Raw genomic sequence first — 60,948 nt, 5'->3', positions numbered from 1 at the left:
ATGTGGAGGTCCGCGGATAACTGGCAGGAGTCAGTTCTCTCCTCCCATGGATTTATCAGGATGTCAGGCTTGGTGGCAAGTGCCTTTACCTGCTGCCATGGCTCTTTGCTTACAGTCTCAGCCCCAGGCTGCTCGCCCCACCCCACCCCCTTACAATCGAATTAATTACCAAGGAGAGACTGTTTATGCATCTCTCTACTCAAAATCCCACAGTGGCTCCTCAGTTGCACAGCGATTCGAACTGCCTACTCTTTATTTTTAAAGATTTATTTGTGTGTGTGTGTGTGTGTGTGTGTGTGTGTGTGTAAGTGTGTGTGATGAGTGTTTTCTCTCCATGTTTGTCAGCATCACGTGTATACTGTGCCCACAGAGGCCAGAGGAGGGCGTCAGATCTCCCTGGAACTGGGATTACAGACAATTGTGAATGAGCGGAAACGAACCCAGATTCTCTGGCAGAGCAGCCGGCGCTCTTAACCTCCAAGCCTTCGTTCCAGCCTTCCCCACGCCTCTTCTCCACCTCCATCTCTCACCACCCCCATCTCACCCCGCCCCCTCCATCCCCATTTTGACAAGGAAGGGGAAAATTTTAGGGCTGGGCAAGATCCGGGAGGCGGGCCTAGAGTTGAGAAGGCGGAGCCCTACGTGGTCCCGTCGTCATGGGAACTCAGCCGCGCCGGAAAGGAGAACTACAATTCCCATCCATCCCTGCGCTCCCGGTCCTCAAGATGGTGGCCCGCAAGAAGAAACCTGGAGCGTGCGGCCACGAGGGCAGCACACCGAGCCCACCCGGTTATTCAGGTGGGCAGCTGAGGGCCGAGAACTGACCTCTTGGCAGGGAGATGGCCTGCGGGTGGCGGAGGCCGTGGCAGCTCGTCAGGTCTCGGGGCGCAGGAGCCCGCCGCGCCGGCTCTGGGCTGCTGACTTCCGCGGGCATTGCTCGGAGGGCCTTGGGAGCGCTTCCTCCAGGCCGCGCCGAGCGAGCAGCGTCAACCACTGGAGTTTGTCACCCCCTGGCCTGCTCTTGTCTGGTTCTCCAGCAAGCGCTTCCTGAGTATAGTGGCCGCAGCTGTATCCCCACCCCAAGGAAAAGCTTCCCTGGCTTTATGGAGATTCGCATCTCACCGGGTGTAGACTTCCTGGGAAGGTGGGGCTAGCTCGGCTAGAGGGGTCGGGACGCGACAGCCCCAACCTGCAGAATGGGTGGAGGGGAGAGGGCTGGTGTGTCAAGCAGGACAGCCAGTGCGATGGGGGCTGATGGTGCGAGGCAGCGAGGACCCCGAGAGCGCGGAACCGAGCCTCTGGCACCCGGTATCCCCATCGGCCCTGACTACCCGACTGCGTGCTCTTCTCTAGCTCTCCGTGGGCGGGTGGGTGGACGAACAGGCGGGCAGATGGAGCTGGAGAGGGACACAGAGAAAGGAACTTGGGTGACCTAGGCACTGGCCTCAACTCGGGGTACCCCGAACTCTGTCCTTCTCGTAGCCATCCCAGTGAAGTTCTCAGAAAAGCAGCGGGCTTCTCATTACCTCTACGTGAGACAGCACAGAGTTCGCCAAGACACCCAGTCCACGTGGCCTCCCAATAGGACCCTTTTTATCCTCAATGTGCCCCCGTACTGCACAGAGGTAAGCTGCTGGCCGATGATTAGGGGGTTCTGAAGGGGCGCGGGGGGCGGGGCTTGCCATGGACCCTGTAAAATTCTGGCGGTCAGGTGGAAATGCCAGTAAACCCACAGTGGAGGGTGTTGAAAAGACCGGAATAAGAATATGGGTCTCACTCTCCAGTAGGCGGTTCTGGAACTCACTAGATAGCCTGGGCTGGCCTCAGATTTGCTGTATTCCTGCACCACCCCACTTCCTCGACTCATTACAGTTAACGAGTGGTCCCACCAGGCTTCGAAATTATCCTTCCAACGACTTGTTTGTTTGTTTGTTTGTTTACTGGTTAGTTTTTTCTTTTTTGTTTTAAAGAAAGTCTAACAAAAATCAAATGCAGTTCTGTCTAGACATACGTACTGATTTTTCACAGACACTATTACATGTACTTACTTTTTATTATTTTGTTTTGTTTCAGATAGGGTTTCTTGTAGCCTAAGCTGGCCTCATACTTATTATGTAGGTGAGGCTAGCCTTGATTCTCCTCTGAAATTCTGGGTTTACAGGGATGTGCCACAACACTTAGTTTAAAAAGGAGGTTGAGGACTGGCAGGATGGTTCAGTGGGTAAAGGCACTTGCCACCATGTCCCATAGCCTGAGTTTGATCTCTGGGACCCACATGGTGGAAGGGAAAACTGATTCCTGCAAATTGTCCGCTGACCTCCACACATGGAATCCACATACACACATACACTTGTGCACAAATGCACAGACAATTGTAATTTAAAAAACTTTTCAATTGATCCACCTGCCCCCCCCCTCCCCCCAGTGCTGGATTTCCGGTGTGCGTCACCATGCCGGGTGGGAGGAATTACTTTTTTGAGAAATGCTAGAGGTAGGAATACAGCTCAGTGCTAGGGTGCTGGCCTGGAGTTCCTGAATCCCTGGGTTCGATCCCCAGCACCACGTAAGTCAGATTTGGAGGTTGGAGGATCAGAAGTTCAAGGCCAGTCCAGACAACAGGTTGGAGAGAAGGGCTGGGCTGGACAGCTGCTGCATGTCAGAAGCTGACCACACCTGTGTGTGATCAGTGCAGACCTAAGAAGTCCTCTCGTGCTCTTCCTGCCAAAGCTTACCTCCATCCTGAGCCCAACCCCGGAGCCGATTCTCTCAGACTTAGGTGGTGAAGCTTAATTATTTGTCATCCGAAGTCAGTGACTTTGAAAGTCCTTATTAACTTCCATCACAGCTGGACACATCTGCCTCAGCGTTGTCTTGGGAGCTAGTCAGGGTTGGGCACTTAGGCCCCCCCTGGGTTGTGTAGACCTGGGCTCGAGTCCTTCGGGGCTATTGTGGGTGTCTGGAGGCTCTGAGGAGCCTGTGGGTGTTCATGCAGCTTCCCTCTGACCGTGCCAGGGGTGCCTGTCCCGACTCCTCTCTTCCTGTGGCACCGTCAAGACAGTAGAGTTGCAGGAGAAGCCTGACCTCGCCGAGACCCCCAAGGAGCCAAAGTCAAAGTATTTTCACCAAAAGCCCGCTCAGGTAGGCTGCCCAGTACCGCCAGGCTCCACTGGGGGGGGGGGGTGCGGGGGGGCTGGGCAGTAGACTTTCAGACAGACTCCCTGTGTCTCTGCAATGTGTGACTTAGGAGATTGTTGGGGTGATGGCCTGAGTCTCTCGGGTGTGCCGCATTCTCTCTCTCCCTGCCTGCTTCCCTCTGTGCCCTGCAGTCTCCCAGAGCCCATTTCCTACTTGAGTAGCTCAGGACTGGTGCCCTGTAGGGCTCCAGGAGCCCTGCTCCTCTCCCCACGTCCCATGTGTATCCTTGCGGTACAAGGGAGTCTCACTTTATGCCTTGTCTGTTTATGAGTCACCCCAGCCTGGGTGAGCCTGCTTTTCACTGAGTCCACAGGGGTCCCAGCAGCAGTTGGCTAGCTAGGAGCGTGGCTGCCCCTCACCCAGACTGCAGGGTGATACGTGAAACAGCCAAGCACGGTCTCCCCTGGTCCGGGGCAGGTATGGGGACCTTAGGCCATAAGTGGGAAGGCTCACACAGACATTCTCCCCCCAGGGCTTTCAGGTGGCTTATGTGGTGTTCCAGAAGCCAAGTGGAGTGGCAGCTGCCTTGAAGCTGAAGGGCCCATTGATGCTTTCTACAGAGAGCCACCCTGTGAAGAGCGGAATTCACAGTCAGTACCACTGGCAGTATCCAGTTCTTCCTCCTCAGGCCTCGGGTTGGTGAGGGACACTTAACGGGGGCAGCATCTGTGAATGCCACAAGCTGTGTCCCCTCTTCCCAAGGGGCCTGGGCTGGCGGGGCTGTGTCTGAGACACATCAGGAAATAGCCTGAGCGTTTGGCACCGGGTAAGGAGGTAAGGGGGTAAGGGCCCAGCCTGTTGCCTCTAGAACCTTCCTATCACCTGAACCTGGATCCCAAGTCCCTGGACTGTGCTAGAGGATCCAGCAAAGAGCTGTAGTGATGGTTTGGAATGACCGTTTATTGAGTCTATGGCCGGCAAAGTAAAGAGCACAGACACCAGAGACAGCAAAAACATCGGAAGTCAGTGCTCACTGCACCCAGCAGCAGGGGCTGGAGGAGCCTGGCTGAGAGCAGGCCGAGGGAAAGGCATCAGATGGGGAGTGCCCCAGAGTGACTGGGGAGATTGGTAGCCTCCATCCCTGAGCTCCTGCCCTCCCTGTCCGGTGCAGGGCTTTCATGCCTTGGCATCAAAAATAGCGCCATCTGCTGGCAGTAGTTTGCCTGCTTGCTGGTTTTCCCTCTCTTGGCTACAGAGCCAGGGAGTCAGGCTGACCCAGGAGAGGTCTGGGAGGAGGCGAAGCAAGGCCTCCTAGAGTCTGCTCTCTTTGTAATTTTTAAAGATTTTGCTTTTGTGTGTTTGCACACTACACGTGTGTTTCGTATACAAGGAAGTCAGAAGAGGGTGCGTCTCTGGAACTGCACTTATGGGTGGTGGTGTAGCCACCACGTTGGAGCTTGGAACTGAACCTGGGTCCTCTGCAAGAGCGACAGTGCTCTTAACCACTGAGCCAGCTCTCTGGTCCCGAGTCTACTTTCCACGAGCGCAGGCAGTGCATGCTGCTTTCCCAGTGTGGCTTATGGTACACCCTGTTCCCTTCCCCCTCAGAGTGGATCAGTGATTATGAAGATTCAGTGCTCGACCCTGAGGCCCTGAGAATCGAAGTAGACACATTCATGGAGGCCTATGACAAGAAGATGGCTGAGGTAGGGCTCCGGTAGGGCCCCCGGCTATCACGTGTGTAGCTGTGGGAAGGTGGTACCACATGTAGTGAGTGGTGTGGTGTGGTGCCTGTGAGGGAATGGTACTGGCAGCCCTGTCCTTGATTACCATGGGGAGCGCAGGCTCGCATTTTTGCTTGTAGAAACCTAGGCCCCCTGGCTGGGTGACATGCACTCTCGGTGGTCTGAGGTGAAGGAAGTGTCATTGAGTCTGTTCAACACTTATTGTGGGGACCGTTCAGGCCCGCAGACACTGTGCGGGCCTCGAGCCAATCGGGGCTTCCTGCCGCTGCGGAGCCCTGCCCATCCACAGCCTCTGCCATGCAGGAGGAGACTAAAGCCAAGGAGGAGGAAGGAGTCCCGGACGAGGAGGGCTGGGTGAAGGTGACCCGCCGGGGCCGCAGGCCTGTGCTCCCTCGGACAGAAGCGGCCAGCCTGCGCGTCCTCGAGAAGGAGAAGAGGAAGCGTGCCCGCAAGGAGCTGCTCAATTTCTATGCCTGGCAGCACCGGGAGTCCAAGATGGAGCGTAAGGGACACCTGAGGGCGCCCCGCAGGCCGGGGCAGGGACCTGGCAGCCCCCAGCCAGAAGGCGTCCCACTGCAGAGTGCTGAGGGACATGGGGGCGGTCTTGCGTGTTCCATATGGGAGTGCATGCACTGGCTGCTGTCAGTAGGATCCCTCTCACAGGACACTTCTGTGGGACCGAGAAGGCCTGGTCCTCTCCTGAGCATGGGGTGGGCTCAGTAGCCTCCTTCAGACCCCGCCTTTGTTAGCACTGACCCCTGCCTCAGTCTCCCCCACACCACACAGCCTGTCAAACTCCCCCCCCCCCCCCCCCGCCTCCTTAGAGCTCCGGGTGCCACCTCTGACTGGGTCACTTGGTGACCATTTACCTGCTGAATTCTGGAGCCCTCTACTCCAAGGTCTCATCTAGGGAAAGGGGCCCCTGGGCCTGCTGCTTTCTCTGGGCCTCTCTTCTCCCTGCTCCATTTTCATCTCAAAACTTCCTACACCATCATCTCCCACCTCAGCCTAGCCCTCCAGAGTGGCTGTAGTTAGGGTCTGGTTCTGTTTTCTTGCAGGATCCTGACCATGACCCAGAGCACAGCAGGAATGGGGGTGGGGGGTACAGAGCTGCCCTGGGACATGAGGGTGAGGAGTCCCCTTTAGTGGGGTAGCTGCCCGTTCCTGTACAGGTACTCGGGGTGACCCGTCCTGTGTCCTTCACCCCCCAGACCTCGCACAACTGCGTAAGAAGTTCGAGGAGGACAAGCAGAGGATTGAACTGATGCGCGCCCAACGCAAGTTCCGGCCCTACTGAGCTGTTGTGGCCGCCGGAGAGCAGGCCTGCTCCCTCACGGACCTGTTGTGTCCCACAGCTCCATCTCTACACCCACACAGGCTGGATGTGCAGGGCGGCAGCAGCATTTGGCCTCCAGAGAGCTGCCCCTGCCTCCTCGTGCCAGTAAAGATATTCCTGGAAAACCTGACTGACCGTCTGCTCTGACTCTGTTGCCCTCCATGAAGCCCCTGCAGGCAACAGCCATTTGGAACGCAGTGAAGACAGATTTATTTCCACACAGGCTGGCAGCCAGGACAGGCTCCAGAGACCCAGCCCAGGCCCTGCACCAGCTCACTGCAGCTTCCCAAACACAAGCCCTGGGTTGCCGCCTGTCCCCTTCTCGAAGTCAGATGTTAAAGGCCAGAATCTTGTCTTCCCTTGCCCGCCACAGCTCTACCATAGGATTCTCCACCGCCTCCGAGCCCAGTGAGCCCCACCCCACCTATTTTGTGGGATGAGGGTGTTCGAAAGTGCAAACAGGCTCCCAGACCAGAGCTACAGCCGTGAGGAGGTCCCGGGTTGGCTCTGTAGGAAGGAGCTGATGGCCCCAGACACGGTGTGGGGCTTGTTCATGTGGACGTAGTGATTGCCCGGCACTTCCACAAACTGGAACCGCTGGGAAAAGGGGGCAGCCGGTGAGATGTTGCCCACTCAGGAGACATTCTCATAGCTGGCTGCTTCCAAGTGGGTGAGAGGCAACCTCTCCACACAGCAGCCTGGGGCCTTGGTAGCTGCCGCAGGGATGTAGACGTCTGAGCTGTGTGGCTACAGTGCTGAACTGGGGCAGTCACAGGGAGCGGGCTGAATAGCGGGCTGAATAGCGGGCTGAATAGCGGGCTGAATAGCGGGCAGCACTGGGCTGTGTGCACAGGTTCCAAGCCTAGGTGGGTCTAAGTGGAAGGGCCAGCACCTTCATAGGCCTCCCCCTGCCCTGGAGCCATCACACCTGCCCATGTGCTGGTTCCAGGAGCAGTGGAGGCATGCATGAGGCCGCTTTTAAGAGGTGTGCCCCACAAGTAAGCCTGGCCAGGGGTCAGGTGAGAACAATAAAACGGGAGATTCTGCCAAACAAAGCTGTCTCCTCTCTGAACTCTATGTGTCCTAGGTTTCTGGGAACTGGCCATGGAGGGGCGAGGTACTTTTGGAGGGGATCCAAAGCGATTGACTATGATGTGGGGTTCAGAGCAGAAGACATGCCCATCCTGTCAGCCTCCCGGGCCACACACATTACCTCTTTTAGGATGGTGCTTAGCGTGTCTGCCATGAAGAGCAGGGGCTCCTTCTTCTCATCATTGGCTCGTCTCACATCATAGTACCCCTCTGTTGCTCTGGGCAGCAAGAAGTTGGGGTCAGTCTTAAAAGAGCCCTCTGCCCTGTCTGGGTTTCAGGACCTGAAGAGCCCCAGCCTGGCTGACTCCCATTTTCCTTTTTCCTATGTCCCTTTGAGCCTCTGCTGATCCTGAGAGTCAGTCATTCAGTACCAGCTTTCTCTTAGAGCGGGTAGCAGGCGAGCAGAAGCTGAAGGCCTGCTCGGGAAAGTGGGGGGCCGCTGAAAGCTGGGCTGGGATCAGAACCGGCTCTCAAGGCCAGGTTCTTTATTTTCTTTCAAATAAAACCTACTGACGTCTAACATGCACATTGTGCAACCATCCCCCCCCCACACACACCCTTTGAAGCACACTGTAGTCCACCCAGGCTGGCCTCAGACTTGTCACAGCCCTGCAGAGTTCTCCCCAGTCCTGAATTGCAAGGTGTGAGCCACCATGCCCAGCCAGTCCCTTGTTTTTAAGTTCAGCTATGCCTTAATTTATAACGGTGTTAACATTCCCCCAACTTCATAATGAGTTGAAAATTTAACTCCCCCCCCCAAAAAAAAACGTTAATTAAGCCTCCAAACATCCTAGCAACAGCCCACGCCACAGCATCACACTTCCCTCTGACGTCCCTGCCGTTGCCATCACCAAGCATCAAGGAAAGGACCAGGCTAGACCAACTGCGGATGGCTAGCCCAGGAAAAGTCCCTAATTCAAAATTCCTGAATGTGAAGACAACCCTGTGATGTCTGTCACCCCATTGGTCATCAGGTTAGTTTGGCTGGTCTGACTAGGGGTATGCCCCTTGCGAATCACCCCAAGTGCATCCTCCCTGAAGCTGTGCACAATCTTTCCTAACAGTAGAACTTAACAAGCTCCCAAGATTGCCCGTGGCATTTCTCTGACGTGGAAGTGGACTCAAGTCCAGCCACATCAGGCTTCCCCCGAGACCTGCCAATCTGTGCTGCGGTCCTCATCCCCGCCCCCTGACCCCCAGCACCTGCTGACAAAAATGCTTCCTGAGAAAGGCTAAGGGGAGGTAGTGTGGTGTCACACTGGAGAACTGGACACCTCGTGCCAGGCTCCCCTAGAGGGTCCTGCTCCCCGGGTCTGTCAAGAGCACTCAGTCTAGACTCACTTGATCAGCAACACATTGGCCTGAAGGTTCCTGGTAAGGTGCACAAACATCTCCTTGCTCACGAAGTCAAAGCTATTCTCTGGCTGCAGAAACAAGACCAGGGTGAACCCTTGCCATGAAGTCCCATGCACACCTGCAGAGTCCTTATTTCAAGGCAGCTGGGTTCCAGCGAGGTCCAGCTGGGCCACCCACCCACCCCACGAGGCCAGTGTCCACCAAGTCACTTACTCATCAAGACTTCTTAGCTCCCGTCAACCAAAGTTGTGTCTCCCATCCGCCCCCCAGATCTATTCTCCCCTCTTGTGGGGATCATGGCTGCCCAGCCAGACTCCATTCACAGAACCCTTTACAGTTGGGTGTGGCTGTTGACTGGAGGTTACTTCTGGACCTGTTTAGGACCCAGGAGCCCCCTGCAGACCCTTCCCAGTGCACAGTCCAGCTGTGGGCTCTGGACTCTGCCAAGCAGAGCTCATTCCCTTCATGAGACTGCTTCTACTTGAAAGAAATATGTTGTGACCACAACACAGAGTCCCAGAGTCCACCATACCTGTGTCTCCACCTACCACTGCTCTGTCCTTGATGTTTAATGCGCCTATGCTGCAGGGCCCAAAATGGACCCTCCAGCCCTGTGCAGCTACTGATGGACACTGTAGGTCATGTGCACGGCAGGTGCATGCTAGGATCAGACTTCATGGGAGAAATGATAATAAGGTTAAATAAAAGACATCAGCACAACTGGGCTGAGGCTGTCGGTCAGTGGCAGAGAGTTTGCCTGTTATATACTGGGCCCTGGTGAGTATCTGATACCCAGTTGAAAAAAATTCAGTCCTGGCCTGGAGCCATGGCTCAGTCAGTAGAGTGCTTGTAACAAGACCTGAATCTGATCCTCAGACTCCACTTTTAAACAACAACTGGGCATGGTGTGATGTTCTTACAATCTCAGCCCTCAAGAGGCAGGGACAGGCAGATCCTCAGAGTGTGCCGGCCAGCCAGCTTAGCCTGCTTGAACAGTTGAGACCATCTCAAAAAATCAATAGATAATAAATACAGTGAGAATGTGGCTGGGGAACACCAAAGGTCCCCTGACCTCCACATGCACACGTCCGTCATACACATATTCTCACACAGACACAACGAAGTCGCTTCTTGTCCTCCTCAGACTGAAGCCACCAGGGATGATACATTCTCAAAGCAGAGATTCCCACATCGGCCGCTAGGCCCCACATCTGAGCAACTGCTGGAGAGCTGTGACAAGGCCCAGAGGGCAGGCTCCCCTGGCTTCACCTTCTCAAACAGGCCTGGGGGGCACAGGAGGAGGGGGGGGCGGGGAGGCCCCCTCTGAACACTGGCCACAGCCAACAGCTAACAGGAGGTGGCGCCAGACGCAGTCGGGTGGAGATTTGGGCCTTGGCCTCCAAACTCCCTCCTTTTCCTCACAAACTGGGGTTGGTCTGGTTCAAGGGTACAATCAGGCCTCAAACTTAATTTTAAGTTGGTCCCAAGGCAAGGATGAGGGGACATTACCCAACTCGTACCTGCAGAGGTGAAGCGCTTCTTGAGTTTCTATGGCGGCTTATTTCTCCTCTGTGGACTGACCACACTGGGGGCCACCGCCTGTCCCCTTTTTTCAGCTGGCTCTCGCCCTCAACGTCTCTTAACTCTTCCAATTTCATTTCCTGACAACCCCAACCTTTTTTTTTTTTAAAGTAATAAGGTTAAGCCAACAGCAAAGTCAAATGAACTGCCAGCTCTGAGGCATTTTGCATATAGGACACAGGGTGTGAGACCTGGATCCAGGTCAGTGTACCCAGCTATGCCCCAGACTCACCAGGGTCCTCCTCGAGAGGAGAACACCTCTGTTCTCTAGCCCCACAAATGTCTGTGAGAGACTTTTTTTTCCTTAAGATTTTATAGTGTCCTGCCTGAATGTACACCTGCAGGCCAGAAGAGGGCACCAGATCTCATTACAGATGGTTGTGAGCTACATGATTGTGGTTGCTGGAAATTGAACTCAGGGCCTTTGGAAGAACAGCCAGAGCTCTTAACCTCTGAGCCATCTCTCCAGCCCTGTGAGGGACTTCTTTAGCAAGGGAGTGTGGAAATAATGCAAAGTCCTGAGACAAGGGTCTGTGTCTGTGTACATGCACATGTATGAAAAGACACTTGGGGACACTTGGAGAGTCTGTCGATGTATGTACACATATATGAAAAGACAAATGGGAGAAAGGGATCTGGGGATGTAGCTCGGTGGTAGAACACTTGCCTAGCATGTACAAGGCCTTGGGTTCAATTCCCAGCACCCTTCCACCCGTATGTGAGACAGAGACAGAGACAAAGAGACAGAGACTGGGGATGAGATCAGAGCCCTTGTGTATCATTGGTGGGAACATAAATTAGGGCAGCCGCTGTGGATAGCAGTTTAGCAGTTTCTCAAAAGACCAGCCACAAGTTGCCGCAGGGTCCAGCAATTCTCTTCTGGCATATCCTCATGGTACAGCAGCATTGTTCTCAGCTGCCAAAATGTGAAACCCCAGTGTCTGTCAGCAGAGGACTGCACAGAACATGCCCTGTGGGGCCAGCAGGACGGCTCAGAGGATAAACACACTTGCCACTAAGCTGACCGACTTTGATCCATAACACTCACGGAGGAAGGGGAGACACCCACGAGTTGTCCTGACTTCCACACAAGCTCCCCCCTGCCCCCCCCTACACACTCAAATTTAAAAAACAGATGTAAAAAAGATGTTTAAAGAAAAAAAAATCTCACAGGTTGGCCTGCCTCTGCCTCCACATGCTGGGATTAAAGTCACCACGATGGAACAGTATTGAGTCTCACAAAGGTGTGAACTCGGATGTGTGTTTCATGTTTCACATGAAAGAATCTGGAAAGCATGATGCTGAGGAGAGGAAGCCAGGCACGGAAGGACAAACACTGATTCTACTTTTGTGAGGTACCTAACAAGCAACTTCACAGGGATAGAAAAGTCAATTAGAGGTTGCTGGAGAGACAGGTGAGGACTTGGGGTTTTAATCGGTTCAGTGTTTACTAAGTATGACAGAGTCTGGGCTGTAGGTGTTGGGGGCGGTTACATAAGACAGTTTGTTTAATACTACCCAGCAGTGTACTTACAGGCAGCTAAAATGGGTCTATGCTATGCATAGAATTTCAACACTACCTTCAAAAAGAGGTCACAGGCAATCTTTGATGAAGCTGGAAGACAGCAGTACTTACCAATGAGAGTCTCCGGTCCCTGTTCAGCACCAGCCCTGAAGAAAGCACAAAGCATGGTGTTTTTAGTGTCAGCTCTTACAGGAAGAGACTCACCTGGCTTCCTAGGGAAGTCTCTTCACACAGGGCTCATGCCTTCTATCTGGGCTGGTGAAAGCCAGCCCTGGACTTCCATCCTGGGCGGCTTCTGGAACAGAGCTTGGTCAAGGCTGTCTGACCAGAGCACATGGGCATCTCCTCAGACCCCAAGGGACAGCAAAGGATGATGATGGAAACAATAAGCTTCTCTCTCTCCTTCTCTTTCTTGTTTTTTGTTTGTTTTTGCCAGGATCTCACTATGTGGCCCCTGATGACTGGGAACTCACTATGTAGACCAGGCTGGCCTCAACTCACAGAGATTGACCTGCCTCTGCCTCCAAGTGCTGGGACTAAAGACATGCACCACCACTCTAAGGTCCAACTCTCATCTCAGAGAAAACTGTTCGTTTCTTTAGGAAATAGAGAATAATCGAGACCCACAGCATTCCTTGTCAGGCTTGGTTGCTGCTATAGAGGAAAGGTTTAGCCATGCCCTCCTGGGTCACATCTATGATTCCTAGAGAACTGTGTGCAGGAGTGTGGGGGTGGGGCAGAGCAGCCTCTGCTGACATGTAGGAACTCACAAGCCTTGGAAATTTCCAAGAGCTGGCCAGGAATAGAAAAGCCAACTCTGGGGACATGCTCCAACGAGAGAAACGAGGATGGCTGCAGGTGTCAGCGTAGGGAGAGGTCTACCTCCAAGTCTGCTCAACTCCCTTGTGCACAGCCACCAAGGACGAGGTGGAGTCAGAGCAGAACACCTTCTGCAAACGGCTAAGTTCCCGGTGTGTTAAACATTTAAATGCAAATATAAGTCTTAGACTCAAACAAGTCAATGATTCAAAATCCCAGAAACCATTAAAACCACACACACACACACACACACACACACACACACACACACACACACACACAAAGGTCTAGAGAGAAGTGACACAGGGACCAGGCAACCTCAGTTCCATGTCTGCAACACGGGAAAGTTGGTAAAATTGAGATAATGCCAGGGACTGAACGTAGATGGGGTAGATGCCCACACTGCACCCCAGGGCTTCCAACCTCCACAGCCTTCAAGTAAATCCCTTTTTCTGCAGTGCTGCGGTTGGAACCCAGGACCCTGTACATGCAGAGAGAGCAAGCACTCTACCACCGAGCAATGCGCCCAAACTTGCACTTTGATTAACTTACCTGGTTTTTATGTTTGCTTGTTTTTTGAGATAATGTTTCTCTGTGTAACAGCCCTGGCTATCCTGGAACTCACTCTGTAGACCAGGCTGGCCTCGAACTCACAGAGATTCATCTGCCTCTGCCTCCTGAGTGCTGGGATTAATGGCATGCACTACCACCTTCCCCAGTGGTTTTTATGTTTTAAGAAGTTATTTTTGAGACAGGTTTTACTATGTAGTCCTGGCCTGGAATTTGCTGTGTAGATCAGGCTAGCCTCAAACTCATAGAGGGTAAGCAAAGACTTCTGCCTCTTTGAGGATGAAAGGTGTGCACCATCATGCTTGGACTCAGGTTTTTTGTTGTTGTTGGTTGTGTGGTTGTGGTGGGTTTTTTTGTTTGTTTGTTTGGTTGGTTGGTTTTTGTTTTTCAAGACAGGGTTTCTCTGGGTAACAGCCCCAGCTGTCCTGGAACTTACTTTGTAGACCAGGCTGGCCTCAAACTCACAGAGATTGACCTGCCTCTGCCTCCTGAGTGCTGGGATTAAAGGCATGTGCCACCACCGCCTGACTCAGGTTTTTGTTTGTTTGTTTTTGTTTTTAATAGCAAAAGATTAGACAAAGTTGATTAAAAAGTTCAATGGGAGGGCTGGAGAGATGGCTCGGTGGTTAAGATCACTGGCTACTCTTCCAGAGAGTCCTGGGTTCAATTCCCAGCACCCACATATGACAGTTCATAACCGTCTACAACTCCAGTTATAAGGGATCCAACAGATATGCATGCGGGCGAAACACCAATGCACACAAAATTTAAAAAAAAAGTCATTAAAAAAGAGAAGCCAAATATTAACTGAGCTGGTTGTATGTATGTCTGGGAAGGGTTAAGACAGGATACCCTTGTCCCACCCCCCCCCCCCCCCCCACCCCCACAGAAAAAGCAATGCATGAATCTAGATGCTACTCTGAGAAAAAAAAAAGCAATTACAGAAACATTAAGGAATGCTATTTTCTGTAATTATTAGGTTTTGGCCTCTAATTAGAGATTATGGAACTCTGAGATAATAAATGGAATGTTTAATCGTTGATAGAGCTCCAGCCAGACACTTGTGACTCGAATGCATAGACAACCTCGTGGGCTTGGATGCCGAGGTGGACCCAGGCAGAAGAACAGCGTTGGACTGTACCTCAGATTTCTAGGACCCTATCATAAATCTCCCATGCCCTAGTGAGTCTTCCTATCTAATAAACTCCTTTACCCTTTAAGCAGGTCAGGGAAATGTCCTGGGCTGAGTTGAACACACATGAAGCCATGGACTTCCCAGTGCAGACTTACTTGGCCCTACTTGGCCCAGCCTCCAGCCCTGTGCTCAGAAGCATCCCACTGTCCTCTCCACAGCTTCCTGCCAGGTCCTCAGCACAGGGTGGCTTCTGAATCTGCTGGCCCTTCTCTGTCCCTGCCTTAGCAGTGTCCTGTAGTGTCAGAGGGGCACCTACATGGTGTCTGTCTCCCAATCCTCAGGTTATACAATTGGAGTACCTGGGACATTCCCTAGCCATCCCTCTCTCCCACAGCACGAGGACATGGGGGGTAGAAAGCAGGCCCTAGGTCCATTCTCTGTGGACTTTGTGGGAAAATAAAAACCAAAACCAAGAAAAAATAAACAACTAAGAGTCCTCTGAGGCCATTTAGATGGCTCAATGGGTAAAGGCACTTGCCACCAAGCCTGAAGATCTGACTTCCATCTACATGTGCACACACCCATTCAATTATAAACAAGTGTAATTGAAAACAAAACAAAAATCAAACAGGCCCTGATCCTTGAACACTGATAGCTGCCCCTCTGCCCGTGGGTGGCTCCTTCCTTTTTTCTTCCCACCTAGGAGGCCCGCCCGGCCATCTGAGGAACAGCAGTGAACTCAACAGGCTTCCCACTGCTGGCTCCGTGTCTCTGCTGGGACTCGCCAAAGTCACAGACAGATCCAGCAGAGACAGTCAGAGACGGCACTGTGCCCATGGACAAGGCCCTCAGAGCCTCTGGTGGTTGCCTGTGGGGGATGACTGTTGTTAGGTCTCTCCATTTCTCACCGACAGCTAGAAAGCTCTGCTTTTCTACAAAGCCTTTCCCTTTCAAACATGGGCAGCTGTCCCGGCTCCCCTGCCAAGTGTTTCTGTGAAACTGCTCAAGCCAGACGGATCTGCTTTTGACTGAATGCAGCTGGGTTTATGACAGGGATTTCAGCATCCTGGAGGGAAAGGCAGGGCGTCCCTGGCCAGAGAGTGATAGGGCCTGTCCCTTCGTCCTTAGAGACCCTGGACAGAGCTGGGTTCTCCCTCTTTGCAGAATACCTTCAGCCAATAGTATGTGTTGCTTCTGTTGTTTGCTTGAGTTAGGGTCTTACTATGTAGCCCAGGCTGGCCTCACCAGCACTATCTTCCTGCCTCAACCTCCCAAGTGCTAGGGTTTCAGGCTGGCAACCACACCTGGCTTGAAGCAAACACCGGGCTATGGGTTGGAAACACTTGTGTTTAGACAAGAATGTGCCTAAAGCTGTGTTTCATGGCTTGCTCTCTCTTTTTTTTAAATGTTTATTTTATGTGTATGAATGCTTTGTTTTCATCCATACCAGAAGAGGGCACCAGATCTCATTACAGATGGCTGTGAGCCACCATGTGGTTGCTGGGAATCGAACTCAGGACTTCTGGAAGAGCAGCCAGTGCTCTTCACCACTGAGCCATCTCTCCAGCCCCTCATGGCTCTCTTTTGATCCTGGTACATCCGCCTGGTTAAATTATTAGCTTCATGACCTGGCTTTGTTGGGAGCTCCCTTTGGCTGGGAAGTAGATGTCTACGACTTCTTCACCTGCATTACTCAGGTCAGAAGAGAGAGAGAGAGACTGTGTGTGTGTGTGTGTGTGTGTCTGTGTGCGTGTGTCTGTGTGCGTGTGTCTGTGTGCGTGTGTCTGTGTGCGTGTGTGCGCGCATGCTGGTTTCCTCACACTGTATCCAGAGAGCCAGCAGGGTCTGGATTTACCTTCTCCTAAGCTAATTCTGCTACAGAGGGGTGCTCCTGCCACAGTGCTCCTACCTCTTACCTGCTCCCTAGCACGGAGGCTCACCTCGGCAATGCCCAGTGTCACCTTGGTGACAGCATCTGTGCCTACATTTCATGCAGCTCAGGGGCCCAGTGGGATTCCCTGGGCTGGCTGGAAGGATGCCTCTTCTGGATTAGCCCATTTCTGTACAGGGAAGCCCTGGGTTGGCCATCTTTGTGGGGCACAAAATCTGAGGCCCTCAACCTTCCTATGGGTTTGTAGGGAAGGGGATTAAGCCAATAGATCAGAATGGCAGTCTGCACCTGAACACTCCAGGCCCGCTCCCGGTGACCCTGACTGTGTTGTCATATCCTTACCTCCAGGTACAATGTACAATCCAGGAGGCTTCTTTCCGCAGTTGGGATTTGAGTCACACAGGACAGGCGCTCCCACCGGACAACCTGTCTTGGCCAGGCTCTATTGGTTCCTGTGCCTAGCACTTCCGAGTGTCTTTGTCCTGGCCAGCAGGATTTCACAACCTGCCCCAACCCCACAGGCACTGAGTAGGTGGAGGGTTACCTATTTCTTTCGGCTTCTTCATAGAGTAATTTTTACAACCTCCCCGGAGCCTGTCAGCCTGTGACAGCAACAATCTAATGACCTTGTCTGTTTCCTAACCAAACAGGGGGGAATCCCATGGTTGCTCAGCTGGCACCAACAGGACCCAAACCCTGGTTTCTGTGCCCAATTTAGGGCACTTTCTGTCTCCTCACACCATCTCAAGGGAGCTTTTCCCTCACCTGATAGTGACTCCCAGCCTCTCCCCGGGCACTCACATTTACACCTTGACTGTTTACTTATGGCAGATGTTAACTTGAATGACAGGCTTTAGAATCACCATGGAAACAAACCTCTGGCAAGTCTCTGAGGGAGTTCCTAGATCAGATTGAGGTGGGGACATCCACCCTGACTCTGGGCAGTACTCTCCCGTGGGCTAGGGGCCGGGACTGAACTAAAGAGTGAGCTTAGTACCAGGTTCATCTCTCTCTGCTTCCTCGCTCGGCACACAATGTGCCCAGCTGCCTCCTGCTCCTACGCTGTGCCCTCCCTGTCATGATGGGCAGTCCCCTGTGACTGAGAGCCAGAATAAACCCTGACTTCTCCAAGTCGTCAGATAACTCTGCTGCAGCAACAGACAAGTGTCTAAGGCTTGTTTGTCATCTTTTTTTATTCCTAAAATTTTCTGCTCAGCCTCCTTCTTGCCCAGGCCCAGGAGGTGTCATTTCCATAAAGGACATCTGTGGGTTTGTTTGTTTTTGTTTGGTTTTTGTTTGGTTTGGTTTTTCAAGACAGGGTTTCTCTGTGTAGCTTTGCGCCTTTCCTGGAACTCGCTTGGTAGCCCAGGCTGGCCTCAAACTCACAGAGATCCACCTGGCTCTGCCTCCCGAGTGCTGGGATTAAAGGCGTGCGCCACCACCGCCCAGCAGTTTGTTTTGTTTTTAAGATTTATTTACTTATTTACTTTTTTATTCACAAAGGACATTTGTAAATGGTCTCCCCTGAAGTTGTGCTGCCTATAGATTCCGGCCCCATTGAGACTGGGACAGTATGGCTCTCTGCCACACTCACAGTCTTGATGGGGAACTGCACTTCTCGGGCCCTTAGTAAAGGATCTTGACAAGTACACAGGAAAAGTAATATGGAAGATTCTCATGTCAGAGGCTGCCAGAGCCACAGCACCTCCTCCCCAGAGGCCCAGCAGGGCACAGCCATGACAGTCACCAACTTTAGTTCCAATACCTAGCCAACCTTCACATCAAGTGTGGTTTTCTACAATGCTTACGTGACTTTGTATCAGGTACTCAGCAATGCACAGCTTCAGTTTCTCCTGTGTTAAGATTCTGTATATGCGCAGCTCTGGGTCCTGTGTCTTACATCTTATGTCATCAATGGATGCTGGTGACTACATGCCTGCCACGTGGTCACACAATCCCCACCTTAAAAAGCCAGACTTGGAACCCTCGTGTGTTTGTGTGTGTGTGTGTGTGTGTGTGTGTGTGTGTGTGCATGTTTTCTCTCTGCTCCCGCTATCTTCCTTTCTGACCAGGCCTGGCTCTCCTCCCTCCTCTCCCTTCTTTCTAATAAAACTCTTTATGACTCTGGTAGTCATGGCCGTGGCCCGTCACTTTTCCGCTGGTAACCAGCGCCGCCACCGGTGCCGTTTATCATGACCATCATCATCCTGCTCTCACAGTGCTGTGTATGAGGCAATGGAAGAACCAATGAAACACTTGGGGCACCAAGTATCAGCTTCCACGTGCAAGCCCCCCAGGTTGTCCCTCAGTAATGACGGCCGCTGAGTCCTTACCTGTGGCCACCTTCGTGGTTCCTCTCTGCAGCAGGAGTTCCCCACACTCTTTACTCAAGTGGCTGTTCTTATTCAGGGTCCTGGGGGAGACAGGAAGACACTAAAGGAACCAGGCCTCCGTCAAGCCCAGGGGCTAGACAGAAAGGAAGGCAGGCAGCTAGAGGTGGTGTGCCCATCTTTAATTCCAGCACTTAAGGAGGCTGAGGCAGGACTTTGAATTCAAGGCTAGTCACGGCTACATAGTGAGTTCAAGGTCAGCCTGAATTATGGCTAGATCTCTCTAAAATGAACAAACCAAAAACAAAACAAAACAAACAAACAAAAAAAACAGCAACAAAAAGGGCCGGGCAGTGGTGGCGCACACCTTTAATGCCAGCACTCAGGAGGCAGAGCCAGGTGGATCTCTGTGAGTTCGAGGCCAGCCTGGGCTACCAAGTGAGTTCCAGGACAGGCTCAAAGCTACACAGAGAAACCCTGTCTCGAAAAACTAAAAGAAAAAACAAAAAAACAAACAAACAAAAAAAGGATTAGGGGTGTGGCTCAGGGGTAAAGTGCTTGAGTGCTTGGGGGTCACTCTCCAGGAAGAGGAGAAGGAGGGAGGAAGGGGAGATGGAGGGAAGGGAGGCAACCCCTGAACGATCTGCAGGTCCTTCAGAATCAGTGGGGCGTTTTCAGCATCAGGCACGTCTGCCTGTTACTGTGTGTGTGTGTCCACTCCTCTAGACAACAAAAGCAGCCAAGCCCTGTCCTGCTGTGCACACTGCCAGATGCTGTGAGTACAAACACAGCCAGGGTATTCCCAGTCAGGCTGTGGGTGCAGAAGTGAGAGGCCAACAAGGACACAGGCCTGTGTGGTTGTTCTGGGGTAGAGGCTGCCGGACTGCTCTAACAGGAGAGTGGGAGAATCCAGGAGGCCTGATGCCGTGTCACCCCCGGGGGAGCAAACTGGAGTGGAGGGGTGGTGGGAGAATGATGTTGTGAGGAGGAGGAGGAACCAACAGGAGAGGAAGAGCATGCTGTTGTATCTTTCTTCTCCCTGACTTGGAAGGTTTCCACCCTGAGCACAGCAGTGCAGCCTCCCTCCGCCCCACCCCTGCTGCCCGCACCCACCTCTGCAGCACTTCCTCAGGGCTGGACACCTTCAGCGGCTTCTGGGAAGCTTCCACCTGCAACATGTGCTCTAAGTTCCTCCGTCTGTAGAGCGGGATGTTCTCCATTTCCTAAGGAGTCAGTCAGAGCTGGTGAACAGGGACGCCTCAGATGAGGGGGGTCCCAGTCCCTTCCCTGGTCCTGCCCGCTGCCCTGGGTGCCCCTCTGAGGGGCATCCACTCCTGCTAGGTATCCTGTCATTCGCACAGGCTGGCCTGGGACAGCTGGTGGGATGATGGGGGCGGGGCATCTCTGTTAGTTGCCAAGTGCTTTGTAGACGTGTGAACACTAGCATTCCATTGAGGTCAGGCAACTTTCCTCTAATGGCAAGTACTGTAGCCAGGTAGGCGAAACGGGTCGGTTCTGAGATTCCACCTGTCATAACCCATGTCCCCAGTGGCAGAAGACCAGCAGGTTCAGGCTTTTTGGGGCTCACTGCCACCCGGCACCACCCAGGAAGAAGCCCTAAGGTTCTTTATACTTGTTTCATCACTGGGACATCACAGACACCAAAGGGCAAAGTTCACCATAATCTGGGTACTGGGTTCCACACTAACGCAGGAGTTAAAGGTTCATGCAATGGAAAATTACTGAGTGCTTACAATGTACAGGGACTGGAGACACAGGGTAAAAACTAATCCCAGCTGGGCAGTGATGGTGCACACCTTTAATCCTAGCACTTGGGAGGCAGAGGCAAGAGGATCTCTATGAGTTCCAGGCCAGCCTGGTCTACAGAACTAGTTCCAGGGGAGCCAGGGCCACACAGAGAAATCTTGTTTCACAAAACAAAACAAACTGAAAAAGTAATTTCAGCTATTAGGAGGCTGGGGCAGGAGGATTGCCAGAAGTTTATGGCCAGCCTTCATTACAGAATGAGCTCCTGTCTCAAAAAAAGAAAGAATGCCAGGCAGTGGTGGCAGACGCCTTTAATCCCAGCACTTGGGAGGCAGAGCCAGGCGGATCTTTGTGAGTTTGAGGCCAGCCTGGGCTAGAGTGAGTTCCAGGAAAGGCGCAAAGCTACACAGAGAAACCCTGTCTCGAAAAACCAAAAAAAAAAAAAAAAAAAAAAAAAAAAAAAAAAAAAAAAAAAAAATATTTGGGTTGGGGATTTAGCTCAGTGGTAGAGCACTTGCCTAGCAAGCACAAGGCCCTGGGGTCTGTCCTCAGCTCCGACAAAAAGAAAAAAAAAAAAAGATTTATTTTAGCCTGGCGGTGGTGGCGCATGCCTTTAATGCCAGCACTTGGGAGGCAGAGCCAAGGCCAGTCTGGTCTACAGACAGAGATCCAGGACAGGCACCAAAACTACACAGAGAAACCATGTCTCAAAAAACAAACAAAAACAACAACAGAAAACAAAACAGAGTGGAAAAAAAGAAAGAATGAGTTACTGTCCTCAGGGAAAGTGTGGCCATTTTGTAAATGGAAAGATGGAATTGTCATATTGGAGTGCTGGTTAGGAAACAAACTAACTACCGGTCACAGTATGTAAAGGACAGGGCCAAGTCTCAGATACAGGGACAGTACTGGCTATCGTGACTGCTGGGGGTAGTATTTGTCTATTAGCCACACGCATGGTTGAGATACATGGTTGTGTTCCAGGTGCATAGCACAAAGGAACTGGTTAATTGTTAGGGCAGGGAGCTTGCTGTGGCCCCAGACTTCCTCCAGCCATGGCTGCTGTTTTATGGTCTATGCTGGCCCCACAGGCATTCTGTAGAATCCAGGCCACACACTGGGCTTCCAAAGAGTTCCCATGCCCTGCCCCCTGACATTCTTAGGATCATAAGCTTCAGGATGCTACCCTCTCTGGGGGAGACCCCTGGCTAACTTGTCCATCTTCTGCTACTTTCTACTGCCTCCTTAATGTCCACTACAGGAGACAGAGCTGAAGGCGCGCCCCAACTAAAGTCTAGGGTCCCCTTGACAGCCTCCAAGGAGCCTCCTCCTACATTAGAGTCCAGGAGAAAGGGTGTTGAGTCCAGCAAGATAAGTTTGTCCACCATCTCGGGGAAGATGCAGGCGTACTAGAGAGTAACAAGAGAGAAATAAGTGAGTGGCTGGAGAAGGCACACGCTTCACCAGATCGAGTCTTCTGTCCCTTCAGTGTGCTCTCAGACCTAGCTGCAGACCCCAGTAACCCTAGATGGGACATGTAGAAACTACGAGGAACCGAGGAACCGTCACCAGGGCACAGCATGTGTGTGGAGTCTGCCTCTGGCTAAGGAGGTGCTGGCCACTGCATCCATTGTGTTAAGGGGTTCTTCCTAGCCCACCTTTCACTTGCCCTTCAAGGTCCCAGGTGACCACAGAACAGCCAGCTACTCACCATGCCGCCCACAGTGCCACCTGCCGGACAAGAGAGCAGCGCTGTCACACTGCTATGTGACCCCCCCCTCCCCAGCCCCCAGTGTCCTCCCCTGACCTCTTTCCTAAGGGCTGTCCCAGCCCCAGCCCCTCTCCCACCACGGTGTTGGGACTGTGCATCTTCAACTTGGAGTCTCTTCCTGGGCCACCAAGGTCCCTTCATCTGAAAACATTCACAAGGGCACCCCCTCCCTCATCTGAGACCACAGGCACAGTCTCTAAGAGAAGCATATGAGGATTCTCTTATTCCTCCTCAGAGGGCCAGGGAAAGGTACCAGGTACCACTGTATCAATTTTTCTCCCTCTCCAATAGTCCTGCACAGAACTCGGGGCCTGGCCAAAACTGACTCACCAAAACTGTGGCCCAGGAGGGAGAATTGTGTCCATTTAAAGGCTGAAAACACAAAGTCAGAAAAAAATGGTTAGTGCAGTTCAGCCTTACTCTGAACTTTTTCCTGTGTCCTGGCTTGGGACTCCCTCCAAATACCTGTAGCACCCCACCCTCCAAGTGGAGGAGGCAAGCTCATCTCGGTTGCTGGAGAAGTGGAGCCAGACCCCAGGCATCCATCCCCAAGCCAGTACTGCCTCCTAGACACCGCATCCTACTTACTCCTAGGATGAGAGGGGATGTCGCAGAGGACCCCTACACACACACACACACACACACACACACACACACACACAACTCCTTCCTTGTATTCACTTTGGCTCTTGCTCACCTGTTGCCACCCTTTGGACCTCACTCACAAAATTCAGGTGGCAATACGGGAAACCTGGCTTATAATGGGATGAGAGCCCATGACCTCCGAAATCCATGGCCACATAATGAAAACCTGCAGCAGAGAGGAGAAAGAGAAGGGTGTCTGTGTGGCGGCTTCCACCCCTCCACTGCCCCCTCAGCCCACAGCCCCACCTTGTGGAAGAAGAGGAATAAGCCTGTCAAAGGAGTTGGCATTGTCCAGCCAGCCATGCAGGCAGAGAACTGGAGGGTTCTTCTGGGAGCCCCAGACTTTGACAGCAATGTGGCCCCAGGGCACAGCCAGCTTCAACTCAGACAGCAGACCTGTAAGGTAGAACAGGTCATTTTCCCGCTGCATCCAGCATGCACTAAGCCCCTCAACTACGTATGCTCCAGCATGCATGGCCGTCAGTGCTACTGGCCTATGTCCTGGCTCTGGACAGACAACCAGATATCCTGAGAAGGGAAAGACAACCGGATCCCCTGGGTGAAAGAGATCTGAACAGGCTTTTAGGATGTAACCCATTGGTGTTGGGACAGAATGGGAAGGAGTGCGTTGAGGGCTGCTGGCTTGAATCCTGCCACTTGTAGGCTGTATGACCTTGGACTGGCTGCTTCAAACCTCCCCACCTGGGGCTGGGGATTTAGCTCAGTGGTAGAGCGCTTGCCTAGCAAGCATAAGGCCCTGGGTTCAATCCTCAGCTCAAAAAAAAAACAAAAAAACAAAAAAACAAACCATCCTGTTTCCTTCTCTGTTAAACAGATTACAGTGCTTCTTAACTGTATGACCCATTCCAAGAACCCTATGATTGCCTGAAACTTCAAGCATTAATGACCCCCATACAATGAATGTTATCTATGCTTCTACACACACCCCCACACCCCCACACTAAAGTTTAATTTATAAATTGGCACAGTACGAGATAAACAACAATACTTAATAAAACACAATGCTGATAATAGACTATAATATACAAATTGTGGTGGCCCATGCCTGACATCCCAGGACTCACAAGGTAGAAATAGGTAGATTAGAAATTTGAGGTCAGCCTTGACTACATGAGACCTTGTCTCATAAAACTTAAATCACCAAAATAAACACTGTAATGAAAAGTTGTGCGGCAGTCTCTGTCTCTAGAAATAATGTATGAGAACATAATGTAAGCTATACACATCTGTAATCCTAGCCCTAAGGAGGCGGAGGCAGAGGCAGAGGCAGGAGAATTGCATCCAGTTCAGAACAAGCTGATATAGGGAGTTCCAGGCCCGCTAAAGCTACATTCAAAGAAATATTTGAGAGGTCCTGGAGGATAGTCTTTAAGACGGCTGAGGGTTTTAGGACACTACTCAGAGTAGCATGCAACTCAAAACTGGACTTTTCACTAAATACTTTGGATGTTGGGGAACTGAACCCTTGGAAATAGAAACTGGGGAGGCTACTGTGGCCAGCATTTTTTAAGCTGTCAGAGCCGGTGCCAGGCACTTCACACAAGCCAACTGCCCATAATGTGAGTCGGGCCACTGCCGTTCTTAGTACACAGACCACGAAACAGAGGCACAGAAAATAGCCAAGCTCATTCAGAAAGCTCAAGAGAGGATTTACAGCAGACAGCGTGATTCCAGGACTCCAGCTGGGCCTACTCAGGACAAATGTGTCCCAGAGCTGACCTTCTCATGCTGCTGGCCCCAAAGTGCAACTCCAAATAGCTATGCGCACACTCCTCTAATCTAAGGGCTATCGGGGACTCAGAGGCCATGTGGGTCGTTCAGAGCCCACAGTCTGGCTCTGCTGCATCCCCGCGCTGCTGACTGGATCTGACACCCGGTGGGGAGGGCGCTCGAGTGGACTGAGTTGGTGCATGGGCCTCCCCCTTCCCACTCCGATCTAAGGGGCCCCGAGGGGCATTTTCACCCATTGCTTTGTCGGTGTGGCTGTCACTCCTCGCCCGGGAGGTCGCAGGGACGGAAGGACTCAGAAACTCGAGCCCCGCCCAATTGACTGTTCCTCTAGGCCCGCCCCACCCCTGCAAGACTCTTTCTCCGTCGGGCCCCGCCCACCACAAAGGCCCCGCCCCACCCAGGCCCCTCCTTCCCGAGCTCTCTGGCTGGGGACTTCCACGTGGATTCCGGCTGGTGGGGCGGTGTTGGAGAGAGTAGAGAAGGCTCTGAAGGACACGCAGGTGGCAGGACAGATCCCTGGGCACGCAGGCATGGCACCAGGAGCTGGACGCGGCCCCAGTGGCCCCAGGGCGAGCAAAGCGCCCTGAGGATCCCCTCTGGCTCTCTCACGCTGTGTTTCATGTCATCCATGTCCCCACTGTGTCTGCGGCCCCTCAACAGCGCCTGACACTATCCAGCTTTGATAATTGATTGCGCAGCCTAAGTGAATAAATGAATGTATTGCAATCGAGGGCTCTGGTGGAAAGCACCCCCAGGCAAGGAAAGATTCTAAACAGTTTCAGTCCAGAAAAGATGAAGAACCCGGAGTCCGGCTGTGGACATGGTACACTCAGGATGCTGGTAAAGGCAGATGGGGACTGGATGCCAGCCTGGGCTACACTGCAGGGACTCAACCCTTAACCTCCCCTGCAAACAAAACCCTAGGAACCCAAACCACAAAAAACACTCTCCAAATGAGCAAAGCATTGAATTTTACAGCAAAAGACGAAATCCTAACCTCTTGAGCTTTTGAAATTTGCCAGGCAGACCTCTGGAGGGAACAGGAGGTGGTCCCCAGGGCCTGAGCGGCTCAATGTCCTAACCCATGAACCACAGGCCCAGAGGCTGAGGGAAATCAGTGTGGTGAGTTTCCCAAAGGGGTGACAGGACAGACTCAGGGGAAAGAAGACACGGGCTGCAGTAAGCACATAGAGGATGGGTTGACTCTGGGGAGGTTAGGAGCCGGGGACAATGCAAACTTTTCTGTTCTATTTATTCTTTGAAACAGGACTGGAACTCACAATATCTAGCCGAGGATGACCTTGAACTGAGACTTCCAGAATACTGGGGGTTATAAGCTCGCTTGGTTTATGCAATGCTGGGGATCAAATCCATCATGCAGGTAAACACTTTACCAATTGAGCTACACCCCCAGTCCCAGGAGAGCTTTTTCTTTTCTTTTCTTTTTCTGGAGCTGAGGGCCGAACCCAGGACCTTGCGCTTGCTAGGCAAGCACTCTACCACTGAGCTAAATCTCCAACCCAAGCCCCCCCCCCTTTTTTTTTTGTTTTGTTTTCTGAGACAGGGTTTCTCTGTGTAGTTTTGGTGCCTGTCCTGGATCTCATTCTGTAGACCAGGCTGGCCTTGAACTCACAGAGATCCACCAGGCTCTGCCTCCCGAGTGCTGGGATTGGAGGCATGCGCCACCACCGCCCAGCCCGAGAGCTTTTCTATACGGGACAAGCAGTGGTATCTACCATTTAAGGAAATGGTTTCTTTCATTCCTTGTGGACCTGGATCTTTACCAACTTGTGTAAGAGCGCAGATACTCAGGTAGCAAAGGCACTGGGAATGTGGCGCCTGCCAGGCAGGCTGGTGTCCTTCCCATTCCCTGAAGACACATTGCCACAGACACTTACACTTGGGCAGCGGTCTCCAGCCTGCCTGACTTCTGGGTTGACATCTCCTGTACCTTTAACCTCAAAACTCCCTTGGTTTAATCAGCTCCTTCAACAGACATGGCCTCAGCTGCCTTCTGTCTGTCCTGCTGGCTGGACCTCAGTCACCATCCCTCCCTCCAGCCTCATCCTCACATTCATATTTCCGTTATTACCCCATCTCTTTTCGTGCCTGCCTCTCTCTACCCTTTCCATTCCCGTGACCCTCTTGGATGTAGTCCTTATGACCCTGTAAGAGAAATCACTGCCTGCCATACCCTCCAGTTCACCCCACTGCTACCACAAGCCTCCACCAGTCCCCTGCCCCAGCTGATTTTACCTCTGGGTGAGAATCCGGGCGCTTGTCACTGCCTGCCAGCTGGGGAGAAGTGGAGCTCCTGCCATACTGTTAGATGATGTTAGGGGCCCTTATTTACTTCTTTACACAGAATTCTGTGCTGTCCACTGTACCAGGCTTTTTCTTTTGGGACACCAGCCAGCTCCCAAATCATGACACGGAGATTTCTTATTAGTTATAAATTTCTGGCTAGTTCTTTTAACTTAAATTAACCTATTTCTCTTGACCTTCTGCTGCAGGGCTTTTTACCTTTTCTTTCTTTCTGTATGTCCTACTCTGTGTCTGCTGGCCAGAGGCTGCCTGGCTTCTGCTTCTGGCCCTGGGCATCTCCCTCATTCTCTCCTCTGTTCTCTGTCCCCTCTCCCCTCTCCCCTTCTCAGAACCCCTCTCATTTATTCTCCCCTGCCCTCCAGCCCTGCCTATCCTTTCTCCTGCCCAGCTTTTGACCAATCAGCTTTTATTCGACCAATCAGGTGCCTTAGGCAGGCAAGGTAAGACAAATATAACTCACCTTTATGTAATTAAACAAAGGCAGCAGAAACAAATGTAGCACACCTTTACACAGTTAAAGTAGTATTCCGCAGCAGAAACAAATGTAGCACATCTTTGCCTAGTTAAAATAATGTTCCAGACAGTCCATTCTCTGTACCTGACTCTTGCTTTCTATGCCTTTGTCCCTTCCCTCAGAATGCTGTCCCCTTCTCCTTTAACCCAGAAATTCTACCTCTTTTCAAGGCTTGGTTTCAAAAGCCAGCTTCCTCAGAGACTCAGCTGGGGATGTGAGCACTCCCAGCTTTGCCTTTGTCTACACTGTTGCTACAAGCCTCTCACTTGGGTCTAGCTGTAGCTCTCTCTGAATGCACGTTGGCTTCTTCTTCTTCTTCTTCTTCTTCTTCTTCTTCTTCTTCTTCTTCTTCTTCTTCTTCTTCTTCTAGTTTTTTGAAACAAGGTTTCTCTGTGCAGTCCTGGCTGTCTTGGAACTCTATAGACGAGGCTGGTCTCTGAACCCACAGAGATCTGCCTGCCTCTGCCTCCTGAGTGCTGGGACTAAAGGCGTGCGCCACTATTGCATGCCAGCTTCTTAAAAGTAGGAGGATATGGTCGTTTAAAAACTATTTCCCCCTAACATCTACCAGAAGGCCTTGCATTCAGGAGGGATTCAATCAACGACCGCTGATGGGATTGGCTGAGGGCAGGCTGCCCCAGGCTCTCTCTGTTCGGCTCACATATAAGCTGCAGTAGCAGGGCAGAGAAGGTGGGGCAGTTTGTGAGTGGTTTTTAAGGTCTTATGTTCTTACCCAGTGCTTACGCTTCCTCAGATTGGAATAGTAGGCACATCTGGAGAGGTGGAAGGGATTTGAGAAATGCTCACATCCCCAGCTGAGAGAGACAAGAATTCCTCAGGAGTTCCCTCCTTCATCAGCAAGAGGAAGCCCCCAGCTAAGTCTGTGAAATGGAAACCACCCCTGACATTAAACACAGCGTGGGATCCTGGATTGGATCCTGGAACAGAAAAAGAACACGGGAGAAGAGCCGGGGGAGTCTACTTCAAGCCTAGACTGTAGTTAACAGCAGCAGACCAATGTTTATTTCAGGCTGTCCATAGCTTCTAAGAGGCTGCTGGTGCAGGAAGAGGGGGAGGAAGTGCTGGACTCTTGGGGCAGTTTTTTTGTTTTTGTTTGTTTGGTTTTTGTCTTTGTTTTTCTGTAAATCTAAAAGTATACCAACATTTAAGTTTACTTTTGCAAAAAGAAATTCAGACCAGAGCCTTGCATGGTGGCTCAAGTTTCTAATCTCAGAGGTTGAAGGGCCCAGCTAGGAAGATCTTAAATTCAAGGCCAGCCTGGGCTACAAAGCAAGACTGTTTGAAAACAACAAACTTAACCAGGCATGGTGGCGTAAGTCTGTAATCCCAGTACTGAGGCAGGAGGATCTCTGTGAGTTCTAGGCCAGCCAGGGCTAAATAGTGAGACCCTATCTCAAGAAACAAGTCAACTCAAAAAAAAAAAAAAAATTCAAATGAGAATACTTGTTTTTTTTTTTAAAGATTGATTGATTGATTGATTGATTGACTCATTGATTGATGTAGTGTTCTGCCTGCATGTATACCTGCTCACCAGAAGAGGGAACCAGAATTCACTGTAGATGGTTGAGAGCTACCCTGCTGTTGCTGGGACTTGCACTCAGGTCCTCTGGAAGAGCAGACAGTGTTCTTAACTTCTGAGCCATCTATCTAGCCCCAAGAACACTTTTTAAAATTTTATTCTTATTTATTTATTTGCTTATTTGAGACTGGGTTTAGTCAGAAAGGGCTTGTGTGTTTCATTACCTCGTCATTCACCTTGGGTCTCTCAGATGGTTAATCTTCACTATCGACTTGACTGAATTTAGAATCCTGATGGAAATATACATTTGAGCCTGTCTGTGTGGGATTGTTTTAATTAGATTATTTTAGGTGGGGAGCCCCACCTTACCTGTTGCAGCACCGTTCTATGGGCTGAAGATCCAGACAGGGTAAAAAGGAGACAGCCAGCTGAGTGCCGGCCTTCATCTCTCTCTGCTTCCTGCTGCGATGGACTGTGTGCTCCAACTGTGAGCCAAAACAATCTCTTCTGTATCCGTGACTGATCCACAGCTGTGATGAAACATCCCGACCAAAGCAGTTGAGGGAGAAGGGTCCATTGTGGCTCATGGTTTCAGAGGGACAGAGTCCATCGTCATGGTGGGTAATGCACGGTTGGCAGAACATGAAGCTGGCTGGTCATGTTTTCATCCACAGATCAAGAAGCAGTGTGTGGCAGGGCGGTGGTGGTGCACGCCTTTAATGCCAGCACTTGGGAGGCAGAGCCAGGCAGATCTCTGTGAGTTTGAGGGCAGCCTGGTCTACAGAGCGAGATCCAGGACAGGCCCAAAGCTACATAGAGAAACCCTGTCTCAAAAAAACAAAAAACAAAAAAGAAGCAGTGGTTTTGTGTGGTGTGTGTGTGTGTGTGTGTGTGTGTGACAGAGACAGAGACAGAGAGAGACAGAGAGAGACAGAGAGAGAGAGAAGAAAGAAAGAAAGAAAGGAAGGAAGGAAGGAAGGAAGGAAGGAAGAATCGGGGCAAGTCTATAAACCCTCAAAGCCCACCCCAATGACATGCTTCTTCCAGTAAGGCTCCATATTCTAAAGCTTCCATAACCTCCCCACTCTGAGTCTGTGGGGAGCATTATTTACTCAAAATACCACAGTTCCAGCCAAGTGGTGGCACACACCTTTAATCCTAGCACTTGGGAGGCTGAGGCCCCTGTCAAAACAAAACAAAACCAAAGAAATGAACAACAAAAAAACAAACAAGCCGGGCGGTGGTGGCGCACGCCTTTAATCCCAGCACCCGGAGGCAGAGCCAGGGATCTCTGTGAGTTTGAGGCCAGCCTGGTCTCCAAAGCGAATTCCAGGAAAGGTGCAAAGCTACACAGAGAAACCCTGTCTCAAAAAACCAAAAAAAAAAAAAAAAAAAACCACAGTTCCAAAGTCTCACCCCAACACGATCAGTCTGGAATTTGTTTATCTGCTGCTGACAGGCGTGGAGGCAGGAACTCAGGTGCTCACTTCAGCCACTGAGCTGCAAGGACGCCTCCCAGGTAGTAATGTGTTTTCTGTACCCGGATAATAGGTTTCTGCACCAACACAGTAAGCCAGATCAAGCCGAATTAAAAAGTAAAAGACAAGGTTTATTTGGGCCAAGCTCTCCCAGGTGACCCTCCAGGCCGCAGAGATCAACGAAGGCAGAAGAAAAATCACATGCCGATCCAAAGCGGGGCATTTATGTACCCTGTAGTCCAGGGGCCACGGCGTGTCAGCCACAAGCTGGGCTTGTGCCCAAGTACGGTACGCTTTCGGGCTGGGTCTTCAGCTAGCAGCTTCAGGGGAGGAGCCACCAGGAATGCAGAACTAGACTTTTTGGTGGTTTTTCTGAGAGGGCGATGTTTGGAGAGAAAAATGAGGCCAAGCTGGAGATTCCAGTCGAACAGGTAGGATCATTTTTTATGACTTTGTCTTCAAGTATATTGGCTCTTCTGTCATCTTGGGTCCTTATTGATTCCATTCAATGAATTTGAATGTATGTCTCAGGTATGGCACGAGAAACAGACCACCAAAGCCCATCAACCAGAAGCAACCTTGATTCCAGACACTGTGGGTCAAAAAGAAACTTCCAGCTCACTGGGGCCGCGTTTGGTCTTCGAGTCTCTTCTTACAGAGAAAGCCAAGCATCAGGTGTGGTCCAAAGAGATTTTACAATCTTGGAGTTAGGCTTTGGGGAGAATTAAAGGGATTTTTACAATCTCGAGTTTAGGTTCAGAGTCAGGTTACATTTTAAGATTTACAGTTTTTGCCGGGCAGTGGTAGCACACGCCTGGAATCCCAGCACTCGGGAGGCAGAGGCAGGTGGATCTCTGTGAGTTCGAGGCCAGCCTGGTCTACAGAGTGAGATCCAGGACAGGCTCCAAAGCTACAGAGAAACCCTGTGTCAAAACACACACACACAGATTTACAGTTCTTGATTAGTGTTATTTTAAGTTATTTGCAGAAACCTGTGGCTATCTTGACCCAGCTGCTTTCCCTGTGGCTGGAAAGAAGACAAGACACTGCAAGGCAGAGGGGCAAGCAGAGGTAACAGCTAAAGATTAGAGGAATGTAGGGCAGGGAGCCACCTAGGAGTGACTGTTAAAGTTTAACTTTTGTTTGCAGAAGTTACTGGCTGTGAGCCTGGGGGCTATTGTTAAAAGTTAACCTTTGTCAGCTGGGTGGTGATGGCTCAGCCTTTAATCCCAGCATTGCAGAGGCAGAGGCAGGTGGATTCTGTGAGTCCAGCATGGTCTACAGAGCAAGTTCCAGGACAGCCAAGGCTACACAGAGAAAAACCAAACCAAACCAAACCAAAACAAAAAACAAACAAAAAAACAAACAAACAAACAAAAAAAGCTAACCTTTGACCACAGCGGCTGTCAGCTCCAATCTCCCTAGAATATGTGCAGGCTTACAATGTTTATATTTCTGGGCACTTCAGTATCAGTTCTAGAATTTGCATTTGGGACAGGACTGTAAACCCTGCACTCAGGGTGAGGAGAGAAGATTGTGAGTTCAAGGCCAGCCTAGGCCTATACAGCAAGAACCTGTGCAAAACAAACCTTATCAGGAGTTTGGGTGCTAAATTATTTTGAGTATACTTTCTCTGAAATAGCCAAAGAGGGAGCCCCAGGCACTGCCTGCTTTGATTTACCTGTTACGTTACAGCTACTGTAACCCGGGCAAGAACATGAGACAATTTACCTGTTTTTGCTACTTTTTTTTTTTTTTTCTGGAGCTGAGGACCGAACCCAGGGCCTTGTGTTTGCTAGGCAAGCGCTCTACCACTGAGCTAAATCTCCAACCCCACAATTTACCTGTTATGTTATAGCTACTGTGACCACACAAGGACATGTGAAGGAAACGACAGAAAATCTTACCAAAGAAACAGAAGCATGTGTCTCAGGGTTTCTATTGCTGTGAAGAGACACCATGACCACGGCAACTTTTTTTTTTTTTTTAAGGTTTATTTATTTATTGCACATACAGTGTTCTGTCTACATGCCAGAAGAAGGCACCAGATCTCATTATAGATGGCTGTGAGCCACCATGTGGTTGCTGGGGATTGAACTCAGGACCTCTGGAAGAGCAGCCAATGCTCTTAACTTCTGAACCATCTCTCCAGCCCCGTGCATATTTTTTATTAAGAAATTTTCTATTCATTCTATATACCAACTGCAGATCCCCTCCTCTCCTTCTTCCCACCCTCCAGCCTTTCCCCCACCATTCCCACATTCTCCAAGGCAAGGCCTCTCTTGTGGGGAGTCAGCAGAACCTGATACACTCAGTGGAGGCAGAGACAAGCCCCTCCCCCTGCACTAAGGCTATGTAAGGTATGCCACCATAGGCAGTGGGCTCTAAAAAGTCCACTCATGCCCTAGGGATGGATCCTGATCCTACTGCCTGGGGGCCCCTTAAGCAGATCAAGCTACATAACTATCTCGCTATTGCAGAAAGCCTAGTCCAGTCCCGCGGAGGTTCTCCATCATGTTCTTGATGCCCCTTGCTCATAGAATCCCTCTTCTTTCTCTTCGACTGAACTCCTGGAGCTCGGCCTGGTGCTTGGCTGTGGATCTCTGCATCTGCTTCTCTCAGTTACTGAATGAAGGCTCTATGATGGCAGTTAGGGTATTCACTAATCTAATTGCCTGGGTAGGCTAGTTTAGGCACCCTCTCCACTATTGCTAGTGTTGTGCCCATGTCGAAAGACTCCCAAGCAAGACTACCACAGAGCTGGTATTCGATGCAAGCACACGGGTTTATTACTAACAAAGCAAGCCTGGGCTTGGTCCGTGTCCAACACTCAGTGGGTGGAGGAGGACGCCCCTGAGCACTCACTTCCAGGTGTTTATATAGGAAAGGTTTACATGCAGAGGGTTACATATCTCAGGGAGAGACTGCGGTTTCAGAGGGTGGATGTGTTTGGGGGTGGGGTGGGGGATGGTGGTAGTCGGCCTGCCTGCAGAAAACCTGCCTGCCAGCCTGAGATTAGATCTGCAATCACGGCAACTCTTATAAAGGGAAATATTTAAATGGGTGGCTGGCTTACAGTTCAGAGGTTTAGAGCATTATCATCATGGTGGGGAGCATGGCAGCATACAGGCAGACATGGTGCTGGAGCTGAGAGTCCTACATCTTGATCCAAAGGCCACAGGAAGTAAAATGAGACACTGGGTATGGCTTGAGCATATATGAGATCTCTGAGCCCGCTTCGTGAGTTTGAGCCCAGCCTGGAGAACATAGTGAGACCCGAAAAACAAAATAAGAAAGTGTTAATCCCACTCTCAACACAGGGTCTTATTCTGTAGTCTAGGCTGGCCCATTCACTGCGTAGCCCAGGCTGGTCTCAGATATGCAGGAACCCTCTGACTCTGGTGAATTTCTTTGCTCTGGATTAAAATTTTCTAATCTTGGGTTGGGGATTTAGCTCAGTGGTAGAGCGCTTGCCTAGCAAGCACAAGGCCCTGGGTTCGATCCTCAGCTCAAAAAAAAAAAAAAAAAAAAATTCTATTCTTTGAATATTGAAAGGTTTAGGTTTTTTGTTTGTTTTGTTTTTTAATGACTAGTGTGAATGACACAGGCTAGGCTTTTATTAACCTCTCAAATATGACTGATTTGCCCTTCCTTCCTCCCTCTGCCACCTGAGCTCTGGAACTGCAGCTCTGCTTCGCCATACCTAGCCTGTGGGCTTTTTGTTTTTTGGGGTTGTTTTTTTTTTCGTTGTTGTTGTTGTTTTTTGTTTGTTTGTTTGTTTTATTTTTCAAGACAGGGTTTCTCTGTGTAGTTTTGGTGCCTATCCTGGAACTCACTCTGTAGACCAGGCTGGCCTTGAACTCACAGAGATCTGCTTGCCTCTGCCTCCCGAGTGCTGGGATTAAAGGTATGCGCCACCACTGCCCAGCCTGGCCTACATTCTTGATTCTTCTGAGAACTCTCTGTTCGGTTCTTTTTCTTCCTTTATTGGTTGGATTGTGGAAGTCTAGCTTCCACCTTTTGAAGGGTTCTTAGGTGGAGGACAGAGGGATAAGAAAATATCAGATAAAAAAAGAGACCTAGTTCATGAGAAGAAAGACAGAAACACAGGACAGCTTTGGGAGGGCCTGGCTCAATACCCAACAGCCACTTTGTTTATTCAAAAGGGTTTCATTTGTTTGTTTGGTTGGTTGGTTGGTGGTTCCCCACCCACCCACCCAGACAGGGTTTCTCTGTGTAGTTTTGGTGTCTATCCTGGAACTTACTCAGTAAACCAGGCTGACCTCGAACTCAGAGATCCACCTGGCTCTGCCTCCCGAGTGCTGGGACTGAAGGTGTGCATCACCACTGCCTGGCCAAGTGTAGACTCTTCCAAACTCCTGGTAACCACTCCTGTGGCCAAATCAACCCATTATGCAGCCCTGTTAGGTAAAGCAAGCTCAGATTCTCTGATCCTGAGTAAGTTCTCACTGGGAAGCCTCTGTGGGCTCCCACATTGGATTATTTGGATATTTGGTATTTTGTTTTTTAAGTTCTTTATATATTTTGGATATTAATCTTCAGATGAATAGCCTGCAAAGATTTTTTTAACCTTTGCCCCATTTCTCAACCTAGGAAATAAACAAATGTTAAAAAAAAAATAAAAGGTTGGGCTGGAGAGATGGCTCAGAGGTTACAAGCACCAACTGCTCTTCCAGAGGTCCTGAGTTCAGTTCCCAGCACCCACATGGAGCAGTGGTTCTCAACCTTCCTAATGTTGTAACCCCTTTATACAGTTCCTAATATTGTGGGGACTCCAACCATAAAATTATTTTGTTGCTACTTCATAACTGTAATTTTGCTACTGTTATGAATCATAATGTAAATATCTGATATACAGATGGTCCTAGGTGACCCCTGTGAAAGGGTCATTTGACCCTCAGGGGGCAGTCCACAGGTTGAGAGCCCTTGATTTAAAGGCTCATAACCATCTGTAACTCCAGATCGAGGACATCCAAAGCCCTCTCTGGCCTCCATGGCACTGTACTCAATGTGCACAAACCCAATGCAGAAACACAGGCATATATACATAATTAAAAACAAAACCGTGAAGCAAGAGCTGGAGAGATGGTTCAGTGATTAAAAGCACTGGCTGCTCTTGTAGAGGACCTGGGTTCAGTTCCCAGCACCAACATGGCGGCTCACAACCATCTGTAAGTCCAGTTCCAGAGGATCCAGCGCCCTCTTCTGGTATCTGAGAGCAGCAAGCACACCCATAGTACACAGATATCCATGCAGGCCAAACATAAATAAATCTAAAATCAATCAAACAAAATAGACTTTTTTTCTGTAACTCTCTTTGCTCCTAGTTCCTGCACCAAAGAAATAATAGCACAAACCTCACACAAATCATTATGCTGATAAATGTGTTTCATGCTCCCTGCCCCTCCAGGCACATTCTCTGCAGGCCTCCTGCATCCCGTGGGTTCATTTCCTCAGTAACCGAGTAACCCTGAGAGGCTTGTATTTTGTACGGTTGACTAGGTAACGTTGACTAGAATCTCCAACTCCCACCATCTAATGGGGGGAGGTGGGTTTTTCTTCTCTTTCCAATCATGTTTGGAAAAGGAGCCACTGAGGCCACGTCACTGCATGTCTCCACGGAACTCTCATCCAAGCATGGCTAGTGGTGTTCACTCCCTGGTCCCACACTCAGTGTTACGGCCTTGTCTTCTTGAGGATGTCTCAGTTTCCCACTTTCTACAGTGGGTGTGTGGGTTCATCCTGTGCTTGGAGTGAGCTGGGAAGATGACGGGTGATTCTGGCCCTGACTTGCCAGTCTCCTATCCGAGGGAGACCCAGTGTTGTCTACCCTCCACACCTACAGAAAGCCAGCCCTGCTTTCTTGAAAGCCTGTGGAATCCTGCAAGACCTCAGTCTCCTGGCTCCAACTCAGGCACCTCAGCAGGCCCCCACATCCCAGTGCTTTCCAGCAGGCCCTGGCTCAGATGCTCCTGTCTCAGACACAATTCCCTGACCCTGTGGAATTGGCAACACTGACCCGCACCAGTCACACATAGTGCCCTCCCTTCCCAATGCTTTCTGGGCATCTAAGGGGCTTATGGCCACCTGGCTACCACCTGTTCGTTAGCGTGTTCCTTTGGAATGTCAGCTCTCCCAGGGCAGGGCCTGTGTTTTCTTCACAGTTGTACATCCAGCCTGAGATCACGTCTGGAGCATAGCAGGTGCTCAGTAAATATTTGTTGAATGAATAAATGTATGACTGCTCCGAACATGTCACACCTCTTCACACTCCCGTGCCTGGCATATGGTATTTCTTCAGCCTGGAAGCTGAACTGTTTTGTGGAATGCAGGACTTACCTTCCGTGTGTGTGCCTAATTCACAGAACTTCTCTCTTTTTTTGGGGGGGGGGGGCTGTTTCCTTCCATCCACATAGTCACAAGAATAAGCCCTGAAGAGCCACGTTTATATTTTGTGACTCTCACCAGGCCACACCAGTCACCAGGGTGGCTGCTTGATGCTTGGATCAAAGTCCCTGTCCCAGGAATTAAGAGTGTTTTATATTCCAACCTTAGGCTATCTGGAAAAAAAAGTCGTCACCACCCCCCCCCTTTTTTTTTTTTAAAGAAGCTGTGGTATGACCATTATTTATTTTTATAGGCTACATAGCAAAGAAATAATTAAATCAAGCATACAGAAGGGGGAGCGTGGAAAAGCTGGGCTCGGAGCCCATAGGGAAACAACCCATGGGCCCTTCCTTCAGCTACTGCAGAGAGCTGCTCCCTTAGTTCCCCAGGGATTGCCTTTCACTGTAGGAAGTCTTGCTCCGGGTTATGCATGTCAGAGCAGCTCACAGCAATGACCTGTGGGTACAGTGGAATAAAAACCGCAGCCCAGGGCTCAGGACAACACAGAAGGGTGACCCTAACTCCAGAACTCCCTGCTATTTGGAAAGCAGGAGAGCACCAGCTAGATTCACACACATCTTCCTCTGCCTCAAAGGAGCCCCACTTACAGACAACAGACTCTCCGAGAGCTGACCCTCAGACCGAAGGGGGCTGAGGAAAAAAACTGGAGGCCTCATCTCACCAGTAATGGCCCCCAGGGCAGCCTCTGCCCTTGCTGGTGCTGGATAAATTACCCTTTACTTAAAAAAAAAAAAAAAAAAGGCAGCTTGAGGGAGGACTGTCAGCTTAGACACCCCCAGGTAGGTCAAACTCTCTCAGCTGCCCCCAGCTCCGTGGAGATGCCAGGACCCCTATTCCAGCTGCACTCGCGGAGGACCTCCTGCTGCTCAGATCTGCAGTTAGCAATCCCTGCGCTGCTTTTAACACAGCAACTGCTCAAATGTTCCACCTGGCACCTGGCGCTGCCTCTTCCCAGCCAGGGCACAGCCAGTTCCCGTGTGGAGCCTGGAAAGGCCTCAGGCTGAAGGCATCGCAGATGCTCAGAGGTCCTCAGATGCGCCCCAGAAACATATTTCATCCCGGGGCTCCCTGCTGCCGGTTAGGAAGCAAGGTGAGTCCCGAGAACCAGCCACCCCCACACCCCCGCAGACAGGGTCAGCCTTGAGCATGGTCCCCTGCTGGCCTCGACAAGTGCTGGGGTATTTGCGGGGTCTGTGGGGTCGCTTCGTGCAATCCTCAAGTTTATCAGTCCAAGAGTGCCAACAGAGGGACCTCAGGGCCTGTCTCCCCTCCCCATCCCCCAGGGCCTGTCGCTTCTAGCTGCTGATGTGCCTAACAGGGTCTTCCAGTCCAGCGATTTCGCCTTCATTTGGCGAGAAAGGCCAAGAAGGGTTTTGCTTTCCCTACATGAGTACATAGCATCGCACATCTGCGCTGGTGAGGGTTTCCAGATGTGCACGGACCCCTTGGAGTGAGAGAATCCAAGGAACATGTTTTGTTTTTAAGCCCTGGCTCTGGCATCTGGTGTGGACCTGTGGGCTGCCGAATCAAACTGTGGAAGCCAGACAGGTGGTTAAGGCAAGGCTCTTAGGAACGGATTAGTGTTTTAAAAAATATTCTTAATTATGTGTAGGCGGGGTGTGGTGTGGTTGGTGTGTGTGTGTGTGTGTGTGTGTGTGTGTGTGTGTGTGTGTGCTTGTGTGGGTCGGAGCCTGTGGAGGCCAGAAGCTTTGGATCCTCTGGATCTGGAGTCACTGGCATTGGTTCCTGATTGGCTGTGTGAGTGCCAGGAACTGAACCATGTGAGTGCCAGTAACTGACCTAGGTCCCCTGGAAAGGCAGTATGTGTTCTTAGCCATGGAGCCATCTCTCCAGCCCCCACCTTTCTTTTCTTCTTTCTTTCTTTCTTTCTTTCTTTCTTTCTTTCTTTCTTTCTTTCTTTCTTTTCTTTCTGTCTGTCTTTCCTTCCTTCCTTCCTCACTCTCTCCCTCCCTTCCTCTTTCCTTCCTTCTTTCTTTTCCATTTTTTGGAGACAGAGTCTCACCAGGTACCTCTGGAACCCTCTACACAGACCAGGCTGGCCTTGAAGTCAGATCTGCCTGCCTCTACTTCCCCAGCACTATGATCAAAGGTGTGTGTGTGTGTGTGTGTGTGTGTGTGTGTGTGTGTGTGTAACACCCAGCTGGATTAGTCTTGTCGGAGTGGCCTGGGCTGGTTCTGGAGATAGTGGGTCCTGATCAAAGGATGTAGACACTGGACACTTCTGTTCTCGGCCTCTCTGTAGCTCAGCAAGAAGGCCCTCCCCAGGGGTTACCCCTCCAGCTTGCTCTCCCAGCTTCTGGAACAGGGAACCAAATGAACTGTTCTTTATAAAGTACCCATCAATTGCATTTGGTCTTAGTCAAGACAATCGGGGCCTCCAGGGATGGACATGGTGGCAACACTGGGGACCAGGGCTTCCTGTAAAGCCCATCTTCTTTGCCCCAGAGTGGGTCTTCCTCTCCATGCATCAGGAAGATGGCTCCAGTAGCAACAATGTCACATCATCATCTCCCAGATTGACAGTCCATCTCTTAGGCCTCTGGGGACAGGGGCTCTGGCTGGCAGGCTTAGAGCACATACATGCCAATCACACAAAATAGATGGAGTTCCTCAAAGGAAGTGGGACAAGGAGGAAGAGCCCAGGTCCTAGTCAGTTACCAGAACATGGAAAACCTCAGCCATGTCAACCACACAGTAAGCAAGCAAAAGCCAAAAACAACCCCTCCCCCCAGAGCTGTATTATTATGTTATTACTACCTTCAGAATCTTATTCATTGTTTAGTGTGTGTGTGTGTGTGTGTGTGTGTGTGTGTGTGTTTTCCAGCTTGGGCTACATAAGACCCTGTCTTAGAGGGGAAAAAAATGTGCTAGGCAGTGAGTGGCACACACCTTTAATCCCAGCACTGGGAGGCAAAAGCAGGCAGATTTTTGAGTTGGAGGCCAGCCTGGTCTACAGAGTGAGTTCTAGGACAGCCAGAGCTACACAGAGAAACCCTGTCTTGGAAAACAAACAAACAAAAAACCCCAAAAGAAAAAAGAACAAGTAGCTAGGACCAGGTGTGGTGGTGTATACCTTTGATACCAGCAGCTTTTGGGAGCTAAAGACCGGAGGATCTCTGTGAATTCAAGGTCAGCCTGGTCTCCATAGTCACCTTGAGGCTACACAGTGAGACTCTGTTTCAAAAAAGGTGACCTGGTACCACTTGGTTTCCGTGTCGTATCTGTCTTGCAGACGCACCTGTGTTGCCCAGTCCATGGTGAGTATTACTTGTCGACTTGATAGAGTTCCTAGGGAGGCAGGCCTCCCGGTAGTCTGTGGGAGATTATCTTGATTGTTTTAGTTGAGGTAGGAAGCTCTGCCCCGGTGGGCGGGGCCTATTCCCTGGCTGTGACGCTGCACTCTGGAAATGAAGAAAGGCAGCGTGCACGAATGCATGGATGGATGCATTTTTGGATCTCTGCTCTCTGAGTGGATAAAAGGTGACTATACAGCCTCTTGCTCCTGTCCCCATGCTTTCGCTGCTGGCTGCCACGTCTTCCCCACCATGATGAACTGTATCCCTCTGGAACTGTGAGCTAAAGTCAACTCTCTCCTTTAAGTCATTTTTATCAGGGTCCTGTATCACAGCAAAGTAACTGGGCCACCAGGCTGTTCTCTTGATTCTTGGGGCTCAGGGAGCCTCCTTGTCTCCAGTGAGGTTTGTTGTGCGGTGTGACTTTGTGGTATTCCTTGGCTCCTGGCTGCCAGGATACCTTTCCATCCAAGCTGTAATGCTTACAATGAGAGCAGGGATTTAATAAAACAAGCCAAATCCCATGCCATCATCGGACTCCTCAGACTCCTTCTCCTTCTTGTCTTCTCCTCTGCTGCAATGGGGCAGAACCAGCAGCAAGAGCTGCAGAGCCGTGGCAGCAGAAACAGCCACAGCCTCACCAGCAGGCACACCATAGAGCTTGCTAACTCCCTGGGCAATGACATCGCCAATGTTTGTTGGGCCAATCATCATCTGCCTCATTGCCCACACTGTCATATCTTCTTGATGTCTTGGACTCTGAAAGAGGAGTTGCCCCTCCCACCCCCACCCTGCCCTAGCCCCAACAGGGCAGCCTGCAGGTAAGAGGTTACATAATGTGCACACGCCTTTAATCCCAGCACTGAAGAGGCAAAAGTAGGCAGGTCTCTGTGAGTTTGACGACAGCCTGGTCTACAGACCAAGTTCTAGAACAGCCAGGGCTACAAAGAAAGACTGTCTCAAAAAACCAAACCAAACAAAATAAAACCAAACCAAACAAAAATTAGGTTGTAAAAAGATATTTTTTGTTTGTTCATTTCTTTTTGAGACAGGATCTGTCTATGTAGTTCTGACTGTCCTGGAACTTGCTTTGTAGACCAAGCTGGTCTAGAGCTCACAGAGATCCACCTGCCTCTGCTATGCCCCGTATAAAGAGATCATTTTAAGCAGTCAGTTTTAATTTCTGCTTCAGTGATTGAGACTGGCCTTTCCCCTTCAAAGGAGCTCAGTGGCCCTGAGTACTCCTCTGCTGTCACTGGGTTAGACTTTGAGTCCTGACACAACTGTTTGCAGATCAGTGGGTAGGGTGACCCTGCCGGCCCAGCAGTAAATTCAAAGCAAAGAAAACAAGTCATTCGGTGCTGGAGTCACTGATGGCTGGACTTGTTAGTGTGTTTGTTTGTTTGTTTTTAAAATCAGGATTATCCTTGTTTACTTGTTCAGAGACCTATCTTCTGTGACACAGGCTGGTTTTGAATTCATACATACCTAAGGATAACCTTGAACTCCTGATCCTCTCAACTCCCCCTCCCAAATGTATGTGTCACCATGCCTGGATCCTCAGGAACTTTTTTTAATTTTAAATTTATTATTATTTGTGTGTGTGAGAGAGAGAGTTAGGGTTCCTATTGCTGTGAAGAGACACCACGACCACAGCAACTCTTATAAAGGAGAACGTTCCATCTGAGGAGGTAGCTTACAGTTTCATAGGGTTTAGCCCATTATCATCATGGCAGGGGTTGCGTGGTGGGGTGAGGAATGGTGGCTGGGAGTATGGCGGTGAGCAGGCAGACATAGTGCTGGCTACATCTTGATCAGAAGTGAACTGTGTCACTGGGTTTGTTGAGCATATTATGAGACATCAAGCCTGCCTCCACAGTGACACTCTTCCTCTATTAAGACCACACCTACTCCACAGGGCCACACTTCCTAATTGTGCCTCTCCCTTTGAGGACTATTTTCTTTCCAACCACCACACAAAGCAAATGCCTTTACCCTCTGAGCCATCTTGTTGGCCTTGGGGGGTGGTGGGGGTGGTTAAAGAATAAGAAATGGATGCTCTCATTATTCCTAATAGCCAGAACCTGAAAACAACCTAGATGCCCTTCAACTGAAGAATGGATTAAGGAAATGTGGTACATATACACAATGGAGTACTACTCAGCAGAGAAAAACAATGACAGCATGAAATCTGCAGGCAAATGGATGGAACTAGAAAAAAAATCATCCTGAGTGAGGTAACCCAGACCCAGAAGGACAAACATGGTATGTACTCACTCATAAGTGGATTCTAGATAGAAAGCAAAGAACAATCAGACTGCAATCCACAGAACCAGGGAGGCTATCTAGCAGGGGGACCCTAGGATGACTGTGGCTTATAATAAGTTTTGGTTTTACTCAATCACTAGGCAAGCCTCAGTGAAACGTTTCACCATTAGGATAAGAATTTATACTGTATCAAACTGATGCTAGAAAAATTAATTAGTTAATTAATTAATTAATTTTAAAAAGGGAAAGAAAAAAGAAATGGATGCTCCCTCGGGAACATGGTGCCGGAAGCAGCATTGGTCCCTCACACACTGGTGAAGATGTCTATGCCATGTGACAAAGGGGTAACAGAGCCACAAGGCCACCCCAGAAGAGGGAGGAAGAGGAGTATAGGCTTGTCAGGCTTCGCATTCTCATCATCCGCTTGCTGGTGTCTGCTTCAAGGGAAGCAGCAGAGACACCTTTAGTACAGATAGAGAACAAAGTCACTGCATGGAACCGTTCCATCCCCCCCATCCTCATCGCCCCCCAGAGCCACACCAGCCCAGTTCTGTGTCACATACACACTCCACAGTCACGCCTCCCCAGGCGCAGGAGCCACAGGAACAGCACACACGTGGTGGCTGTGCTGGCACAGGCCTCGTGTTCTTAGCTTGTCAAGTGAATTCCCCAAAGGTTCCCAGGCTTTTGCTTGGCAGAGCAAAAGCAAACAAGACATTGCTAATGTACTCCATTGTCTTTCTGGAACAGAGAAAGCCCCTTGTATGGTTCCAAGTAAGAGCCCACAGGCGCTCTTCTCCCTCCCCACACGGTTTCTCTGTGTAGCTTTGGCTGGCCTGGAACTCACTCTGTAGACCAGACTGGCCTCAAACTCACAGAGATCTGCCTGCCTTGGATTGAAGGTGTAGAAGAGGCCAGTGTGCCTCCTGAGGTCCTGAGAACACCTGAATGGTAGGACAAACGCAGAGTCCCTGGGACTCAGGGGGTATGGGCTTCGCACAGTGCCGGTGGTTTCCCTCTGCCCCAGGCTTCCTTTGCAGCTTCCCTCTGCCCCAGGCTTCCTTTGCACCCCTCCTTGCAGCTTCCCTCTGCCCCAGGCTTCCTTTGCAGCTTCCCTCTGCCCCAGGCTTCCTTTGAGGCTTCCCTCGGGGCCCCAGGCTTCCTTTGCGCTGTGCCTAGAGTCAAGCAGGGGCCGTGGGACAAACAGCCATTTGGTAGAGAGACCCTGGTAGAGGACTCCAATTATCCTCAAGATAAATGCAGATTCTGCTTCGATTTTCTAAGATAAGCGCTTTGCAGGGAGAAGCAGGCTGGAAGGGGGTATCTTCCGGACGGTAACACTGCGTTCCATCCTCTCTGAAATTGGGCTGCAGAATGAATTGGTAAAAAAAAAAAAAAAAAAAAAAAAAAAAAAAAAATGGGGTCTTATCAAAGGCTGGGGGAGGGGCTGCCTATGTGCAGAGCTGCGACTATGTGAACTAGCAGCTTTGTCTGCTAGGGAAGTCCAAGGGCAAGGGGTGGATGACAGGGTAGGGGTGAGTGAGGAGGTAGTGGTGGGTGAGGAGGTGGGGTTGGATGAGAGGTAGGGGGTGGGGGGATAAAGGTGGGTGAAGAGGTGGGGACGGGTGAAGGAATGGGGTGGGTGAGGGTGGGTGTGATTTAAGGGAGTAGGGGTGGGTGAGGGGGTGGGAGTGGATGAGGAAGTGGGGGTTGATGAGGGGTGGGGGTAGGTGAAGGGATAGGGATGGGTGAGGGGGTGGGAGTGAATGAGGAGGTGGGGGTTGGTGAGGGAGTGGAGGTGGGTGAGGGATAGGGGTGAGTGAGGGGATAGGGGTGAATGAGGGGATGGGGTGGGTGAGAGGATAGGGCTTGGGGCTCAGTAGTCTGAGGAATCTTAGCCAAGAACAGGCATCTGGAAAAGAAGGAACGGGGTTGATCAGCATCCTTTGCCCAATGTCATGTCTACCTCAGTCTCCAGAGTGTGTGACTGATTGAGAAATAGGATCTTGTCAGCTGTGGTGAGGCTCAGTGTCCCACTGGATTAGTGTGTGGCCCTTAAGCTGCCTTAAGGTGTCGTAAGAAGAGGGAGATTTGCCACAGACACTGCCTCAGGGAGGAGGGGCCACTGAGAGATGAAAGCCGGGATCAGTGAGGCTGCCACAAGCCAAGGGTTCACGGTCTGGTGTGTGCAACTGTCGTCAGGAACCACTACAAACCGGCATAAACTTTCTCATGGTCGTGGAGCTGGGCAAGATGGAGTGCTGGCAGATGTGTGTGTGCTAGGAGCCAGCCTCCTGGCTTTAGGAGGTGGCTGCTTTCTTATTGGACCTTCATATGTGGAAGAGAGAGGCTGGGAGGGTTGGAAGGAGGGAGTCTCCTCTTTCTCTTCGTATAAGGGCACTAATGTCCTTGTTGCCCCAGCCTTAGGACCTCATTAGAACTCCCCAAGTTTCTGATTCTTTTCTTTCTTTCTTTCTTTCTTTCTTTCTTTCTTTTCTTTCTTTCTTTTCTTTTCTTTTCTTTTCTTTTTCGGAGCTGAGGACTGAAGCCAGGGCCTTGCGCTTGCTAGGCAAGCGCTCTACCATTGAGCTAAATCCCCAACCCCTTCTTCTTTTTTTTTTTTTTTCTTTCTTTGGAGACAGGGTTTCTCTGTGTGCTGGGATTAAAGACTTGTATCACCACTACTCAGCTTTGATACTTACACCATTTAAAGGGTTCTAAGATAAATTTTGGAGGGGCTAGGGACGTAGTTCAGTGGCAGAGTAATTAATTGCCTAACATGTGAGAAGCCCTCGATGCCAGCATAGAAAAATAAATCTAAATAAGCATATTTTTGCTTATTTTTTAAAACATTTATTCTCTCTCTCTCTCTCTCTCTCTCTCTCTCTCTCTCTCTCTGTGTGTGTGTGTGTGTGTGTGTGTGTGTGTGTGTGTGTGTGTGTTAGGGTTTTTATTGCTGTGAAGAGGCACCATGACCACAGCAACTCTTATAAAGAAAACATTTAATTATAATTTAATTGTGGTGGCTCACTTACACTTTCAGAGGTTCAGTCCATTATCATCATGACAGGGAACCTGGCAGCATGCAGACAGATGTGGTGCTGGAGTATGGAGTAGCTGAGAGTCCACATCTTGCAGGCAGCAGGTAGTCCACTGAGACACTGGGTGGTATCCTGAGCATAGGAAACCTCAGAGCCCGCCCCACAATGACACACTTCCTCCAACCAAGCCACAGCTCCCAATAATGCTATTCCTTAAGAGATTATGGGGGACCAATTACATTCAAACTACCACAGTGTGTGTGTGTGTGTGTGTGTGTGTGTGTGTGTGTGTGTGTGTAGGTCAGAGGAAAATTTTCAAGAGTTGCTTCTCTCCTTCCAGCTCAGGTTACTGAAGGTCCAGCCCCTCAATAGCCTTCTCCCAGAGTCCCAGAAGAGACGCCACCAGTGGCGAATAATCTGAGAAATACTTTAGTAAATCTACATACACAAAACTCTTTTTTTCTTCTTTTTTTTCTTTTTTTTTTTTTTGTTTTTTTCGAGACAGGGTTTCTGTGTAGCTTTGTGCCTTTCCTGGATCTCACTCTGTAGACCAGGCTGGCCTCAAACTCACAGAGATCTGCCTGCCTCTGCCTCCCGAGTGCTGGGATTACAGGTGTGCACCACCACCGCCAGGCTCACGAAACTCTTTATTCCATTCACTTTATTTTTCTGAGTCAGTTCTCTCTACACAGCTTCTATTCTGCTCTCGTGCCTAGCTCCTTTCTTGCCTGATTTCTCTCTACGTTTACCTGCTGTCCCCTCGAGGTTCTATCTTAATTCTCTCATCTTAGTTCTGCCCCTTCTAGGTTCTCCTCCATCTAGTTCTTTCCCATCCTTGCTCCACTCCGGTCTCCTTCTTCCTCATCTTGTTCTTCCCCATCTGCCTCTTCCTCATCTTCCATCTCGTTCCTCTAGTACTCTCTTCTAGCCCTTCAATCTAGTTCTTCCCCATCTCAGCTCGTCCCTCTCCAGTTCTTACCCATCTAGGTCTTCCATTCTCTTTCTCTTCTTCATCTCCTCCTCCCAAGTCTCTGAGGTTTACAGTTACAGACCCATGTGATAGCAGTGCTGTGGTTAAAGCCAGGTCACCAGGCTTGAATTCCTCAGAGTCAAAAGGAGGAACAATGAGAGCCACACAAAAGAGCAGTAATTGCCAGCCATCATCTGCGACCCAAAAGGGAAGTGACTAATGGGGAAAGAATCAGCTGGGGGCTAAATTGTTAATATCTCAGCAAGGGGGATTTTCTGTGCTCAACTATATTCTTAGAAGTGGTTAGGCAAAGTGTGAGGAGTATATCAGCGATGAGTGAAAACAAACAGCCTTATTTTCCTTTGGCCCCTTATCTGTCCAAGCTATCTTGGCTACTGCTTTCTGGCAGGGTGGAGGAGTGTCCTCAGTGGGTGGGCAGCCTGAGTCAGCTTGATGTACCTGTAAGTTAATAGTTTAAGGGAGATCTAAAACTACAGATAAGACTTTGGAAAGGGAGAAAGTTAAGCTTAATTAGCACATCCGCCAGGCCTTCTCAAACGCTAGTCTGGATGCTTAAGTCTGTTCTTAGAGAGTACAGAGGTATCCCCGATAAGATACTTTTGTCTGTCAGGGGATGGGCCTGGCCGGATGCTGCTAATGGTGATAATTATAGGGAGGCTTGAACTGGGGTTCTGGCTGTGCATAGCTGTCAACGCAGAAGGTTATCTAAATATTCCATTAGTAGAGGGGAAATGGTGCCCAATAAATGATGGAAAAGCTACAATAGCACATGAGAAATTCTTAGCAGGAAACGGCTGATAATCAAAAGCCACATATCACCAAGACTCCTTAAGCCTTGGCTTTACCTCTGGAGAGCCCTTGGCTTCTTCCGGGTATAGCTTTGTCATAGTCAGCTGAATTCCTGCTTCATATTATTGCGGCCTGCAGCATCAGGTCATTAGGCCACTGAGTCATCTCAGCAGCCCCTAGGTAAGTGAATTTTGGGAGAGACACAAACATTCATTCTCTAGTAGAGGAGAATCATCAGTGCTAGATGCAGAAGGAAGAACGCCTTCCTTGATCTGGTGCCCTCCTGAGCTTCGAGAGGAGAGCATCTCTTTGGGTTTCCCTCTTAGCCTTCTGGGGGAGCACACAGTGCCTGAGTCCTGATCCCTGGCCACCCCAGCCTTTCCTTTTCTCTCTCCTCCCCTCTTCCACCTGGGGTGGGGGCTTCACAGCTTCCCCAGGTGGCAACTCACTCCTTCCTTGGCACTTCCCCTGGCACCTCCCCTGGCACTCCTTCACATTACCTCCTCAGTGTTCTCAGTATAAAGTGTCACAGTCTGAATTGCTCCCTGAGAAGGCCTGAGGACACAGCACATCACAGTGTTTGACAGAAAGCCTCCCCACCATGAGCAGGCAGCATGGAGGCCAGGGCACAAGCTTAGGGACATCTTGTGTTGAGCCTGTGGCTGGCAGTTTCATTGTGACCCAGTAAAAATACCCATGATCATCCCAAGTCTTGTTCCCTTGATCTTTCTGACTCCCGGGAGTTTGAAAACAAATCCAGGTGAATCAGCTCATTTAGCATAAAGGTGACCTTGTTTATGAATAGCTGCTGTCTGTTCTGTGTCCTACAGTCAGATTTCAAATAGCTCCGAAGGTCAAATCTGCCTTGCACAGAGCCGGGCATGGGGACCACACACCTGAAGACAGGGAGAGAAGAGCATGCTGCCCTATCTGATTCTCCAGCCTCCCTCCTTCCCTCCCAGCCTCAGGGGGACCACCCCTCTCTTTTGGTCAATGTACCCACTCTGGACTCCTCACTTCTCAAACCCACCAAGCTCCTTGTGTGGTATGAAGCCAGCTGGGGCTACATGAGGCCTGTCTCAAAAACAAAAACAAAAAACCTCGTATCATCCAGTCAGCACGTCTCGAGTTGGCAGAGGTTCCTGAGAAGTGAAGTCCAGAAGGTGGGTCACTAGTGCTAGGGGATGGTAGGAGACAGGTCTGGGACGACCTGGAGGGCCACACCAAGAGCGCTGGCTTCTACTCAAACTCACATATGTAATTGGGTTTATGTTTGCATGTCATCGCTTATTTTCCTTGGTGTTTGTCCACCTGTGTGGTGTGCGTGTGCAGGTGTGTGGTGTATGTGCACACCCAGAGGCCAGAGGAAGACACCAGGTGTTCTACTCTATTTCTATCTTGTTCTTTTGAGACTCGGTCTCTCACTGAACCCGGAGCTAGGCTGGCAGCCCGCAAGCCTCCACAGTCCTTCTGTGTCCACCTCCACCTTACCCCTCCCTCTGGGGTTCCAGGCATGTGCATAGCCACACCTGGCTTTTTACATGGTTTCTGGGGATTTGAACTCAAGTCCCTCTGCTTGTGGAATGAGCACTCCTATTCATGAAGCTATCACCCCAGCCAAGTTAGTTTTTTTGTTTGTTTTTGTTTTGTGTGTGTGTATGTGTGTGTGTGTGTGTGTGTGTGTGTGTGTGTGCATGCGTACACATGCCATACTTGCAGGGAGGCAGATTCCTGTCTCTAGGGACAATTCAAGAAACTGACTAGTAACTTCTGTAAGCATCTACCCCAGTGGCCAGGACTCGGCTGACAGCTGACAGCTTTCCTATCATTTCTGGCCAACCAAAGTGAGCTAAATATGCATGCATCCCTACCCAAACCAATCATTCAGGACGCTGACTCCTCATTAGTCACAGCTGGACCTGCCTACACCCGAAGCTTTCCCTTTCTTCTGTTCCAAAGACTCCCATTACTTCCCATTACTTCTACCTGCCGTCACATCTACCAAAAAGCAGACATTCTCTCTCTCTCTCTCTCTCTCTCTCTCTCTCTCTCTCTCTCTCTCTCTCTCTCTCCTTCCTGGTCTGTTCTGTTTTTACCATGCCCCACGATGGATGAAAACCTCTGAGTCAAAATAAAATCCGTCCTCCCTTAAGAGAGAAAAAACAAAACAAAACAAACAAACAAACAAAAAAAACTAACAACAATAACAAAAGAAGGCTGGGAATACAGTTCAGTATAGAATGCTTGCCCAACATGTGTGAGGCCCTGAGTTCAAATTCCAGCACAAAAAAATGTTATAGTGACATTCTTTTTGTTTGTTTGTTTGTTCTGGTGTTTTTTTTGTTTTTCAAGACAGGGTTTCTCTGTGTAACTTTGGAGCCTATTCTGGAACTCACTCTGCCAGGCTGGCCTTGAACTCATAGAGATCTGCCTGGCTCTGCCTCCCGAGTGCTGGGATTACAGGCGTGTGCCACCACCACCACCCCGCAATAGAGACATTCTTGTTACAGCATGAAATGAATAATTAACGATTGCTAGAATGAAGAGTCTTGCTCTCTCATTGACAGAAGGACAGCACCCACACCCAGCTAGCCTTTGCCTTCAGTTGGAAAACTGAGCAGATTCCCAACATGCTTCAGGCTGGAGGTGGTTGTTCGAGACAGGGTTTCTCTGTGTAGCTTTGTGCCTGTCCTGGAGATAGCCAAGAACTTCATCGCTACTTAGGAAGGGCCTGCCAATCAGAGACTGGAGCTGGCAGCAACGCTTCAGGCTTCAGATACCAGTGGGCAAGAGGGGCTCGGGGACAGATCAGGAAATTTACGGCTCTGTGGGCCAGAGTTGCTGTTAGTGAGGAGAATGAGCACTCTGGAAAAATCCAACTGGGCCCCATGGACTCAAAGAAATTGAGGCACATCAGTCAGCTACAGCCAAGCATATAACATTTCCATTATAATTTAAATGGCTAGCTGCATGTGGTGGCGCACACCTTTAAACCCGCACTCGGCGGAAGGCAGAGGCAGGCAGATCTCTGTGAGTTCGAGGCCAGCCTGGTCTACAAAGTGAGTTCTGGGACAACCAGGGCTGTTACACAGAGAAACCCTATCTCAGAAAATAATAATAATAATAATAATAATAATAATAATAATAATAATAATAATAATATAAACATCTAACTCTGGTTTCCGGAGGGATGAGACTGCTCACCGTGCTTCTCACTTCTGGACTTGGTGTGTGGGAACTCTCTGCAGGGAGATGTGGTTGAGAGTCACTCAAAGACTGCATCCTTTTCCTGCTGTCACAGAAGACTAGGGTTTGTGTGCTGGACAGCAGACACAGGCTTGTAAATGTGTCAACGCGCTAGCTTGCATCATCCAGCCATGCCAGCTTGTCACCTTGATCTGTGTACCATTCTCTATTGTTGTCATTGTAGTTTACCGGAAAAAGTCGGCTGTTATAGCCCAAGCTAGCCCAGAAACCACTGTGTAGCCCAGGCTGTACATGAACCTGACAGTAATTTCTGTCTTGGCCTCCTAATAAAAGATCACAGGCACGAGTCACCATGTCGGGGGCTATATGACATTTTTTTCCCCGAGACAGGGTTTCTCTGTAGCTTTGCAGCCAGCCTGTCCTGGACTAGCTCTGTAGACCAGGCTGGCCTCGAACTCACAGAGATCCACCTGCCTCTGCTTCCCGAGTGCTGGGATTACAGGCGTGCGCCACCACCGCCCGGCCTAAAAACATTATTTTAAAGATTTATTTTTGTTTCATCATTAAAGTAACCACTTTACAGCTGGGTGTGGTTTTACATTTGTCCCACGCCTTTAATCCAAGCATTTGGGAAGTAGAGGCAGGTGGATCTCTGAGTTGGAGGCCAGCCTGGTCTACAGAGTGAGTTCTAGGACAGCCAAGGCTGCATACAGAAACCTTGTCTCAAAATAAAATAAAATAACCATTTGCCAGGTGTAATGGTACATGTCCCTGGAATACCAGCACGTGAGAGGCAGAGGCAGGAGGATTGCTAAAAATTAGAAACTAGCCTGGTCTATAGTGAATTCCAGTCGTAGTAAGACCTTACTTAAAAGAATGACTGTTCCCCAGTTTAGCCTCCAGGCTCAACTCCATCCGGCCTGGACCCACTCTCCGTGCCTCAGCCACATCATCTGTAAATGGCTGTGCTTACTGTCTGTTGAGGAATATTAGTTGAAGGTGTGTTACATTTGTTTATGCTGTGGAACATTTGTTTAATGGTGCAGAGGTGTGTTGCATTCTTTTATGTTGCATTTGTTGAACTCTGTGAAGCTGTGTTACTGTGCCTGTCTAAAATACCTGATGGTCTAATAAAGACCTGAACAGCCAATAGCTAGGCAGGAGAAAGGATAGACAGGGCTGGTAGGTAGAGAGAATAAATAGAAGGAGAAATCTGGGCAGAGAAGATTGAGGAGTGAGAGAAGGAGAGAGAACACCAGGAGCCAGCCCATAGGCAAAAGGTAGACTGGATAATTTAAGAAAAGCTGGCTAGCCGGGCAGTGGTGGCACATGCCTTAAATCCCAGCATTTGGGAGGCAGAGGCAGGCAGATCTCTGTGAGTTCAAGACCAGCCTGGTCTACAGAGCAAGATCCAGGACAGGCTCTAAAGCTATAAAGAGAAACTCTGTCTCAAAAAACTAAAGAGAAAGGAAAGAGAGAGAGAGAGAGAGAGAGAGAGAGAGAGAGAGAGAGAGAGGAAGGAAGGAAGGAAGGAAGGAAGGAAGGAAGGAAGGAAGGAAGGAAGGAAGAAAATTAAGTGAAAATTTAAAAATGGGGCTGGAGAGATGGCTCAGCAATTAATAGCACATGGTTTTGCAGAGGACCAGGTTCGATTTCCGGCACTCATAAGGGAATCTGACACCCTTTTCTGATCACCATGGGCACCAGGCACATGCATGGTACACAGACCCACATCTGAGCAAAACACTCATGCATGCCACATAAAACAAATAAGTCTAAAAGTCAAGTGTTTAAAGAAGACAGAAAAGGAAAGGGGAAAGAAAAGAAGTAGGGAAATCACTGAGCTGCCCCTGGGTCCAGCCTGGCCAGTGGGAGAGGCTTTGCACATGAAAGCCGTGGTGCAATGCCAGGTCTGCAAACCGAACCCCACTTTGACCTTGAGCCCAATAGCCTGGGCATCTTGGATGATGCCTTTTGGGTTGTGGCCATCAAGGAAGGTCGGGCCTGAGGCCAAGCAGACCTCTCTCATGGCAATGCTTCTCTGCTGCGTGGGGCCTATTGCAGAATGAATGGCGGAAGCAGGAACACCAAAAGCCATCCAAGGTACTCACGCCTTCCTCTCTTCCAGGCCACTTGTTATTTTATTACCTAATGTTGTGTCTCCAAATGTGGACATGAGGATGCTCTCCCCTCCCCCACCTGGGTGCCCAGGATCCCTGCTGCCAGCTCCTGGACCACAAGTCATCCCTCTTCTTCTAACTCATGGAGTATGGTGACCACCCAAGGACATGCCGCTTCTGTGCCCAGACACAATGGAGGCTGGATGTCACATGTACAGGATAGTGGGGTAGACTTTCATGTGTGTTGGGATGTGTGTTATATGTGTACATATGTGTGTGTGTGTGTGTGTGTGTGTGCATGCATATGGAAGCCAGAGGTTGACACAGGCTGTCTTCCTCAATTGCTCTCGTGTGTATGTGTGTGTGTGTGTGTGTGTGTGTGTGTGTGTGTGTGTGTGTATCTTTCATTAAATCTGGAGCTCATCAATTCAATTCAGCTAGGCTTGCTGGCCAATAAACTCCAGAGACCCCTCCCCCTCCTAGCAGTGGAACTACAGGCAGGCATGCACATCTGGCCTTTTTTTTTTTTTTTTTTTTTTTTTTTTTTTTTTTTTTTGAGTTCTAGGTATCCAAAGTTAGGTTTGTGTGGCATCAGCTGAGGCATCTTCCCAGCCTTACCAAATTGCGGACATTTGAAATGGAACGGCATTCTGATCCTGAAGCACACCATGGTCCTCCTAGTACGGGGAAGGAGGCACACTGCTGTCAGGAACGGCCAGCCGAAAGAGGCTGCAGTGAATCTTACTGTTTGCACAGGAGGGAGAGACGTTTTGAGCTCCGGGAAACAGCCCAGCCACAGGCATGGAAGTAAGAGTGCCTGAGGGCCTGGAGCAGGCTGCCCAGGTACTCGGGGAGGAGTCTGCAGAGAGGATGTGCGATTTGATCTCCCCTGTAAGTAGATGTTTTGCTATCGAGTGAGGCATGAAGCCAGCTCGTAAATGTGAGCTATTGTTGGTTTTGAATCAGCTCTGGCTGCGTTATGCGGTTTTTGTTCATTCCTCACATGCACAGGGCGCTCTTGCCAGAGATCTGTCAATATTATCGTCTTTGCGAAGACCCAACCGCGATTCCTGGCTTCTCTCTTGGTTTTCACCTTGACGAATCTGTTTTCTCTGTGATTCCCATCCTTCTGATCTCGTTTTTTATTATCAGGTATTAGTTATCAGCCTTGGGTCTTCTGTTCTACCATGGGCGCTCAAGTTCTCCTCTGTGCCCTCCTTTACTATGTCCTTCCGGGTTCATCTTGTGATGACCTCTCTGTCTGAGTTCTAAATAGTTTCTTGTTCTCTCATGAAATCCTCACTAAATTTTTTTTCCTCCCTAATTTTTTTTTTTTTAAAGACAAGGTCTCATGTAGCCCCAGCCAGCCTAAAACTCACTTTGAACTTGTGTGTGTGTGTGTGTGTGTGTGTGTGTGTGTGTGTGTGCGCATGTGTGCGCGCGCCACAGTGCACATGTGGAGGTCAGAGTACAGCCTCAGATACCAGCCTTTGCCTTCCACCTTTTGGGGCAGGATGTTGCTGTTTGTTGGTGTATATTCCAGGCTTAGCTAGCCCACGAGCTACCAGGGACTCTCCTGTCTCTGGCCTGAATCTCACACTAGGAACACTGAGGTTACAGGAACACACAACTGCGCTTGTGTTTACAGGGGCTCTGGGGGTTGGAACTCAGGTCCTTACACTTGTGTGGCAGGTGTTTTTACTCACCAAGTCATTTCCCAGCCCTGGCTTTGAACTCTCGATCCTCCTGCCTCCACCTCCCATTACAGACATGTGCTGCCCCGCCGGCACATCCTGAACTCAGATAATAGGTAATTCAAGAATTTCAATTTCAAAACGTGGGTTTAAAACAGTTTTATGATCTATTGCTGATTGCACTGCACTACTGTATCAGACAGTGTTTAGAGCCAGGCTGTGACCTGCTGTGTGCACCATTGTTTAAGACTTCCTGTGCTTGGTTGGAAAGGTCCCCTCCCAATTGTGGTCCCCTGTTGCTGTCCACTGATCTCACTGTCTCCATTTTAAGCTGCTCCATTATCACATACCAAGAGGTGGAGAGTATGCCCTCTGTGACTTTCTGTGGTAGCCATGGACATGATCCTACCCAGGCTCCTCTTCAAAGGCTCCCACTGAGGGAGGCACAGTTGACTGACAGCCTCCAGCTGCCACACACCTTCAGGTCGCTTTGGCATTCAGGTCAAAACCACATTCCTGTCTCTCCTGCCCTGGTGGCTCCCAGCCAGTGACCAGTCATCACAGAGTCCTGGCGTTGGGCCATTTCTAACTGGCACCAGACTCCTCTAAATCGGCAGCTGTGGCTTGGCCTGGGTACTGCCTTCTCGGAGCTTTGCTGGAGTCTGAGGTCTCTTACCTTGCTCTTTCCTTCCCCGAGTCTTTTCACAGGTGACTCCAAAGCTTTTGCAGTTTCTCCCACAGCCTCTTCCGAGCCCTGTCCCATGTCTGCGAATCTAATTCTGTCTTGGTATTTGACTCTTAGGGTGTGTGTTAGTCACACCTCCCATCATTATAACAAAACACCTGACATAAACCGCATTCTAAAAAATTGTGTGTGTGTGTGTGTGTGTGTGTGTGTGTGTGTAGTGATAGTCATGCCAGTTCCAGGGATTGAACCCAGGGCATCCAATTTAGTGGGAAAAGCCTTCATCTGCTGACCATCTGCTGGCTCTTCATGACATTGTCAGGGAAGAGCTATTGATTTGGGCTCACATTTCAGAGAGCTCGGGCCGTAGTTCTGGGCTCCATTAGCTCTAGGCCCACTAAGAGGCGGAACATCATGCCAGCCGGGGTGTGTAGAGAAGACTGTTCATGTTGGTGCTGACAGGAAGCAGAGAGAGAGGAAGCTGAAACCAGCGGTAGATTTAAAAGGACCTGCCTCCTCCAGCAAGGCCTCACTTCCTAAGTTCCGGCAGCTGGGGACCAAGCACTCACTGCATGAGCCCACAGGGACATTTTACCTTCAAGTCATGAGAGAATCCAAACAAGCAGCTCCTGGTGGATTTCTCAGTTTCCTCTAGCCCTGACAATCCTTTGTGGATTTTGTTTTCTGTATATTTCCATTTTCTTTCCTATAACAGTTCTTGAAAAGGTGTTTGTTTGTTTTTGTTTTTGTTTTTTTTGAGATGGGGTTTCTCTGTATAGCTCTGGAACTCACTCTGTAGACCAGGCTAGGCTTGAACTCAGAGATTCACCTACCTCTGCTTCCTGAGTGCTGTGATTAAAGGAATGTGACAGACATGATTTTTATGTGTACAGTGTTCTGCCTGCATGTGTGCCTGCAGGCCAGAAGAGGGCACCAGATCTCATTATGGATGGTTGTGAGCCTCTCCATGTAGTTGCTGGGAATTGAACTCAGGATCTCTGGAACAAGCAGCCTGTGCTTTTAAGCACTGAGCCATCTCTATAGCCCCCGACTCATTTTTTTTGAGAAAGGGTTTCTTACTGAACCTGTAGCTCACAGTCCAGCTGGGGTGACTGGCCACTGGCTTGGTATTCACCTATCTTACCATCCCAAGTACTGGTGTTACAAACACGGGCTACTACACCTGGATTTTTGTGGGTGCTGGGGAACTGAACTCAGGTCCTCATGCTTGTATGGCATGCACTTTCCCAACTGAGCCAAATCCTCAGCCCTAAAGGTTTCAGTATACATTTTCTTATCATTTTTAGGCCTTTAATTTATTGATGTTTGTATACTGTCTGATGTAGGAATCCAAGTTTATTTAATTTTTTGAGACAGGGTCTCACCATGAGGTATGAGCTGGACTTGAACTCACTCTGCTGCTAGTCCTGGCTGGTGTGGAGCTCAGGGTGGTCTTCCTCCCTCAGCTTCCAAGTGCTAGGACTAAAAGCATGTGCTACCATGACTGTTTCTTGAGATCCAATCTTATTTGTTCCCATATAGGAAACCAAGCTGGCTGACCTGGTTAGTTTTTATTGTCGAGGTGACACAACCCAGTGTTACACAGGAGGGGGAATTGCTCAAATCACATTGGTCTGTGGCCACACCTGTGAAGCATTTTCAATTGCTAATTGATGTAGGGGAGCCCAGTCCACTGTGGGTGGTGCCATCCCTAGGCAGGAGAGGTATGAAGAAGGGAGGGAGGTGAGCAAACCCGGGAAGCAGTGTGCCCCTGTGGTCTCTGCTTTAATCTTGATGCTGTGCGTGTGGCAGAGTGGGAGACCCTGCAGAGACCAGGAGAGGCCACTGTGAAGATACAACTTCAGTTGCTGTGGAGACCACAGGGAATTAGAGATGCCCAGACTGTGGGACGTTTGCCAAGGAAAGCAGTCGTTGTGGAGTGGAGCCAGCCCGGGCCTATGAGACGAGCTGTGTGTGCTGAGCATGGAGGAGTTGGAGAGCTGCTTTTGGTTGGGGTAGTTTATCACCGCAACAGAGAAGCAAACCAGGACACTGGCTGTGGTGACACACACCTGTCACCCCGGGATTTGAGAAACAGAGGCAGGATGATAAAGAGTTCAAGGCTTGGTTGGGTTCTGTGAGATCCTGTCTCAAAGACCAAGAGAAGAAGGAAGGGAAAGTTTCCTAATAGCACCGATTAAATAGTGCCATTTTGTGCCAGGTGGGATGGTGCCCACTGTCAAGTTTCAAACCTGGGACAAATGGCTGTGGTGCCTATTTCACCTGTCAAAGCGGACCTGGCCACCAGGTTCTTCCAGCATCCCTCAGTCCCTATCTGTTACATAGTATCCTAGTGTGGCTGGCATACCCCATGCTCTGCCCTGAACTTTTCAGCCCAGGGGCTGGGCTGCCCTTCCCCCAGAGGCTCTTCCCTGTATAATCCAGATGTTTAGGTTATTGCCCCCTTTTTGAACCTTTGGCCTCCTGCTTGCTGCACCTGACTTCCCTCTCTCCCCTTTCCCTTCCCCTCCCCCTCTCTCACATGGCCCAGCTCAGTCTGGTCATGTCCACTCTGGACTCCCTGATATGCTTGCCTCTGACTATGATCTCCTACGCATCTACAATAAACTTTCTCCTCTACCAAACCTAGGAGCAGTCACATCCTTTCCTTTTTTTTTTTTTTAAACATTCACACACTTTTAATCCCAGCACTTGGGAGGCAAAGGCAGGTGAATCTCTGAATTTGAACCTGGTCTACATAATCATTTCCCTGCCAGTCAGAGTTACGTGGTGAGACCCTATCTCAAAACCAAAAAAAAGTGACATTGTGTGTATTGGGGGGTGCGGGTGGAATTCTGGGCTCTACCATTGCACTGCATCTCATTGTTTTTATACCAAGTGGGGTGGTTTAAAAGAAAATGGCCCTCAAAGGGAGAGGCACTGTTAGGAGGTGTGGCCTTGTTGGAGGAAGTGCGTCACTGTGGCGGTGGGCTTTGAGGTCTCTTTTGCTCGGGCTTCCCTCAGTGTCACAGTTGATTTCCTGTTGCTTGTAAGGTGTAGCACTCTCAGCTCCAGCACCACATCTGCCTGCACGCCGCCATGCTCCTCATCATGACGACAATAGACTGAACCTCAAAAACTATAAGTGAGCCACCACAATGAAATGTTTTCTTTGTAAGAGTTGCCATGATTGCTGGGTGTCAGTGGCATATGCCTTTAATCCCAGCAGAGCCAGGTAGATCCTGGAGTTCAAGGCCAGCCTGGTCTACAGCGTGAGATCCAGGACAGGAACCAAAACTATATGAAGAAACTCTGTCTTGAAAAACAAAACAAAACAAAAAAAAAAGAGTTGCCATGGTCATGGTGTCTCTTCACAGCAATAGAAACCCTAACGAAGACACTTGTTCATCTGTCTGTCTGATTAGCTGTTTGTTTTGAGACAGGGCCTTACTCTGTGGCCTAGGCTAGCCTGTGGCTCTCTGTAGCCCATCAGGTTGGCTTTGAACTTGAAGCAGTTGTCTTGCCACAACCTCCTGAGTGGAATAGTTCCATTTTATTCCAGAATCCTTCCCAACATTCCTTCTCAAATTCTTATATTTTCTTCTCTCCCTCCCCACGTTCCTCCATCATTCCCCAATCCCTCCCCTCCCCCACTTCCCTTCTCCCTTCTTTCTTTCTTTCTTTCTTTCTTTCTTTCTTTCTTTCTTTCATGGTGCTAGGGATTGAACAGGGCCTCGAATGCTAAACACATGCTCTGCCCCTGTGCTAGAACCCTAGATCAAACTTAATCTTCTTTCAAATCCTAAACTCCAAGAAAAGTCAGTTGAGAAATTGGGGAAAGCCATTGCAACTTCCTGTGAGAATTAGTTTAACATTCACCGTGGAAACATGGCTGCCTCAAAGGAGCCCACTGATGTCGAGTCTTGCCCCAGGGTGCTCAAGGGACTGAGTTCAGTTACCAGTACTGCAGAACCAAACAAGAATAAAGATGTGGAGCAGGGGCTCAGGAGACAGTGAAGAGGACGCAGAGCATCAGGGAAAGAGGGGGTGGATAGAGGGTGGGAGCTGGGGAGAGGCGGTGGGCAGTGTGGAGCGTTGTCTTCTGGACCTGATGTGGCTATCCTTCTAAACTCACTGCAGCTGGGGCTAGTGGCACAAGATCAAGTTCAAAAGATCAGTAAACGTTGCTGTGGAAACGATGGTGGAGGGAAGTGTGTTGGGGGTGGACAGGAAGGAGCATGAGAGAGGGAAGTTGGGGCAGGAATTGATCAATCCACACTGGGGCTGGAGGGACAGGTCAGCAGTTAACGGCACTTGCTACTCTTGCAGGGGGTTGAGCTTGGCTCCCAGCACCCACATCAGGTGGCTCACAGTCACTTGTCCAGGACATTGCATGACGTCTTCTGGTGGCCGCAGGCTCCTGTACATACACATTCACATAGACACAGAAGGTACATTGTATGAAATTGTCAATGAATAAATAAAAGATGAAAAATTAAAAGAACCCTAGGACAGCAAGCACCAGTGTGTGGGGTTAAAGGGTTAACATGTCCTGGAAGTGTCACCATGGCCACACTGTCAGTGTGTGACCGCTGCCTTTTCTGCTACTGGGAGCTGTTCTCGAAGCTTGGATAATTACCAATTACCCTGTCTTTGCAGTACACTTTATAGAACTTGTATCAGTTGGTGTGCCAAGAACAAAGATAAGTTTTAGAAGTAAAATAAATCTTTAAATTGGCAGTTTGGGCCAGGTGTGATGGCGTACATCTTTAATTCCAGCACTTGGGAGTTAGAGAATGAATTCAAACCTGGCCCCGTCTACATAGCCTAGTCAGAGCTGTATAGTGAGACTCTTCTGAAAAAAAAAAAAAAATCGTGTGTGTATGTGTGTGTGTGTGTGAGAGAGAGAGAGACAGAGACAGAGAGAGAGAGAAAGACAGACAGACAGACAATCTATGTTTGAAGCCCTCTAGGCAGGGCTGAGGATGTAATTCAGTTGGTAGAGGACTTGCTCACAGTCAGAAGTCCTGGGTTCACTCTCCAGCACCACGTACACCAGGAATGGGGGTGCACACTTGTAATCTCAGCACTCAGGAGATGGAAGCAGGAGGAACAGAAGCAAGTTTGAGGCTAGCCTGGGCTACATGAGAGTCTGCCTTTCCCCCCAAAGCACGACATCTTAGGTTTTTTTTCCCAGTTGCTGTGATAAAATACAAGGTCAACTTAAGGGAAAGGAAGATATATTTTAGCTCCCAGTTCAGGGGGACAGTTCATCATAGTGGGGAAGTTAGGGCCTCAGGAACTTGATGCAGCTGCTCACATTACACCTACAGTCAGGAAACCCAGGGGAGATGCTTCCTACCGCTCTGCTGGCTCTCTCTGTGTTATGAAGTCCAGGACCTCCTGCGTGGGGAGTGGTTTCACCTACAATTAAGATGGGTCTTCTCACATCAACTAATATAATCAAGATCATCTCCCTTAGACATTCTCAGAGGCTAATTTTTTTTTTTTCTGGTTTTTCAAGACAGGGTTTCTCTGTATAGTCCTGGCTGTCCTGGAACTCACTCTGTAGACTAGGCTGGTCTCAAACTCACAGAGATCCACTTGCTTCTACCTCTCAAGTGCTGGGATCAAAGGCGTGTACCACCACAGCCCGGCCTCTCGGAGGCTAATCTCAACCCCTCTGGGGTGTCCAGAGGCCCATTTCCCTGGTGATTCTAGAGTCTGTCAAGGAGACACCAAGCGACACAGCTAGGTGCTGTCTCCATCTCAGAGCATCTGACTCCCACTGTTGCTGCTGGAAGGAGTGACCGTGGACTTGCAGCTAAGCCTTGGAAACTTCCACTTCTAGATCTGTGATACTGGGTAGGCTTTGAATCTCCCTCGTGCCTCAGTTTCCCTGTCTGTACAGGGGTATGATAATAACCACACCCAATTCTAAGGGTTGTCAGGAGGATTAAATGCATAAGGAAATGTTTTTAGACTCTGTGTGTGTATTTGCATGTATGCACACGAGTGTGTGAGTGCACATGTCCATGTGTGTGCACAGGTTGAGGCTAGAGTAGAACCTCCTCCTTGTCTTCTGTTACTCTTTGCCTTCTGG

General features: G+C 49.9%; 2 protein-coding genes across 2 annotated transcripts; one reads left to right on the top strand and one right to left on the bottom strand.

The window, feature by feature from the left end:
- Window positions 1–658: 658 nt before the first annotated feature.
- Rrp7a (ribosomal RNA processing 7 homolog A) lies at window positions 659–7,271 on the top strand. Its single transcript, XM_036208461.1, has 7 exons — window positions 659–798; window positions 1,483–1,625; window positions 3,013–3,138; window positions 3,668–3,785; window positions 4,744–4,841; window positions 5,184–5,382; window positions 6,092–7,271. Exons 1-7 carry the CDS (start codon window positions 726–728, stop codon window positions 6,175–6,177), a joined length of 843 nt encoding a protein of 280 aa, XP_036064354.1. The 5' UTR covers window positions 659–725; the 3' UTR covers window positions 6,178–7,271.
- Serhl2 (serine hydrolase like 2) lies at window positions 6,408–24,775 on the bottom strand. Its single transcript, XM_036208460.1, has 12 exons — window positions 24,683–24,775; window positions 22,945–23,094; window positions 22,751–22,864; window positions 22,384–22,425; window positions 21,994–22,013; window positions 21,617–21,691; window positions 19,629–19,738; window positions 18,519–18,598; window positions 11,882–11,916; window positions 8,650–8,732; window positions 7,430–7,526; window positions 6,408–6,813 (listed from the first exon to the last, which is right to left on the bottom strand). The coding sequence occupies exons 1-12, from the start codon at window positions 24,684–24,686 to the stop codon at window positions 6,694–6,696; spliced, it is 930 nt and encodes a 309-aa protein (XP_036064353.1). The 5' UTR covers window positions 24,687–24,775; the 3' UTR covers window positions 6,408–6,693.
- Between the last annotated feature and the right edge of the window lie 36,173 nt (window positions 24,776–60,948).

Source organism: Onychomys torridus, chromosome 16 (genome assembly GCF_903995425.1).
Source record: "Onychomys torridus chromosome 16, mOncTor1.1, whole genome shotgun sequence".
Classification (NCBI taxonomy): Eukaryota; Metazoa; Chordata; class Mammalia; order Rodentia; family Cricetidae; genus Onychomys; species Onychomys torridus.
The sequence above is the reverse complement of the archived record's forward strand: the minus strand, read 5'-3'. Positions and strand labels throughout refer to the sequence as shown.

Bases quoted from the DNA above. Each gene is read 5' to 3' on its own strand.
- Rrp7a (XM_036208461.1), top strand. From the start codon at position 726: ATGGTGGCCCGCAAGAAGAAACCTGGAGCGTGCGGCCACGAGGGCAGC. The intron at 1,626-3,012 runs GTAAGCTGCTGG...TGACCGTGCCAG, and splicing joins TGCCCCCGTACTGCACAGAG to GGGTGCCTGTCCCGACTCCT. The intron at 3,139-3,667 runs GTAGGCTGCCCA...TTCTCCCCCCAG, and splicing joins TTCACCAAAAGCCCGCTCAG to GGCTTTCAGGTGGCTTATGT.
- Serhl2 (XM_036208460.1), bottom strand. The intron at 19,739-21,616 runs GTAGGAGGAGGC...CTGACTCCTTAG, and splicing joins CCTTTCTCCTGGACTCTAAT to GAAATGGAGAACATCCCGCT. The intron at 18,599-19,628 runs GTGGGTGCGGGC...TGTCTCCCCCAG, and splicing joins CCTGAGGAAGTGCTGCAGAG to GACCCTGAATAAGAACAGCC.